Here is a 65,704-nt window from a genome sequence, read left to right on the forward strand (position 1 = left end):
TAAAGGGGCCAGAGCATCCGCTCGGTCGTCCCGCCGTAGACATGGGGCCTTGTCCCCCCCTGCCCCGTGAGGGGCCCGAACCACTGCTGGGGACCCAGGCTGACGGGCCTGGCGCTCAGGGTGGCTTCAATTCAGTGAGGGCTTATTAAGTGCCTGCTGTATACTGGGCCCTGCGATTAGCTCGGAGCCCTTCCAGCTCTGAGTCTCAGGGCGGCCCCGGCTCTGATGGCCGAGGGCACCGGGAGGGACAAAGGAGGAGAGAGGAAGGAGAGGGAGGAAAGGCGGACCCGGCGGAAATCGGGAAGGAAGAGGACGGTGGGCGGCCCCAGGAGGAAGTCTGGGAACCCAGCCAGGACCCATCACGGCCCCCTCCCCTGTCAGAGCTCCTGTCCGGGGTCCCCCTCCCCCACCCTGCTGCTGGGCCTAGCAGGCTCCGAGACACTCCTGGGCCAGCCAGGTCTGCCTGCACCCCCTCCCTCTGCCTCCCGTTCCTGGCGAGCCACCAGTGAGGGCCCAAGGGCGTGGGGGGGAGGGGCCGCGGGGGCTCCGGGGCCGGGGCCCTGCCAGGGTTGGAGCTTTGGGCAGCAGGGAGTCTCTGCTAGGGGGGCAGGGGCAGCCTGGCCAGGGCGGGCGTGGGCAGAGAACCCTCCCCCTCGGCGCCCGCCCGATTCCCAGCTCGGCTTTGTCCGGGCCCGAGGGCCTGCGGCGGCTTCCCAGGAACCTTTGTGTGTGTGTGCGCGTGTGTGTCCAGCTCTGCGGGCAGGTGGATTCTGGGAAAAAGGACCAGGGAATCCCCCGAGAAAGCCCTCTCTGCCCTAAAGCCCCCCCTTATAGCGGAGCTATACAAAAGCTATAGCAGAGCTTACAAAAATGAATCTGAAATCTCTCTTTTCGTGGGACTGGAAAAGTGAAGAAGGGCTGGGAGCAGCCGGAGCTGCCCCGGGGTCCCCCAGCGCCGGCGCAGGGTCGGCCCCCCCCAGCCCCAGGTCCTCCCTTGGGGCTCAGACTGAGCAGAGAAGGCCGTGGGTTTATCCGTTTATTCATTCAGCCGTGGCCGCTGTGCGATCTCCAGGGCCCAGAAGCCCCCCCCCCCAGCCTGTCCCATCTTCCTCTGCAGGTGCCCCCCTCCCCCGTGCTGGGCCAAGCCAGGGCGGCCTTAGGCGGGCAGACACGAGAACTTCTCGACCGCGGTCTCGTTTTTCCAGGGGACCTGCAGGATCTCAAAGTCGCACCGGAAATTCTGGGGGGAGAGACAGAGCCGCGGAATGGGCAGAATGGAGCGGGCCCCCCCAGGCTCCCCATAATCCTCCCCCCTTGTCTCAGGGAGGCCGGCCGGGGATGGGCAGGGGTCAGAGGCCCGGAAGGGCAGGCCCAGAGCAGGGGCCAGAACAGGAAGCCCTTTGATTATGAGCTCATCCGGGCTGGGCCCAGAGGGTTCTGGGGATGGAGGAGGCCCTGCTTCCTGGGGCAGCGCCCCCCTGAGCCCGGCAGCCACGGCCTGGGAGCCCCCAGAACGGGCGTGAAGGGATGCTGAGCCTGGTAGGGGAGCGGTCAGTGCAGTTGGGACCCTGGGTTTAGGGGTGGAAGGAAGCTTACAGGAGGGGAAACTGAGGCTGGACAGGGGAAGGGGAGAATGGCTCAGTCTCCCGGATAGGAGACGGCAGCATCAGGATCTCCTCCCCGACCCCTCTGCCCCTCCTCCCCTGCCTAGGAACCTAGGGAGGAAGGCCCCAGTCTGACAAAGGCGTCTGGTCCGATTCTTCTTGGGCGGGGAGACGTCCGGGCCAGGGCCTGTTCGCACATGTACTCACACCCACCCACATGTGCTCCCAGACATGCTCCCCACTCTCCCCGGCGGGCAGGACATCGTCCCCAGCTGGACTTAGGTGCCCGGCCTCTCTGAGGTGGATCCTGGGGTCTCAGGAGACCCCAGCTTGCAGAACTGTTGAGCTCCCCCCCCCCAGGCTTTGCTCTAGAGTCAGGGTGGGCTCAGGAGGACCCAGGCCCCTTTACGGCACTTACCTGCTGTTCGGCGGAGAACGGGCACTGGGTCAGGTTGACTCCCTCGCCGGTATCCGTGCCCTTCCGACACTCGGTGCTCCCGATCTCCATGGTCAGGTAGTACTTGACACCAGACACGAGCTAGACATGGGGGTCCCTCGGTCAGCGGGGGGGGGGGGGAGGGGGGGCCGACCAGCCCCTCCCCAGAGCCACCCATGGGGGCCTGAACCCCACCCCCACCCCTCCCGGTACCCTGTGAGCCTCTACTTGCGGCCCCCCGGGGCTGGGGAGCTCACTACCTTCCCGGGCAGCCCTTTGGTCCCTTCTAAGGACTGAAAGTTTGTCCTCCTTGGAGCCTCAAGCTTCCTCCCCCTCTAACACCGCTGCCTCCGCAGAGACGTCCGGCCTAAGGATCAGGCCCTTTCCCAGGATCCCCCTGGCCGGTCGCTCACAGGCTGCCCCCAGACAGACAGACCTCGGGGCCCAAGGGAGGTCCCCAAACCCAGCTGAGAGGCCCGGCCCCGGCACCTGCCTGCCCCACCCCCCGCCCGGCTGGATGAGGGTCAGCCTCCTGCAGCCCCAGACCCGCCTCCCGCTCCCAGCCTGAGCCCCCAGCCCCGCCTGCCCCCCCCCCACCGGCCCCTCACCTGCTTCTCGGCCTTGAGCACTTTGGTGTCCCGGAAGTAGTACATGCTGTTGCTGCCGGTGTTGAAGGTCTCCACGGCCAGCTGCGCGTACTCCCTGACCTCGGGGCTGCTGGTGGACACGGGGATGCGGGCCCCCAGCAGGTTCCCGGGCCGGGGCCCGGAGCCGCCCCCCTGGTCCCCGCGGGCCGCGGGCAGGCTCAGGGAGGCGACACACAGCACCAGCAGCGCCACCAGCATCTCGGCTCTGGGCGGGCCTCGGGAGCTGGGGAGCCGGCCGGGCCCCCCGCCTTTTACCCGCTCCGGGAGCCCCACCCCGGGCGCGGGGAGCCCCTCCCCCTCCTCCTCCAGCCACGGAGCTGCCCAACAGGTCCTGGGCCTCCTCCCTCCCCAGCCTGGGGCTGGATGGAAACTCTGCCTCCTCTTCCTCCTCCCAGAAGGCAGCACTGGGGCCCCTTCCCCTGGCCCCCCTCCCCCAGACCCCCTCCCCCAGAGCTCCTCCCCCGAGCCCCCGGAGCAGAAGGGGAGCCCCCTTTTGGGCCTCTCCCGGGCCATGTTTGAGGCGGAGGAACCCGGGAGCGGCCGTCTCGGGGCCCCCTTGGCCGCCTGAGCATCCTCAGGGCTCCCGAGAGTCGGGCACAGTGATGACTTAATGCTCGCTGCCCGACTGACTTCACAGATCCCCCAGAGGGAGGGGGGCCCCCACGTGGGGGGTGGGGGGCCCCGGCAGCGATGGCCCGCCCTGGCCCTGGTCCTCTCAGAACCGACCTTTGGCCCACATGATGGGGGAGGGGGCAGCCGCCTGTGGGTCAGAACCCCCGGGAGCCACCAAGCAGCCAGCCTCCATCAGACACTTCCTGGGCCCCCGGGGGCCGTTCTCTGGGTCCCAGCTCTGCTCCTGCCCCCCCAGCCAGGGCAGGGGCTGCTCCCAGAATCTGGAGCCCAAAGGGGGCCGAGAGATGGTTTCGGGGGCAGCCCCCTTCAGCGCCAGGTGCCCCAACTTACCCAGTGTCCCCAGTGAGGCGCGTTGATCTGGACCCGCCTGCTGGGTCTCTGTGCTAAATGACGTCCTGGGATGTCCATGTGTCCCACAGGAGACAGGAAGGACCTCACTGCTCTTAAGCCATTGCAGCCCAAAGCCCCCAGAGGGCACCCAATGACCTTGCTCCCAGTGGGAAAGCCCCAGATCTCCAAGAGAAAGCGAGGGGGGGGGAGAGGGATGTGTGGGGCTGCTACCCCCCCCACGCCCCCCGAGCTGGCTTCTTCCCTTCAGTAATCTGGGGAGAGATCCATGTCTCCCACCCTCTCTCTCAAAGCCAGATGGGGCTTGGGAAACCCAAAGGGCAGGAGAGGATTCTGGGAAAGCAGAGGACTCCCCCCTCCCCTCTCTCCCCTTCCCTCTCTCCCCTTGCATAGGGTCAGGGCACCAATCTCTGCCAATAAGGAGGAATCCCTCCCACCCAAGAGCTCCAGACCCAACCAGCAGCAGGATTTCCCAGGCCCCGGCTCGGGGCATCGCACAGGGTCAGGGTCTCCTCATTTACTCTGCTCTCCAAGCCCCTCCCTCCCAAGCCCCTTCTGCTCTTGCTCCTTCTCCCTCCCTCATCCATCAGTAGAGTCCTGGTTCCTGTGAAGGGGGTGACTCTGTCGCGGTCACCTGCACTGAAGCTTCCTTCCCCCGCCACCCCTTCTTGCTCCCCCGACCCCTGCTGACCTATCCCTTCAGCCTCTCCCGCTCCGCGCCCTCTGGAACACCTGTTTTATTAATAAACCACTTTTGAAAGAATCAGACTTGCGGTAGCCGCCCGGCCCCAAGCCCTCTTTCCCAGCTTTGTTTCCGGCTCCCCTCATGCTACGTCCGAGGATGGTCTCGCCCTTTGGGGGGGGTGCCCTTTCTGTATCCCCCTCCCCTGGCAGGGGCAGCTGGGTGGTGCAGTGGTTAGTGTCAGCTTTGGGGTCCCAAAGACTCCTCTCTGTGAATTCGAACACAGCCTCAGAGGCAGCCTGGGTGACCCTGGGCCAGTCCCTTCACCCCGTCTGCCTCAGTTTCCTCATCTGTAAAATGAGCTGGAGAAGCACAAGGCCGAGCACCCCAGTATCCCTGGCGAGAAAGTCCCCAGCGGGCTCAAAAAGGGTCAGACGTGAGTGGAAAAATGGCCCGGCCCAAAAATCACATTGCCCAGGTTGGCTGTTAGTGACAGAACCAGGACTTCCATCCCGGCTGCCTGAGTGTCCACCTGTGGGTGCCCCCCGCCCCCGTCCTGCCCTCTGGGACCTTGGAAAGGCTCGGGTCGTCTCTCTGGGCCTCAGTTTACTCATCTGTCGAGTGGTCAGCTTCTAAGGCCGCTCTCAGTCACCAGCATTACGACCTTAGGGGAAAGCCAGTCGATGGTTCTGTGGGGCAGAGGCCGGGCCGGGCCCAGGACAGACAGGAGGCGGGCGGGCGGAGACGGCTCACGTCCAGTGAGTTAATCAAACGTGCTTTGGCCGGACTTGGGCCTGCCCTGAGCCGCTCCACGAGGCCTCCTCCCTTCGTATTGACTGCAGGCGACAAGCCGAGTTCTGGCCTTGGCCGGTCCTGCTCGTGTGTGACCCTGGCCCGGTGGCTGCCCCGCTCCGTGCCTCGGTTTCCCTGTTGGTAGTGCCAAGGTCTCTAGGGTCCCTCCCAGCCCTGGCAGTCTGCGATTTCCCGGGGTGTGGGGGGCGTTCCGGGCGAGTTCCCTGCTGCCCACCCTCGGGCCTCCCTCCTCCGGCTCAGCACTGCCTGCACTCCCAGGCCCAAGGAAGGCCCTTTGCAGGCTGGGGGAGGTGGGCATGTGGAATAGAGAGAGAAGGAACGTGTGACTCTTTTTCTGTATTTTATTTGCATTGTTTCTGTGTTTCCCTCTGACCTGGATCACATGTGCAGGCCCGGATTTACTTGGGCCTCGGGCAGCTAGAAACACTTTACTGAACCTGAGCTGATGCCATTTATCGGTATTTGACATCTATCGATATCGAGCCTATGAGCTTGGCCACTGTCGGCTCGATCATGTGCAGGCGCAAGTGGGCTTGAGCCTTGGCCCCGATGTCTGAAGCTGAAGGCCCGATTTCCAGTTTCCTAGAAATCAGATTTCCCTGAAACCTTCCATTCCCATCTCTCCTGATAGCAACAGCCAATCAGATGCCTCCCCCTGCGCTTCTCAGTGCTCTTCCTTGTGATGTCATCTCTTGTCCAAGAGCTGGGCATCTTTACTACTTCTCTAGCCCTCGACTGGGAGCTTTCTCTCCCTTATCTCGAGAGGGGACGGCTCATCCTGCGGAGGTTTAATAAACGCTTTCTACTGAGTGGTCTCTGAGTAGTCATTTTGGGTAAGGGTCTTCTACCTCACATGAGGAAGGCCCTTTGCAGGCTTGGGGTACCTGGGGTCCTTTGCAGGCTGGGGATGCCCAGGGCCCTTTGCAGGCCGGGGGTGCCCGGGGTTCTTGCTTTCTTTGTTATTGTTCCATTTTATCCCCCCATTCACTCCCTGGGTCACGAATCCCCCTCCTCCTGACAGGGGTGGGGTGGGACACCAGGAGTCTGGCGGGATTCAGGGCCCAGTGACCCTCTGATTACTGTCTGCAAGGGCGGGGTCTGAGGAGACCCACAGGAAGGACATCTGAGGGGGGCTTACAAAGATGAAGGGGGACGAGACACGGGAGAACGAGCCTAGCACACAAGGCTGAGCTTCCGGACTCCTCGTGGGCCTCAGTTTTCCCATCTGTCCAAGGAGGAGTGTGTCCCTTCTGGCTCAAAGAGCCCAAATCGTGACAGAGGGCAGCCACGGACTCGGCCCCCCCAAGAGCAGGGGTTTTCTCCCACTTGCACCCCGGAAACAGCTGGCAGTCCTGGAGTTTTCTGGGCTGGGACCTCAGTTTGCTCTTCCAATGGGGAAAGAAAGGGGGCTACCTGGCCCAGCCTGGTCCCAGCCGGTCCCAGAAACACTGTGGTTCCCCAAGGCCAGCCAGGAGAGGGGAGGAGGAAGCCTTCCAAGGAACAGTGTAGCCCTGAGCTTCCCTACCCTTCAGTCAAACCCAGAGCCCTTTGCTCATTAATAAGGGACCAAAGGACACGGGTCTCAAGCAGCCGCTCTCTCATCGCTCACAGCTTGGAAAAACGGGGCCAGGGACACTTCCCCTTCTCCCCGGGGGCTGTAGGGCCGCCCGATCTCCGCTGAGCGGCCCCGGACACCTCCTGGCCGGGCAAGCTTGGACAAGGCCCTTCACCCTGCTTGCCTTGGTTTACTTCTCCATAAAATGAGCACAAGAAGGAAATGGCAAGAAAAGTCCAAATGGGTTATGGAAAGTCGGACATGAGTGAAGCTGGGCTTTATTACAGCAAGGTGGTGCTTTTGGAAAAAATTGTTTTTTCAATTAACAAGCATTTATTTTCTCTCCCTCCTACCTCCTCGTGCCCCACTAGACAAACACACACACACACACACACACACACCCATCAGAATCCTCCTGGAAAATGTGGTGCTTGCCTTGAGTCTGTTTTGTGTGTCATCCCCCTCGAGGGGCTTCCCCTGGCCTGGAGCCTGCCAGACCCCTCTTCCTGAGTTCAAATCTGGCCTCAGACACTCATTAGCTGTGGGGTCCTGGGCAAGTCATTTCACCCTGCCCGCCCCCCATTCCATAATCTGTGAAATGGGCCGCAGAGGGAAGTGGTGAACCCCAGTATCTTTGCCAAGAAAAATCCAAGGAGAGTCATGGAGAGCAGGAGCCAAGCGAGCAGCAATGACGGGGAGACAGGGGTGAAGACCCGTGAAACGCAGAGGGAAGGAGGGAGCTCCGAGCCCCTCCTTTGGGATGACGCCCCACAAAGGGCCACGATTTGCCGGGAACAAGGGTCACAGGGGAGGCCAGGGCCCTTCCCGGCCTCTGCCTCCTGACCCGTCTGACTGAGATTTCAGTTGAAGGAAAGGGCCCCTAACCCTCCATCCTCAGCACGGGACCCAGCGATCCTACTCTGGGACTTGGGGGGTCCAAGGCAGAAACAGGGACTCCCCAAATATCCTTTGCCACACTCCTAGAGGTAGAAAAGGCCCGGCTGCCTATTAATCAGTGAGCAGTGAAAAGAGCGGTGCCATCGAGGCAGGGGCCCTGATCCTGTGGGTGCAGGATCCCCAGCTGTTTGCTCAAGCCGCCCTTCCCGCCCTGGAGGCTCTGGCCCAGCCGCTCTGCACCCCATACCCGGGCTCAGTCCTCCCTCGTCCTAACCCTTAGGCCATCCCACCTTGATGCACTATCCCCTGAGCCTCCCTCCATTCTCCCCCCCCTTTTCCTGGTCTCTCTGACTACCAAGGACTGCCCTCCATTCCCCCTCCATTCCAGTCCCACTCGCCCAGTGTCCCACCCCCCACGCCCACATCGGAAACACTCCCTTTCAGCTCCCCTCCGCTGGAATTCTTGGCTTCCCGGGAGCATCCTTCAGGTGGCGGCCGCTGCCCACGGCCCCTCCCCTCCCCCCTCTGGCTTCGGCTCCCGCCTGGACATCGCTTCGGTACTTGATGAGATCTTGTCCCTGCTCTGTACTGACTGTACATCCCGGGAGACTGGAAGCCCTTTGGGAATAGGGCCGGTCAGTTCTTATTTGGGTTTTTCGTTTTACTCGCTCCACCAGCCTCTAACACTCGTGAATCTAATAAATATTTGTTGGATAAAAAGGAGTCGTGTAATGATAAATTAATGGTATAAATAAATAAATTATAAAATGATATAAATAAAGAAAACATTTATGAAATGCTTACTGTGTGCCAGACGCTGCAGCAAGTTACAAATACAAGCAAGCAAGATGGTCTCTGCCCTCGTGTAGCTTTATATATATATATATATATATATATATATATATATATATATATATATATATATTTTCCGCTGAGACAATCGGGGTTAAGTGACTTGCCCAGGGTCACACAAACTAGAAAGTGTTAAATGTCTGAGGTCAAATTTGAACTCAGGTCCTCCTGACTTCAGGGCTAGTGCTCCATCCACTGCACCCCCAGCTGCCCTATGTAGCTTATTTTCTAACAGGGCTGGCTAGAAATTTCATCTTCTATTGCAAATCATTAACACCATATGAAAGACTGCCAAAAAAAAATAATAAATTTTTAAAAAGACTGCCTCAAATCATTAGTAATAAGAGAAATGGAAATTAAACAATTTGAAAGTTTCATCAAACCACCAGAGATGGCAAAAAATGGGAAGTCGGTCTTTGAGGGCATAGAGGCAGGCGGGCACACTAATATTTTGGGACGGAATCACAATGAATAAAGCATATCTTCCAAATATACTTTTTTTTTTTTTGGTGCTTTTGCATCTCCTAAAATTCCCCCACCTGGCCAGTGTTCCCTTTCTCTGTCTCAGAAACCATCTCTAATAATTAATATCTTTCTATAAGAGGAACAGAAGGAAATTCTGCAAAAACAGTCAAGACATGGGAAAAAATTATGACCTTATCTACTGCGTTCCACACCCTTTGACCCTGCTGCCCCTCTGCAAAGGAAGAGGAGCGGAGTCTTCTCCTCGTCTCAGGGCCAACCACCCCTGCCCTTTATTCCACAACATTTCAAGTGTTTGATGGTTTCCCCAGTCTCAGGATTGTTGTGCACAGTCTTCGTGGTGCTGCTGACTTCTCTCTGTGTCAGTTCTATGCTTCTCGGTTTTGATGGTTTTTTATAGCGCGGTAATACGCCTTTGTATCCGTGGTGCCATTTTCCAAATGATGGACATCTCCTTTATTTCCAGTTCTTTGCTATGACTGAAAGAGCTGCTGTATTTAACATATACTTTAACATGTTTAACATGTATGGGACTGGCTGCCATCAGGGGTGGGGGAAGGAGGGGAAAAGTGGGAACAGAAGGTTTTACAAGGGTCAATGCCGAAAAATTACCCAGACACATATCTTGTAAATAAAAAGCTATATAATAATAATAATTTTTAAAAAAGAGCTGCTGTAGTTAACATATACTTTAACATATTTAACATCTATGGGACTACCTGCCATTTAGGGGAGGGGGGGGAGAAGCGGGAAAGTGGGAACAGAAGGTTTTGCAAGGGTCAATGCTGAAAAATTATCCAGGCACATATCTTGTAAATAAAAAGCTATAAAAAAAAAAAAAAAGAGCTGCTGTAAACATTTTGGGATCCATGGAGCCTCTTTTTACCTCTGACCCCCTTGAGATTGTGTTTAAATGAATGTTGAAATCCATTGACAAACAGAAAACATTTAGGAAATGCTTACTGTATGCCAGACACTGCATTCAGTTACTTATACAAGCAAGCAAGATGGTCTCTGCCCAAGTGTAGCATATATATATATATATGTATGTATTTGTACTGAGGCAATCAGAGTTAAGTGACTTACCCAGGATCACACAAACTAGGACATGTTAAGTGTCTGAGACCAGATTTGAACTCAGGTCTTCCTGACTTCAGGGCCAGTGCTCTATCCATGGCACCACCCAGCTGCCCCATGTAGTTTATATTCTAATGAGTTGACTAGAAATTTCATCTTCTATTGCAAATCGTTAACACCATATGAAAGACTGCCCAAAAAATAAATAAATAAATAAAATAATAATTAAAAAAAACTGTCTCAAATCATTAGTAATAAGAGAAATGGAAATTAAAACAATTTGAAAAATTAGACACTGATCCGCTGTTGAGGGACTTGCAAATTGGGTCCAACCATTTTGGAAAGCAATTTGGAGTTGGACAAAATTGGGCAAGAGATACTGCTCCGAGGCGTATTTTCCAAGGAGTTCGTGATAAAAAGAAAGGCTCCAGACGCCAAAATGTTTATTGTACTCTTTTTGTGCAGCAAAAATACTAGAGAAAGGCAGGGCGTAGATGTCCATTAATTGGAGAGTAGCTGAGCAAAGGCGACATGATTTGCCCATGTGTGTGTGTGGCAATTGGGTCTGCTTGGGGGTCTTGCCCAGCATATTAGTATTGGGTGACTTACCCATATTGATAGGTGGCAAAAGCGGTTGAGGCTAGATTTGAACTCAGACCTCCTTGACTCCAGCACCAGTGCTCTACCCCCGGCTGCCCCTTTGATACATGAGTATAATAGCATATTCCTATGTCGTAAGAACATTGAAAATGGAAGCATGGGAAAATTTATATGAACAAGTGCAAAGCAAAGCAAGCAGAATCGGGAAGGTAATAGAGCCAACAATGAAGTCATTGTATAAGAGAAAACAATAGCGATTAAAGAGCCAAAAATTGTTGCTGAGGAACAGCTGCTAGAGTTGCCTCCATCTGAGGATGGGGCTGCCTCCCTTCTCTGCAGAGGTGAAGGACTATGGGTGTGGAGCCCTGAATGTGTCACTCTCGGGTCACGCCTCGCCTTGTTTTACTGAACTGCAGTTTGCTCCTTTCTCTATTCCAAGGGACGGCTTGTGGAGTGGGACATAGATTTATTCTGAATCCTGAACTTGGCGAAAGTTGTTAATTGTTTGTAGGAACTTTGTAGTTGATTCTCTATTTACTAGCACATCATCTGCAGTGATAATTGTATTTCCTCATTGCCCACATTAATTCCTTTTTCTTCTCATTGCTAAAGCTGACATTTCTAGGACGATATCCAATAGGATTGGCGACAGTGGGCAACCTTGTTCCGCTAGTCAGAAATATAGGCCTTACTGTAAGAGTGGGAACCCCCAGGTCAGTTTTCGGGCTTTTGCCCTCATTCGGGGACGTGTTCAGATCTGGGCGGCTCAAAGTCTGCTTGGCCTTCTTGGGAAGGAGAAAGCCCCGCTGACCCCCTTTTTCTGAAGGCTGCTCATCATTCCTTAGATAACAGGCTCTAGGAAGCCAGGAAGGCTGTGCACAGTTCTCTCTGAAAACTGGCTCATGTGTCCTCTTCTGCATCCCCGTCCTGTTCTCCTTACTTCATCTCCTTCAGTCCTGCCATTTCTCCTTCTTTTCCAACCCCACAAATTAGACAATGACCCGGCAGTCACCTGACCTGGTACCCAGAATTCCTGTAGGGCAACTAGTACAGGCCTCCTGGTCCTGGCTCTGTTCCCACCGCTCTCTCCTCAGTACAGGAAGTGCGTTTGGGTGCTGATGCTGCGCCTCTGGTCATCCAGCTGTTTCCAAACCCAGGCTCCAGACTTTTCCTGACCTTTGCCCTCAGCCAGTTGGCATATGCACCGAGACTTGACCTCGGTCAGCGTGTATCTCCTTGGGTTCTGGAGACGTTTGAATGCCAGTGACCCTCACGGTGGGAATCCTGGGTTCTGAATCAGCAGGGTTGACCCCCATCTGCCACTGGCTTAGCCCCCATTCAGTCTGTGGGATACCAAGGAAGGACTCTATACGTCTATAAGGATATGGGGGGGGGGGAGCTCCTTTGAACCGCCTCAGATCCCAAAGAAGGGCCCTTACCCCAGCTCTAGCTAGAGTTCCAGATGGTTCCAAGCAAGCCTAGGCCAGCAACTGCTAGCAGGATGCGGGTGGAGGGCACTGAAAAGGCCGGGCTGGGCAAGGCTGGAGCAGAGTGGGTGCTCAGTCAATATTTGCCTATAGGAAAGCCCAGCCCCATCCTCTCCTCCTGGAGAGCACGCCCAGCGTAGGATTCCTGTGGGTCTAAGATCAGATAACACCCCCTTGGGCAGGGAGCAGCAAGTTGCTGGCTCACCCTTTCCACAAGTCCACCCAGGCCTGTCCAACCAAACAGGAGCCCTTTGTCCTGTCATTTTCCGGCCACTCTCACGCTTTCCGAAGCCACGATCCCGGTGCCAACATCCCAAGTGGCCACAGGATCTTGGGCTGCTCTTCCCCCAGCAGCAACACAGGGACCAGCTGACATCACTCACCTTAGCTCCTGTCAGCCTGACTGGGGCCAAGAGCCCACAAAATGGGGACCGCCAGCCTCCTGAGCCCCCCACCAAGGCTTGGCTCCCTGAGCTCGCAACCTCAAGGCAGATTCAGTCTCACCCCTTTGCTCAATCCTCCCAAGAGTCCCAGAACAGGACAATACTCCAGTGTCTAACCCTCAGAAAGTCTGGGGAAGGTAACAGAAAGGGGAAAAATCAGTGTGGGCTGGAGTCAGGGAAGGCTTCCTGGAGGCAGTGGGAGTCCAAATTACCCAACTTAGCCACAGGGACATTCCTTCGCCACCACGGAACTAGAACTCCAACCTCCGCTCTCCTCCTGCTATCAGTCCCTCAGGATCAGAGGTCTAGAGCTAGAAGTAAACACTCTAATTTGTAAAGGATGAGGAAGTCGGAGCCCAGAGAGGGAATTGCTCAGTTATACCGGTCACAATGGGGGAATCGTTTAAAGCCAGGCCTTTGCTTCCAAGCCATGCGATCAGACTTGGGGCGAGGGGGGGTATTCAGAAGTCAAGCATGTTCATAAACTTGTCTCGTGACAGAAAATGTGTGACGATGTTTGGGCAGATCAGTGATGGTGAATAATTTTTCCCATCATGCAGTTTTTTCCTCATGGAACCGAAATGTCCTTTGAGGTTCAATTCCTCCTTGGCACCTGGTCCCCTGGCTCCATCCCAAGTACTCAGGTGTTTTCTTACGCCCGGAATGTTGTGGTTAACACAGGAATGGCACCTTCCTCCCCGCAGCCATTCTGAAGGTGAACAGCTGGGCTCCCACCCCCAGCGAATCTACTACAGGAAACTCACATCAGTCATCCCTTGAACTTGGCAGCCGGCCCGTCTCAACAGGTGATCGATGACCCACATCCTGAGCTGCCCACCGCCAGCCGCTGGACCCCGCTGCCTTAACACATACGTGGGCACACCTGAAACCTCCGCCCTAGGAGGAAACTGTACGAACTTCCCACCGCCCTTGACTAAGGACTTGGGACGCCAACGTATCTGCCCAAGTCCCAAGACCCCGACTCCAGTGGCCCGCGGGTGACCGGGTCTCCCGTTTGACTTGGTAGTTGATGAAAGTCCTGTTTTTGAAGACTGGCCGCCTGCAGGTCCAAGCTGCCCCCTCCCCCACTGTTGCACCTCCCTCCCCACTTCCTGTTCCACACACTAAGACCAGATCTCAAGGCTGCTGACTTTTATTAGTTTTAAAAAACGCTTTACAATGGCAGTGAATGTTCTTTTGCCAAAACTATCCAAATGGCATAAAAGAAACAAGAAGTGGGGGTTTAGGGAGTGGGGAAGTCACTCCAGAGACCCACCCAGGAAAGCTAATAACTATCGCCACTGGAATTTACGGGACAGGAGACATGCTGAGGTGCGGGCGGGGAGACTTGTGTCAAAACGAGTGGAGGGGGGAAGGTGTCCCAAGGAGGGGCGGCAGCAAAAATCTTTCCTTTTCTTGGGAGTGGGAAGGGAAGGAGGGACAGGATTTCCCACTTGGGGGTGCTAACTGTGAAGCCCATCTGAGGGGTAAAGGGGGGCCGGCCCCCAGGCACAGGGCTCACAAGAAGGCATCACACCACTCTCGAAGGCAGCCAAAGCAATCCCGAGACTGCTTGGCATTTGCCCCGCAGGTGTCTTTGAGCCACTCCCGGAAGAGGTCCTCGTCTTTTTTCAGCACCAGGAACTGGCCTAGAACCACATAGGCCTGGAAGAGACACAGAATAAAGGAGATGAGACAGAACAAAGGGTCTGGGCCGCGGCACTGAGCACACCTTGTCCTCTCAGCATCCCAACGCGCTGGGACGGGAGGGGATGCAGCGTCCGTGCCGGCCTGGTCTGGCACCTGGGAAGGTGCTGGAGCTCAGTCACAGCCATGAGAACGTCTCCCGCGCCCTGCTCTCCTCCCTTCCAACTCAAATCCAAGTGCCCAACGACCACCCCCCGGAGGCCCGATCCCTCCCCCTCCCTCAAACACTCTCCTAGCCCACAGGACGCTTCCGCTCTCTGGCGTGGCTGACGATGGGGTGGGGAGACGGGTAGCAAACTGAGGCTCACAAGTGTGAACTGACAACAGCCCCCGTGCCCCTGCCTCCCTTTCTGGGGGGGGGGGAGGGGCGGCCCTTGGAACTCATCTGGGGTCTGCGTGCCCACGTGCCCACTGGGTCCCCAAACCCAACGCGGGCCCGCGGCCCTCGACAGCTCCCGCCCCGCCCCCGGCTTCCGTGACCCGGGGCGCGGACCTTGTCGAAACCCTTGTCCTCCAGCTTCTTGCCTAGCACTTCTCCGATGCCCGCCAGGCAGCACACGGGCTTGTCCCCCATGGGCTCCGCCACGAAGTCCCGGTGCTTCTGGGAGGTCGTCATGGCTCCTCAGACCTGTGCGCCGCTACCCCTGGGGGGAAGAAGGCTCCAGAGGCGGAGCCAGAGGGGGAGTCACCGCCCCGGCCCCGCCCCGCCAGCTCCCGACCAGACCCGCATCCTCGCGGCGCCGGCGCCTCCCCCCCTTCTTCCTCCCCCCATCACACGGGATCCTTCCCGCCCAGCCCGCACGTGTCTGACAGCCTGGTCCACACGGCCCCGCCCTTTCTCCCCCCCACGCCCCCCCAAGTTCCGCCTCGGGAAGGGGAAACTATGGCACGCGGCCCGCCCCGCCCACACGTGCTGGCCTACCTCTCCCGCCGGCAGGACTCCCGCGGCCCCGCCCCTTTCCTGACCCCGCCCCCTTCTCCCCATGCCAGCCCCCCACGTTCCCCAGCGGGAGCGAGGGAGGGGGCCACAACACCCGGCCGACCCTCCCCCGTCCCCGCTTTGCTTTCCCGCCCCACCCCTGCCCGAGACCCTGGCGCCCGCAAGCCGCGCGCGCGCCCACCGGCTCCGGCTCCGGCTCCTGTAACGGTCACAATCCCAGCAACTGGCCTCTCCCGCCTCTGCCTCAATACTGCACGGCGTGTGCCGGCTTCCGCTTCCGGGTTGTCCCCAAGTCGTTTCCGGGGCTTGGTCAATTTGAATGAAGGCGGGAAGGGGGCGGGGCCAGACTAGGGCTAGGACGTCAGGAAGCGAGAGCGCGAATTTACTACTGGGCGTGTTCCGTTCCAGTAAGTGACCATAGAGACGGTGCCCGCCCTCCTGCGGCGGAAGCGTGCTTCCGGACGGTTACCACGGAGATGGCGTGCGCTCTGCCCTTCCTTCTCTATGGCCAGACCTCCGGCCGCGCTCTTCCCGGTGGAGTCGAGGGCGCTCTGCACACTCGTGGCGCCTCCGGAGGCTCTTCACTCAGTCCACCTCGGGGCCGGCGGTGGTGGCGGAACTGAAGCGCCGGGGTCTGCGCTGCCTCCCGGGGGAAGAGTTAGGCGGGGACTCCGAGGCCCCGGAGGGGAGCCCTTGGGCCTGCGCACCGGAAGTGTGGTCTCCGGAAGTCCCGAGCTCGGGCTGGCGAGGTCTGTGGGAAGCAGCGGCAGGAGGAAGGTAAGCGGGAAGAGGGTCGGTGGCGTCTGTCCGGGAGGGCTCAGGCTCCGAGGCCCCGCCCCACGACCCAGTCCTTCCCTCGCCTCTTCCAGGGGCGGCCGCCCAACCCCGGCTCGCACCCGGACAGCGAGATTCTCCGGAACCTGGGGCGGCCCCCGCCCGTCCATCGCATGCCTCAGTTTCCTCGTTTGCAAAAGGAGGGGTTGGGTTCGGGCCCCAGGGCTGTGTGTGTGTGTGTGGCTGAGAGAAGCCCCCAGCAGGCCACTGACCCCTCTGGGGGTGGGGGCGGGGGCGGTTCCGTCCTGGTCTCTGCAGCCTCGGACCCAGCATGTCTCAGGCTACCAAGAGGAAGCATGTGGTGCAGGAGGTGCTTGGGGAGCACATGGTGCCCTCGGACCAGCAACAGATTGTGAGGGTGAGCCCCCCCCCCCCCAGTGTCACTCCCCCTTCCCTGCTGCTGGGTCATTGGGGAGGGGGATGCACCAGGGCCACCGTTCCTTCACCCCCCCCCCTCCCACCTGGGCCAGTGCACCCCCATCCCAGGCTCTCTTCCATCACGGGGCAGGTTTTAGGGACTCCTGGCAACAACCTACACGAAGTGGAGACTGCCCAGGGGCAGCGCTTTCTGGTCAGCATGCCCTCCAAGTACCGCAAGAACATCTGGATCAAGAGAGGTGAGGGGTGGGTCCGGAGCCGGGAAACCCCAGCCCTCTGGGCAGTCCCAAAGCCTCAGTGGGCGCCTCTCCCACAGGTGACTTTCTCATCGTGGACCCCATCGAGGAAGGGGAGAAGGTGAAGGCCGAGATCTCCTTCGTGCTCTGCAAGGACCACGTGCGCTCCCTGCAGAAGGAGGGACTCTGGTAGGGGCTGCCTGGTCCTGGGGGAAGGGCTTGCATGGCCCAGCTCATCCCCACCCCAACTCCTCATCCTCTTTATTTAGGCCGGAAGCCTTCTCTGAGGTAGCCGAGAAGCAGAGCAACAGCAGGAACAGGTGAGGAAGCCCCAGCCCCTCCCAGCCCCTCCCAGCTCAGAGATGGGCTGTGTCCAGCCCGGCCCTCGGGTTCTGCAGGGCAGCAGGAGGCCTCTGTCCAGTCCGACTCCTTTCCGCCTCCCTCACCACGAGGTCTGAAAGGCCCAGGTTCCCAGCGGGTTTCCAGGGAAAGAGCCCCTCTCACTCCCGTCTGCCTTCTCCCTGCAGACCGCCTCAGCCAGAACTTCCAGGAGAAACCCAGTCTTCTGAAGATGACAGTTCCGAAGATGACTCCGACCTCTTCGTCAACACCAATCGTGTCCAGTACCAGGAGAGCGAGGAGGAGAGCGAGGAGGAGGCCTGAGCTCCAGCCTCCCTGCCAGCTGGAAGCCGAGTCTGCCCCCCGACCCCACCTCCATGGACATAAATGGGCTTGCTCTGTGTGCCCACCCCCTGGATGGGGATGAGGCCGGGCTCCCACCTGAACTCCTGCTCTTCTCTGTAAGAGATTAAACCCCTGGTGGGTTGAGAGAGAGAGCCATGCATTGACGTGTACCAGTGTGCCTAGTAAAGCGATTCCGACTTTGATGTCTCACTCCAGTGAAAAGGAGAGACCAAAAGAATGGCTGGGTGGGGCTGGCTGATGTTCGCCGGCCACCAGGGGCGGTTCAGAATGGGCCGGAGCAGAGGCAACACTTATTTTTGTGCCCACCCCCCACCTTGGGCCCAAAGCAGGGAAAAATGGAATCATAACTTAAACGAAGGAGGAAAAAATAAGTAGGGGTTTTTATTTAATATTAAAGGACTGGGGAAACGGGACGTCTTCACTTTGTGATGGTGTTCCTGTGGAAAGAAGAGGTGAGAGATGAGGAAGAGAAGCAAATGTAGGCACCTCCCCCACCCACAACCAAGAAAGACCCCATCCCCTGCTCACGCGTTCATGCTCTTGCCACTGCCACTGAGCACAATGTACGGGGTTTTCTGGGCTTTCTGTTTCTCTTGGAGCAAGGCCACTGTGCCCAGGGGGGTGTCACTGGAGCTCATCTTCTTTAAGAGCTGTAACAAGGGGGCAGCTCACACTCAGTCCCCTTTCCCTGGCTAAGCCAGTAAGATGTCCCACCCCACCCTGGGCCCAATTGGCCACTCACAGCTTCCTCATCGAGCTTCTTCATCCGACGTTCGGTCTTCATTTTGCCCGAGCCCTTTCCGTGGAACCGGTGGGACAGCTGCCGGAAAGCCTGGCCAGAAAGATCAGTCAGTGAGTGCTTGGGGCAACATGGTCCTGTACTAGAGAGTCCCGGAGTACAGCTAGTTCTGCTTTGGGGAAATAAAACCAGAGACACAGAAGCAGACTAGAAAAGCACCAAATTTTATATCAAAAGCCCCCTACTCTGAGGGAAGAAATGTGGGAAAGCCACGGAGCATCTTTGAGCCTCAGTAGTTTGAAGGGCAAGAAGGGGGTCTTCATGCCATGAGCTCAGCTGGTAGTTTTGGGAATAGTGAACAATAGAGATGGATGGGGAAGAGGATGCCAGAAGCCAGATGGTGACATTACTTGTGAAACCCTAGCCATAGGTGAGGAGGCCTTAGAAATTTGGCTAAGATGGGGCTCAAAAGAAGTCACCGGCGAAGCCCACGACCAACCACGAGGGGCTACAGGACGGGAATCCTTGCCAGCTTCGGCATTACTGTGACCGACTCAAAGGCTTGGAAGGCACAAGGCACACTTGTGGGAGTTGGCTCAAAACGGGGTTCCTGGCCAGGCAAGCCTGGAGCTTCGGCCCAGACCAGGGGCTCAGAGTGGCCAACGTCCCACAGCAGACCATGGCCTCAGGCACGTTACACACAAATGTACACAGTCTGCTCAGGCCTACCACCAGGAGGTCGGTTCAACTGCACAGAAAGGACTGTGCCTCTGACGGGAGTTCAGAACGGCCTGAAAGAAGCCATTCTGGAACAGGAAAGAGAGATCTGGGCCAAGGTCAGAAGAGGACCAGCCAGGGAGAGACGGTCCTGACACATTTGAGGCCTGTTTTAATACTAATGTCTTCAGGCAGAGGAAATGACTGGACGCAAGACATCTGAGATGCTAAGTTTGGGAAAGGCAGGCGGGTTCCCAAGAACCACACAACAGCCAGGGGAGTAAGAACCAAAAGAGGTGCACAGACTTGAACTGGAGGAGGCTTTGAAGGCTAGATCAGGAGCAAGATAAAGAAGGGAGAAGAACATGGCTCAGAGAAGATTGGCTGAGACTCAAAATCTGGACAAAGAAAAACAACTTGGCACTTCATCTGCTTTTTTTCTCTTGGGAGAATTATTTGGACTAGGAGGAACAGAACAGTTTGTCCCCTAGCTCAAGAGAACTGCGTCCCTCACTGTCCTAAAATAGCTGAGGGGACGGCTGACCCTCATCTCTGATCTTCACAGAGAAGGGGACAAGCAGCGGGACTAAGAAGAAGCCGATGTCCCCATTTTCAACAGGAGTAGCAAATGCCAGGACAGGCTGGTGAGTGTGACTGAGACTTGGCAAGACTGGCAGATGGGATTCAAGGAACGGTTGGTTTGTGTTTGGGATCTGAAGCAAACATGATGGTCACCAACAACCAAAATGGGACCGGCCTTATTGGATCAGGCATCAGACACGGGCACTCTGCAAAACCTCCCAAGATTCCCTTGTGGGATACAAAATACAGGAAGCTGGTGACTTCAAAACTGGTTCAACACTGGCATGGAGGGCTTGTTCGCCCAAAGGTAGTTGAGACAGATAAAGTGGACAGCAAAAGTGGCCCAAACCCTTGTTTCTTTGACAGTTCACTTTCCAAGCTCTGTTGGGACCCTAACTGGGGGAGGCCGAGCTGGCCAAGTCCAAACATCTGAGCTCAGAGACCTAGGACCAGACACAGATTAAATCATATGGATGGTCACAGGAAGAGGCAGAGTGGGTAGATAACCCAGACTTTGTCCTGCCTTCTCTTGCCCGCCCCACGTCATGTGGGACCCAACTGGCACGTGAGCTAGCAGCAAGAACAGTGAAGGCCTTTCTGGGCCGCACCAAGAAGCCCGGGTTTCAAGGAAGGACAAACACAAATAACAACACATTATTAGGAAAGGCCCAGGAGGTAAACCCCAATGGCGCAGAAACTAGAAACCAGAACCGTACAAGGACTGGTTTAAAAAGGAAGCAAGACCCCCAGAATGTCTTAGGAATTCCCACTTCTTGAAGGTGTTGTTCCACCTGTTGCCCTGGGCTTGAAGTGGAACCAAAAGTGAGGCTTCCTGAAAGCAGCAGCAGGACTGACCAGGGTGTTGTGCTTCCCTACCTCCTTGAAGTTCACGTTGCTGGGCTTGAAGTGGAACCGATGCTGCAGTGGGTGTGGTCTAGGGCGTCAGCTTCCTCCCAGTCTCATCCACATACTCAATCTTGACGTCCGGCTTGTAGCCGTCTTTCTCCTTGAAATCCTGTGTGAAGCCACGATACTCTTCCCGTCGGCTGTACTTGTCATCGATGGCCCTGTAGTGGACAACACAAAAGGCCCTTCAGAAGTCAGACCCCTCCCAGCCCGCCGACTCCGAAGTCAGGGGCTCCCCCACCGCACTCACATCTTGTCCTCGATGCAGTACACAGCAGAGGGCAGAGATTTGTTGGGGGCCTTGACCCGCGCCACCTTCTGTACCGTCGTCTCCAGCAGTCCTGAGGAAGAGAATCCTTAGAACCTACCTCCAGGCCCTCCCCAGACTGTGCACGTGGAGCTCCCCCGAGTCTCCCCATTACCTTTGTTCTGACACAAGAGCAGAGCGGCAGCCAGGCCCCTGTTCACGATGGGCTCCTCATCCAGAATGGTGGTGGATGCAGCAGAGAACTGGGGGAAGAGAGGAAGGAGCCTGGGTCAATGTGGGTGTGCAGGCCCGCCCCACCCCACCCACTCTGTGGCCCCCTCCTCACGTCCTGCTGCTGCTTCTCCTCGTCCAGGTTGACGGTGCTCCAGCCGATGTTCTCCTCTCCATCAGACTCGGAGCCTCCGTTGGCAGACCTTTCTTCATCTCGCTCAAAGTCCTGGGTGAGGGGAACCAACAGAATGATGCTAACAGATGCCACTCAGGCTCCTCTGGGCCAGTCAAAGGCCAAGGAGCAGTCCCTGCACCCCAGCCCCCACACCCTGGGCCTGCTCATTCATCACCAGCCTGGCCTGTCCTAAGAGGACTCACCATGAGCTCCTCTTGGTCCTCTCGGTTGCCGGCCAGCCCATAGGTGGGGATCTCCCCCAGGGTCCGGCAGAACTCTGAGGTGGCGTTGAACACGATGGCCCCTTTCCGCTCCGGGTCCTCATCCTCCTCCCGGTTTCGCCGCGTTTCAAGTTTCTTCACAATCTCAATCACCTATGGGGAGATGAGGATGTTTAGCCTAGAGAAGAGAAGATTTAGGGGAGACGTGATAGTTGTCTTGGAAAAGTGGAAGGCGGCTAAGCAGTCTTCCCTGCTTGGGCTCAGAGGCTACAGTGGAGGTGGGAGGCACACCATCCCAGAGAAGGGGCTGGATGGAGGCCGCACAGTACCAGGCTTTGAGTAGTCCTATCGATGAGGTGCCCGTGGGCCCTTCTCACCCCTCCCTGTGGCCAGAGGCCCCCGCAACTCTCACCTTCTCCCCACTGTCTCTGAGCTGCTGCAGCTGCCTCAGCCTCCGCCCCTTCTCCAGCTGTTTCTGTAGCTCGGCCTCCACTTCATCCTCCTCCAGGATCTCGGGGGAACCTGTCACCTGGGCCCCCTCCTCTGGGAGACAGACATGGGACCAATGGCAGCCTTGCCTTTCGGGTTCTCCCCCTCCCCCCAGCCGGCCCCTCCCCTCACCATCATCACTGATGTCCATGTTTTCCACTCTGGTGTCATCAGACTGGGGGAGCTGGGAAGGGGCTTCCCTCTCAGGATCTCCAGAGACTTCGTCCTCGGCCTCAGGGACTCGGCGACGGCCCCTTCCCCGCAACCTGTGGGAGGGGGAGACCACTGAGCCCGGGTGGTGGCTCTCATCCCCTGCCCTCCCCCTCCCCGATCCGGGCAGCCCGAGTTACCTGGAGCCGAAGTCTCCTTCACTGGTCTCATTACCAAGAGGGAGCAGATCATCGGCCCGAACCACAACCTCCTTCTCCTTCTTGCGGATTTTCCTCACTCTCCGTTTCGTCTTTTTGAAGGTCACCTGTGGGGGGCCAGAAAGGCAGAGGTGACCCTGAGACCTCATCAGCGCCCCAGTGACCACCCCCAGTCTCCCTTTTTCAGCTCTGGAAGGGCCTTGGACAGGTTCTTGAACCCCTCCCCTGCTGGAGTAGGCCCCCTCCAGACCCCAGCAGCATTCTGGAGGGCTGATGCCCAAGCCCACCCATGGTCCTTTGCCACCACCTGCAGCTGAGTGTCAATCAGTCCTCCCCAAGCTTAACCTCCCTCCCTCATTGTCCTTCCTGCTTTCTTCTGCACACTCCCACGCTCAACCATGTGGTGCCCAGAGCTGCCCGCTGTGCCCAGACCCTCTCCTGCTGTGGCTTCCTCCAACTCTGCTTGGAGCTTCACTCCGCTTGGCCCCCTGGACCCATGAGCCAAACCCTGTCCGGGGAGGCCTCCTCCATCAGACATTTCTTTAATCCTTCCTCAAGTCTGACCTGTCAAAATCCGTCAAGACCCATTTGGCTTCTGGCCCTGGCACTCGGCTGGCACCCCACTGGAGGTGATTTCAAACCGTTTGTGAGCCCTTGCCTGGGTCCCTCTCACTTTTCCATAAGACTAGGCAAGGAAGGGCCAGGTAAACTCCCTACGGCATTCCTCATCTGCCACTTTAGAAACACTCACAAAAAAGGGGGAGATTAGCCTGCCCATATGCCCCCTGTTGCCCAACCCAAGAAGACCACTTTTAAGGAACTGCAAGTCTGACCACGTCTGACACATATGCTCGGGCCCTTGCCTCCAGGATGAAATAAAAAATCCTCTCATTTTCACAGCATTCCAACTCCTTCCTTTCAAATCTCATTAGCCCGTCCACCCTCATCCCCAAGCTCCGGGACCCAGCCAACACCCCAATTCACTAAATTTGGAGCTACTGCCCCACCCCCTGGCCTCCAGGCTGGGCAGCAGGCCCTCCCTCTGGGGTCTCCAGTCCACCTGCCGCCATGTTGACTTGGCCCTTTGTTCTTCACCTTTCTGTCGTTCCATCCTAATCCTTTCTTCCTCCTCCTCCCATCTGCCCTCCCAGTGCTGGCAGCCTACAACCAATGCAAACACCTGCCCGTGCACTTCTCCAGGACTGGCCCCCTTTGGGGTCCCTTTGCCAACATGATCACAGACCCACTGGGCTTGACTTTCTGGTCGGCAGATGCAGTGTCCCCCCTTGGAGCAGGCCTTCCTCGTGATCGCTCCAGCCCGGCTCAGAACTTCCAGGCCCACCCCACCATTCTCCTGGGGTGCTCCGCCCAGGGTCCCACCCATTGGCTCCTCACACAAAGAGCATGGAGTGCCAAGATCAGGGTGAGGTCATATCTAGCACCGACAGCAGCCCCCTCCCACCCGAGGTTCCTCTGGGCACCTTCCTCCATTTACCCCTGCTAGAGACTCACCATTTCCTGGGGGGTGAGGTACTCGGAGGCGAGCCGGGGTCCAGTCATCGTCAGGGATTGTGCCTGCTGCCGCAGGTTGGCCCTGATTTCCTCCAGCTCCCGCTCCCGGGCTCCGTCGGCCGCCCCACTGCGATCGAGTCGGAACGAGTGGGGTCGCTCCCCTTCCAGCTCCTCATCGTACTTGGCCAGGATGGACCGGGGCTTAAACTGTGGAGGTTGTTTGGTTCAGTCCCACTTCCCTGCCTCCGAGTCCGCTCCCCCTTTCCCACGCTAGCCACAGCCCCACTGGACCAGTTTTCTGCCCCCCGCCCTCAATCGCTCCCTACAAACCACGGCCATGTCATCCACGCTCTCATCTTCAGCGTAGGGTCGGTAATCCGGTTTCTTTTTCCGAAGTTCCACATTCTTTTCGGCCCGCTCTTTGTCAAGGAGGTTCACGTTGACTAGCACGTCCTCCTCCTCCTGCAGCACGCCTAGAGGAGCAGGGGCCGGGGTCAGCCACGCCCCCAACTCATAGCCTGGTGCTCTACCCCCTTTCTCCCCCCAAGTCCTCCACTTCAGCCCGGAGGCTCCGACCAGACGCCCCACTTCCTGGCCATACCTTTGTCCTTGAGGGTAAGAATCATGGTTTCCCCCTCCCGGAAGGAGTCAACAGCGTGCTCCACAGTCAGCCCCTGCAGGTCTCGGGCACTGTACTGATCCTAGAGCAGACACAAAAGCAGCCTCAGCGGCCCCGTCTAACTCAGGGACTGCGGGGGCCACCAAGGACCCATCTCCATACCCACCCCCTCCCCCCCAAAGCATTCCTCACGACCACGCCTCACCTTCCGTCTCTGTCCAAACTCCTCTTCCACCAGGGTGCTCACTCCAAACTCTTGGTCCATTTCCTCCAACAACTTGGCCTGTGGGGTGGGATGGGTGGGAGGTGTATGGGATCCCAGCAATTTAAGTGATAAGGTAGCATTTAGAAGGGAAAAAGGCAATCACTGATGGACATGGATACCACACATATACACACATACACACACACACACACACACACACACACACACACACACACGTCTGGGTAAACACGTAGACATCTCAGAGGCCACCCCCAGCTCCCCACGAAGCCCATCTCCAGAGCCCCTCCCCCTAACCCGCCCAGATCAGGTTCTTACCCTCTTCTCAGCCAAATCTTTCTCTTTCTGCAGTCGACGGCTCTTCTCTATCCACGCGGCTGTGTCATCCAGCCATGGATCATCATCCCCCAGGGACTTGATCTTTCTAAAGGAAGAACATGGGAGAAAAGGCTTCAGCCCATTGGATGGATCCCCTCTTGCTGCCAAACATCTATTTTCAGCCTCAGCTCTGCTCCTATCTGCATATGCTGCATATGCATATGCATATCCATGTGCCCGCCCGCCTCCAGAGGCTTTCTCCACTCACCCCAGCTTCTGGTTGAGGAGACGCTTCTCCTTGGCCGCCGCCAGCTTCTCACGCAGCTCCTCGCGCTGCCGCAAAGCCAAGGGGTTGATCACGTCGGCCAGCACCGGCTCCTCTTTGGTGCCCGCCGCTTCTGGAAGGAAAGGGCCCAAGGACGGTGACCCCTTGCCCCTCCCCTCCCCCCTGTTCCATTTGGTGAATCACCCCCATCCCCAAGGCTGACTCACCCACAGCTCTGATCTCTCCAGAAACCCCCGAGTGTGCCCTAGGCTGAGTCTGCACCTATTAGTTCGCAGCCTTGACCCCGTGTCCTGCAGGACTATGCACTCAGTCACCGAAGCCAGTTCACAGATTCTGGCCTTTGCTCTGTGCTCCTTCCAGACCCCCACGCCCTCCCTCTTCCTGTCCCATACTTCTTAGTCAGCCTGTCTCCCATCGCTCACCCTTCTTAACAGCATTGACCTCCAAAGGTTTGAGTCCCAACTTGGCTCGGAGTTTACTGAAAACAAGAGATAGCCACGGTTACGAGGCAGCCAAATTCTGCAGATACTAAAGAACAAGAGAGATTGGGGAGAAGCCGCTCTGCACTAATTTGGAAGCACCAAGAATTGGGCCTCCTTGGGTCCATTAGCACAAGGTTGTGCCGGGAAAGGTTAGAGGAAGGGAGGGCTGATCTGGATCAACACCCTGGGCACTCACTTGGTTTCCTCAATGCTGAGAGATGAGGCATCTCCAGAGCTGGCCTTGGAGCTGGAGGCTGGAACAAGAAAGAGGACAAAGGTCAAAGGCTGAGGAGCGCTCTCCAACCTGTGCTGCTTCGAGGGCATCCTGACCAGGGTTCAGAGTCAGAGCCTCCTCCAAGATCTGGAAGCCCTGAAGTCAGGACAACCCTTAACACAGGCAAGAAGGCTACATTCACTTCTCTGCTCTTTTCATCTTGCTTTCTAGCCCATTCTAGGAAAAAACTTTAGTTCCCAAACCCAGCTTTTCTCTTCCTGGCATCAAGGCACCTTCCGGTCCTGGCAGAGAAGGAATTAAGAGCTGGAGGCTAGAAATGTTTCACTACCACAGTATAAAACAGAGTTCGCATGTGGGACAGACTGCTCTCACTTGGAAGGGATCTCCAGTCCAGTCTCTAACTAAGCAAGAATCCCCTGAGGACAAGCAGTCTTGTAGATGGCTGCCACCCTCAGTCCCCTAACTCCCCTGTGACCTCTGGCAAGCCAATCTAATCTGAGCTCTACCTTCTTCATATGTAAAACGGTGCTAATAGATACTCCCTCTCTGTTGCTAAGGAAAACATTTTGTAAATCTGTGGCATTTTAGATAAAAGCAAGTTATTGTTCGAGTCAAAACCCTCCAATGATTCCTTACAGAACGTGAAGGCAAGTGTAAAGTAGGAGATCCTCAGACAGCACCGTAATGGCCCGTTTTTCCACCTTTCCTCATGCTGTTCTCCAGCAAACAACTACTCACCATCCCCGTCTACCTGCAGGCCAGCAGCTTTCAGGCCTCTCCCTTCCTGAAGTCCTACTCAGCCTTTAAAGTCAAACTTAAGTGTCCTATTTCTCTCAGAACACTTTTCTGCTCACTGACAACCGTTCTCCTCTGACCCCACGTCCTGTTTACGTTTACCGCATTCACCAAATTCATCTAAGCTTTAGGTTTCATCCCCTAATGGAGCCTGAGCTCAGGGAAGGCAAGAGCCATGTCTCAGCCAGGGCCCACCCAAGTTTTGCGGTTCACAGTCACAGCTGAACAAACTTTGTGAACTGGGCCAAGTAGCAGAAACAGACCCAGATTTGGAGTCCTACGGGGAGGCCCCAGCTTCAGAGCTGGAAGGGGTCTTTAACATCTAACTGAATCCTCGTATTTCCACAAACCCCTCACCGCCAGGGTCGAACCCAAAGTCCAAGGCCTGTCCGTTTCACCTCCCCAACAGGTCCCCTTTCTCCCCCCAGCGCATGCATGCGACGGCTGACATAGCTGCTGGGCCCAGATCTGGCCACGCCGCCCGCTACTCCCCAAGCCCCAGTGGCTCCCTCCTGCCAGCGGCCTGGGATCCAGAGTCTTCCCTACCTCCCCTCCCCCGCCTTTGCCTCCCGGCGACCGCTCCTAATCGTGGAGACCCCACAGGCTCTTTCCTCCACGCCACCTGCTGAGCCGCCCAGCTTCCTTCAAGTCCGACTAAATCCCACCCTCTACAGGAAGCCTTCCCTCCCCTGCTTCCGATTTATTCCGTCCCGAGCCTCTGTCTATAGACCGAGGGCAGGGGCTGCTTTTTCTGCACAGCGCCAGGCACACCGCCGGCCTTCGTCAGGCAGAGCCTCCCTTCCCCTGGGAGTCACTTCCCCTCTCGGACCTCAGTTTCCCCATGTGTCAAACACAGGAGAATGGAACTGACATTTGTGGATGTGAACCGAATCTGGTCTGGAAATGTCTGGGACAGAGCAAACCTCCCCCTCCCCCCCCCAGCTTCGCGGAGCTTTCTTATTGGCCCGTTCGGGGATGACAGGCTCGACCCCCGGCTGTTCATTGGCCCCGCCTCCCCATTGGCCCTTCCCAGGCCCCGCCCCGCCCCTTGGGCCCCTGGGGCCCCTGGGGCCCCTGGGGCCTCGCGCTCACCAGCTTCGTAGCCGTCATCGCGCTTCTCTCGCTTCACTCTTCGCTCCGCAGGCTCAGCCTGGCTGCGCTCGCGCCCGTGCGCGCTCCCGTTGCGGGCCTCGGCCTCGCCCCCTCGCCGGCTGCTCCCCCTCTCGGCCCCGCGCTCCCGGCTGCGCTTGCGCCGCTCGCCGGCCCCGCCCCCGCCGCTCCCGCTGCCGCCGCCCCCGCTGCGGTGTTTGTGCTTCTTATGCTCGCGGTGCCGCGGTGCCTGCTCCGCCGTGCCCGTGCCCGAGCTCCCCGCTGCCCCCGCCCCGGTCCCCGCCGCCGCCTCCTTCTCCCCGCGGTGCTTCTTCGAGGAGCCCATGGCGGCTCCGCTCCCACCGAACCCCGGCCGCCGTCACCGCCGGGCCCAGACGCAGAATGGGAGCGCTTCCGGGTTATGGGCCGCCCCTCGGCGGCTGTTGCCGGAAGCCAATGGGCGCCGTTTCCGTTGTGCTCTGGTCCTCTGGTCCAACGCCCGACAGGAAGTTAGGCCCCAAGCTTCCGGCGTAAACTCGTCCCTCCGCTTTCGCCGTAGTTCCCGGACTGTGCCTAGTTCCTCCCCCCTCCCCCACTCCCCTCCACAACGTATGCGTACCGAAATACGCATGCGTCACCAGAGACCTAGGGCTGCGTAAGGTCTCTGGCGGCCTCAGCCGAGACCCTTTGTGTGCTCGAAAGATGGCGCCTGGAGCGGGGTGGGTGCGCATGTGCGGCCGGGAAAGGGTCTGCGGCCTCTCCGGACGCCCCTCGGCAGCCGCCGTGCTCCCTCGGCAGCCACTTTACTCCCTCCGCAGCCTCCGTGCTCCCTCCGCAGCCACCGTGCTCCCTCCGCAGCCTCCGTGCTCCCTCCTCAGCCTCCGTGCTCCCTCGGCAGCCACCGTGCTCCCTCCGCGGGCGCTTGTGCGTGGCCCCAACCCTTCCGATTGCATTTCTGTAAACGCCGCACTAGGGGCTCCGTCACGGGGCTGCCGCGGCCTTTCTATGGCGTTTGCCCCAGAAATGTTCGGCAGATTTGTGCCGAGGCGAGTCCCCTCCCTGTCCTTTCCCTTGTCATTTTTGAAGGGAAGGACTCACTCACGAATCCTTTATGGAGCAAGGAAAGTACCCAAGGTCTGGAACAAAAGATGTGAACGAGGATCCTCTCCCAGTCCTCAAACTCTGCCCCGGGGCCAAATGTACTCTTGGGCAGGGAGAACTTAAGGCTCTTAACGGGGAATAAGCGGCCGTTCTTATAAATTATGGTCAGCAATAGAGTGTTTGCCATCTTGCGACTGACTGAAAGTTGTGAAAATAAAAGATTTCTTGTCGATTTTAAAGCATTCCACTGAAAAAAATCCCCACCCTTACACCTGCTCCTTAATTAGGCGCGTCCCATGGGAATACCAAGGGATCATGGGAAGGATCAAATGACGCGATCCGGTGCCTTCCAGAACAGCCAGTGAGGCAAAACGTGGGCAGGTGTGAATCCCAAGACGCTGCCGTCTCCCGGAAGAGGTTTCTAACTATCCAGAGGCGCTTGGCCTGTTCGCTCACCGGGGAAATCAAATGAAGGCTGGCCACGTTCAGATTTCAGCCTGCATCTGAACCGGTAACTGCACTCGGCCAACAATATCTATTTCTGAGGTAGACAATACACCCACCGAAAGCTGGATCCGGATTTGAAGAGGAGAAATTGTTTTGGGGAGACCGCTCTTTTATCAGCCTCGTTACCGTGACAGCAGAGGACCAATCTTTCCGACACTGACCAGAGCTTCGTGTGACAGCGTTGCCTCTGAAGACCTAAAGGTCGTCTTCTCAGGGAGACCAGGAGGGCGTGTGACAGGTGTGATCAGGCTGTGGCATCTAAGCAAAAGAGCCCAACCAGCTCTAAAGGACGTCATTGGAGAATTGTGTGACAGAGATGGCAGATGGGAGGCTTTCCACATGCTGGCTGGACCTCTTGTGAGCCAAAGGCGACTTTCTGCATTATTGAAGAGAATGCCCAATCAATGGACATTTGGGCACCCCCAGCACGAACTTAACTTTTGCCCTAAAGCCTCATAAGAGTCTCCTCGGAGGGAGGGTAAAAATTATGACTGTTAAGCTCTTCTATTGTCAGCGAGCCCTAGATTTGCTCTTCTGGGGTCCAGGAAGGTAGATTCAGAGTCCTGTGGCCAAAGATCTCACTTCCTCTCAGAACCTTCTGGGACTGCCCTTTGCACCAGCAATAAAGTCTGCTATCACATTGTATTGAATCAGTGCATTGTTTCAAGTATCAGTGAAGTCTGATACTTCCCAGCCCAGCAGAACTGGCCAGTGGATACAATGCTAAGATCAGCTTCACGAAGCCTGCCCTCAGTTCAGGGAGGATTGGAACCATTCCCCATCCGTAATCTTGTTTTAACCAATCATTTAATAACATTTTGTAGTTCCCGTTAGCTGGCTGCCAAGTTCGGTGGGTATAAATTTAGCTCCAAGGTCAAAATCTCAGCGCCCTACCACAATTGGAGCTTTGCCCTGGTTACCTCCTCCCCAGATTTAGACATTGGAGGAAGATGTGAGGATAGATACTGTCTACTAGCAACATCATTAATATGTTGGGAGTAGCTACTGTGGATGTTTTGCATGACTTCCTATGTATAAAAGATATATATTTTTTTCTTAGTGGTTGTCTGTCCCAAACTCCCACTGTGCCCAGGGCCATGTCCAGTTGTCTTGATGTTACTTCTCGGGGTCTTTTGGCAAATCACTTGATCTCTGTGGGCCTCATTTTCCCCTCAGAATTTTAGATGAGGCGGCCTCCGAAGAGATTTTTGTGGCTTGTTCTTTGTTCTTGAAGGAAACTATGACACCGGGAGGTGGTACCATGACATATTAGTGGACTGAACTGAAGCGCGGCAGGGCTGGGCAAAGCCGCCAGTCTCACTTTCTCCTCTGGAGTGTTCCAGGAGTGAGCTAGGATTCTATGATTTGTATAAATAATCCTTTGGGCCTGCAAGATCTCACCTCCATACAGTGCTTTCCACTGTTTATGTCTTCATGTTCCTTTGCTGAACACCAGCCCGCCCACCTTTCACCTGTAAAGGATCAGGGAGAATCCTGACCTTTTAAGCCCAAGTTAAATCCCCACATCCCTCAAAAAGTCTTCCCTGATCCCGCTGGCTGGTAAAAGACCTTCACTTCAGATCATTCATTTGGAACCAGAAGGGGACCAATCCTCTGCTTTAACAGATTTACCCAAACTCACAGAACTAGTCTGAAGTGAGAATGGACCCCAGGCCTTCCTGACTCCCATTTTTATATGCCTGTATGCCCTGATCGGGTTCTGTGTGGTTCCTTTTTAACCCTTCGTTAGTAAAGCAACGACTTTATTTGCTGTCTTCTTGGTACCCCCCCCCCCACACACACACACTTCAAGTTAATACACGAATTCGTATGGTTCGATGAAGTTCACTATCCCCCTACATTGCCTTTTTTTCTTAAATGCCTTTTTATGGAACCGTCTTATTTTCCTATAATGCAGTACCAGATCCCTTTGCCTCCATGTACCTCAGTTTCTTCTTTTATAAACCATAGAGGAGCCTCTCCTTCCCTATAGGATTTGAAGCCTGAGATCTCTGTGACTAAGTTGGGGTGAGGGACTTCTGGATTCCACGGGAACGGGGGCCAGAGGGCTAAGGGCCATTGAGATTATCCTTGCCACATGGCTCCCTCGCCATCAGTCACCTGTCATTTCTGCTCACTTCCCCCTGTAGACCCCCAAGCCCCCAAGGACTCTGGTTGGGCAGGAAAGCAGACGCTGGGCTTAAATACAATAATTTCATTTTTCCCTCTGTCCCTCTTTCCCATTTAACCCCGGGCCCTGGGCAACTCCCCTCCTGTACTCGGCTTGAAGACTTTGGGCAGCTTGCAGCTGTTCATTCCATGTCCCAATAAGGCTGCTCCACTCGGATCCTGCCCAACTTCCTGGCCTTTGAGGACCTGGCAAGAGACAGAGGGGTCTTCTTTGGCATCTAGGCTCCCTGCTCTTCTCAGGGCCTAACTGGCCTTGGAGCCGCCTCCTTGGAGCACCTCTTCAGCTCGGGCTGGCAGCAGGGACCCCTCTACTCCCAGGAGGCTTTCTCAGTCTATAATGTGAAGGCAATAGGTTGGATGGGGTATGGCTATGCTCTGGTGGGCTCCCAACATGGGGCAAAACTGTGACGCTTCCTCTTTCCTCCGTGTGCATCTCAAATACCGGAAAGAGCCAGTTAAGCTTCTCCAGCCGGGGTCAGTCACATGCTACCCCCAGGCCCTTGGCTGGCAAGGATGGCTCTCCTGCTGGCATTCAGCCAGCTGACATCCGTGAAGAACCTACTATGTGCTGGACACTGTGCTAAGGACCGCAGATACGGGTCCAGTTCCCACTCCCAAGGGGCTCACGGGTAAGAGAGGGGACTCCAAACACCCAACTCTTTACCAGGGTAGATCGGGTACAGCCCACAGAGAAGGCACTGGAAAAGGCTTGTGAGAAGGCAGGTTTTACCTGCGCCTGGAAGGAGGCCAGAGCTGTTGGGAGTGAGAGCATTGGGGCAGGACCACCAGCCCAGGGGAAAGGGGCGGGACTGTGAGCTCTAAGGCTTGGCTCTCCAGGCGGCCCAGGGCTGCTTTTCCCACCAGCCTCTTGACATTGGGAGAGCCCGGGGCTCCTCCGTGGGTCTCACTTTGCTCCCCTCCAAAATTAGGGGCTTTCTCTAAACCTCCGAGTCAAGCCCAGCCCCCTACCTGTATTTCAAGGGGATTTCCTCAATCTCATCCTTCACTGCTTCAGCCAATACCTGCTCCTCATCCAAACCCAGGGCTGACAGCACCTGGGAGAAGCGCCTGTTCACCGAGAGCCGGGCATTGGCCTGTTGGAGAGACAAGAGCCCCTGAAACAGTGGCAGGAGGGAGAGACGCACCCCCTCTGGACACAACTGTCAGAAGTTGTAAGGAGGGCGGGCTCCTCCCCCCTAGTCTGGGAAACTCCAGGAGCAGCTCAAAGGCAACAGCCCCTCCCCAGCCCCCCTCCCCTCCTCTCAGATCCCAGGGCCACGCCTGACTGCTGCCTCATTTCCACCCCCTTTGCATTCACCTCCTAAAGGCGACTTCCTCCATTCCTCTCTCCAGTCTCTGAACCTTCCCTTCCTCTTCTGTACAACAAGGGGATTGGAGTGAGATTGCCTCTGTGTCCCCCCCAGCTCTAAACCAACCAACCTCTGACCTTTGGGACCCCTGCCAACACCGACTTCTGCTCGCAAGTCTTCAGAGGCTCCCCATTGTCCCCCAACGAGAACCTTCCCGCAAGCCTTCGCCCACGGGCCACCATTGCCCTTCCTGACTCCATTCGCCTTATTTTTCTCGCAGCCCTCTGCCCTCCGGCCTAGCGAAGGCTATTCCGTGCTGACAACCTGCCCTGCACCCTTATTTTCCAGTTTAGTTCGCGCCCTTCTTCCTCTCCTTCATGTTTCATTCCCAACGCCCCCTCTTCTGGAAGCTCCTTCCCTTTCCTACCAAGTTGGAAACAACCTCCAACTCCCTTGTTTTACAAGATGGGGAAACTGAGGTTGGGCAAGAATGGGCAGGGATTGAATGGCACTGATGGGAAGCTTCTTGATGGGGCCTCCGCTCCCCTGCAGCTTTGGGGTATTTTGTAACTTGTTCCCCAGCTAGGAGCCCTCACTCACGCAGGCCTCTGCATACAGCAGGCGCCTAATCAATAAGCACTTTGTTGGTCTTAAGAACAGTGAGAATCTGGGGGAGAAAGGGTGGCAGAATTGGGAAGGTCTCTTTCCCCCTGGTTCAGTGCTGGGGATGGGGGTGGGCCAAGCTGGCGGTGTCCGGTCAGTGGGGAGCCCTTACTTGCATGGTCTGCTGGAAGAGGAAGGGGCGGTTCTGCACCCGCTGATAGATGCCCTGAAGCTCATTCTGGTACTCGGCCAGGCGCTCCTTCTCCTGCTGCCTGGCTTGGGGAGACAGGGCAGGGTCAAGGGAGTTCGGGCTCAGCCCCAAAACCCCCTGAAGTGACTACTCTGAGGAACCAAGGGCTTGGCCAGACTCGGGGCACCCCCAGTGACCCGAGGGGCTACATCCTGGGCCAGGGGGACAACTGGGAGCCATCCCTCCTCGATTCTGCCTCTCATCCTCTTGGCAGCTGGGTGGCCCAGTGGGGAGAGCCCGGGCCTGGAAAGGCCTGGAGTCAGCATCGGCCCAATGCCCCAGCTGGTGTGATCTTTGGCCCTGATGGCCCAGAATCAGGTTCCAGGGCAGCGGAGCCCAGCGTGGACCTAGGGCTTATGCCCACAGCCCTGCCGGCTCAGTGAAGGGCCCCCCACTGCTGGGGGCAGCCTCCCTGACCTGGACAGCCCTGACCCCTCTCTGTGGTGGAACAGAGGAGCAGGCCCCCTGGGCCCCCGGGATCCTGCCCCTGCAGGGGAATCTCAGGTGGGGCCGCAGGGCAAAGACAGGACTAGGGAGGGGGCCCTGCAAGGCCAGCTGGAGCGGCCCTAGTGCGCCCCAGCCCTGCTTCCCTCCCCTCCTCCTTTGGCTTTTCTCCAATTCCTCCCAGTTTCACCTCCAGAAGGTCCCCTCCCCCAACCCCCCTGCACCCAGAGTCCACTCTGGCCCACCCAAATTTGGAGCATCCCTTCAGATCCAGCTCAAGGCTGTCCTGCCCCAGCAGCCTTTCCCGCTTCTCTCCGGAGCCCCTGCTCCCACGCCCTCGGCAGCTGGTTGTGGGGCTTCCTGCGCATCCGCCCCCACTTGCCAGGGCCCGGCTCCCTTTCAGCAGGGGCCCCCTCCCTGCCCCTCCCCCAGGGGCTGGGCACCTGAGCTCCTCCAGCTTGCGGTGGGACACCCCCCCCTTGGATCTGGAAGGCCCGTAGGCTGCCAGGCACCGAGCCACCTGCTTCTGGACCCGCTGCTCCTGAGCTCGGCGCTGCTCTGCCCTGGCTTGCTCCTCCTGCTTGTGCCGTTCCCAGTCCAGCATCAGGGCCCTGGGGAGGAAGAGGGGCCAGTGAGTCCTTTACCAGGGTGGGAGCCACCCCCCGGAGCCTACCGTCCGCAAGCCCCCTCTCCACACCATTGTCCAACCACAAATGGAGGGGAAGGCTGGGGAGAGCCGGGCCAGGCCCGATGCTGCTGGTCTCCACTGCCCCACTCTTCCTTCCTTAAGCCTGAGAGCAGAAGGACAGGGTGGCTCTGTTGGTCACTGCGGCAGGCCCTGAGCCCAGAACGTGAATCACTGAGGGCCGAGGACAGAGGGGTGGGCAAGGATGGGCCAAGAGGAGCGGCTGCCCGCAAAGATGGGCCAGAGGAGCAAGGTGTCCGGGGGGGCGTCTCCCAGCTTTCTGGGGGTCACCCTGTCTGCCTCTTGAACCCTGATCATCTGCCTTCCCTCAGCTGAGCCATGTCAGAGGCTTCCTTCAGAGCCCACTACAAGGGGCTCTGCCTTCAGGAGGCTCCCCCCGAGCGCTCCCCTTCCCCATTCCCGCAAATCTGACGACTCTCCTGGAGAATGGGCCGGCCTCTTCCCTGCTGCCCCTGAGGATGCCCGGATGGGGCAGATCTGTGTGACTCAGACACGCATGCAGGCTCACAGCACACACCACACACACACACACACACACACGTGCACACATGTCACACACTCACACTCACACATACTTATAACTTGTGCTCTGGGCCCCCGCGCTCCAGCCTCCTCTTGACCATTTCTAACCAGACGTCCCAGGGCGCCCTCAAGGTCCCCCCCCACGGCCTCTTGCCTTTGCCTCCAAGTGACCTTCTTGTTCGGGAGACACGGTCCTCCCGGGTGGCCCAGGACTCCTCCCCAACCCTCCCCTGGCCTGTTGCCAGGCTGAGATTCCTCCTCCATTTCTCCCCTCATCCCCCCTCGGTGCTCCCACAGCCTCGGCCCTAGACCAGGCCCTCGGGGCCTCCCCGTCCCAGGTTGCTGACCTCCCTCAGCCCCACAAGGACCCTCCAAAGCTTACTCCCCTGCTCCAGAGGTTCCAACAGCTCCCGTCACCTCAGGTCCAGTGCAAACTCTGCCCTTCCCCACCTGGCCGTGGTCTTGCCCCCAAGGCTTCCCCTCAGCCAGACCTGGCCGGGGAGACCCCCTGAAACCTGAGCTCCTTCCCCACGGGGCCCCCCCGGCTGTGAGCCCGACATTACCTTCCACTTCTCCGTATCCAGGCGCGTTTGTACATCCCTCCTGCAGAGTGTAAGCTCCTTGGGGGCAGGGATGGTTGGGGTTTGTCTCCTTAGAGTCCCACAGCCGGGCACATAATGGGCCCTTAGTCAGTGCTGGCCCAATTATATTGGATTTAATTGTATCCTTCAGAGAGTAGGCAGGAAGCATCTAGTAAGCTCCTACTGTGTGCCAGGCAGGCACTGGGCCAATCCATACTGGGCACACAAAGAAAAGGCCAAAATAAAGCAAAGCTCCCCAGGCCCTCCCTTCAAGGAGCAACGGGAGGCGACTAAGTCAGGTTTTCCAGCTGAAAGAAACCTCAGAAGAGCCTCCCTTTTGCATTTGAGGGGAGGAGGCAAGTCTGGCACGGCCCAGGGGGCAGCCACCCCCCCTTTCTGGGAGACTTGGGGGGCGCTGCCCGGTGCTTCGGCCAGAGCAGGGTCCGGGCTGGGCCTCCCAGCAGCCCTGGAGGCCGATCTTAGTGTGTCCGCACAGAGGGGGAACCAAGGCTTCTGCCCTCGGCAAGCAGTCAGTCCCACGGATTAATGAAGCCCAGGGGGCCGGCGGGCCCCTGGCACGAGGACCAGACCTACCGTAAGCCCCAGGGCTCCGAGATGGGGCCTGACCTGAGCCTTTGTCCCCTTCTGCAGGGAGCCCCCTGCCACCGTGGGGCCCTGTGGAGCCAGGAGGGCCCCCCCCCGCTCACGGGCCAGGCCAGGGCTCCGTTGGCCCTTCGCCTTTGGAAGGGAGGAGAGGGCAGGCTCCCTTTGGATCCCCCCGCTTGGTGCTCTGGGGCAGGAAGCCTCGGGGACTCCGCGTCAGGGCAGCAGGGGCGCCCAGAAAAGTTTGGCGCTTTTAGGGACAAGGCGGGGGCAGCATGGGGAGAGTTCCCCAGCCCTGTGGGTCCCTGCTTCCTAACCAGAAAGTGAGCGAGGGGAGGGCTCTTCCCTCTCCCCTGCTGCGTTGTCTTTAGCTTCCATGAGTGAGTGTGAGTGTGCACATGTACGTACACTATCATTCGGGGTGGCAGGCGGGGGGGGCCTGGGCCAGTGCAGACAAACCAGACTTCCCAGAAGCGGGACCTGTGGCCGGCCCGGCCCTGAAGCCGGAGCGGGGGGGTGGGCATCCCGGCCCCCGCCCCCCGGCCCTGGCGGGGCACATACCTGGTGACCTCTCGGCGCTTTTGGGAGGTTCTGGTGTTGTTGCTGGTCAGCTTCTCCTCTTCGCCAGCCTGGAACTTCTCGGCCCGCGTGTGAGCAGTGTCCTGGGGGGGCCACTGGGCGGCTGAAGACAGAAGCACAGGAATCGGGGACCACTCCCCGGCCCCCGCCCCCATCCCCACCAGGGCCCTATGCCCACAGCAGCCCCGGCAGAGGCTCTAAGGGAGCCGAGGCTGGTCCTGTGGCACCACCTATGACCCGCAGGGAGGCTGCCCCTCCCTCTCTGTCCCTTTAGACGGCCGGGGTGGGGCCTTTGGGGCCAGGGACCCCGGGTTTCAGAGCCGCGAGCGGCAGTCACAGAGCCGGGGGCCAGCAGTGCCAACGGGACCCCCCAAAGTTGGAGACAGACCCCACTGAGTGAGGAGCGGGAACCTCGCATTCAGGACACTGGACAGAGGCTCGGGGACAACCGGAGGTCACTCGGGGAGGGAGGGCCAGAGTGAGGGGGAGACTCCCGTAGGAAGGAAGGGGGGCTGCCGCATACTTCTGCTTTAGTGAGGGGAGAGGAGGAGACTCCTGCAGTCGCTCTCAACTGCTTCTGTCAGACAGGTCGCCTCCCCCGGCTGGGACTCGGCGGGCGGGTCATTGAACCTGATTCCTCCTGGGCCCAGGGGTGGGCGCCCGCGGGACGGCTCAGCCTGCCGGGGACCCTGGGGCTCCGGGACTCACGGTAGAGGCCCAGCTCCTCGGCCTCCTCCTGCAGATGTTGCTGCAGAGCCTCCAGGTTGTACACCTTCTGCAGGTCCTTGGACTTTGCCAGTCTCCTCTGGAATCCTCTGAGGAGGGCGAAGCCAGCCAGATGCAGGGCCTTCCACTTCCGGAGCTGGCTCCTCTCCTCCGCTCTGCTCCTGATCACCGGGGACAGACCCGTGGCTCTGAGGTCCTGCCCCTCCGGCCTCTACCCAAGCCCCGCCCAGCCAGGTGGGCGAGGGACCCCCTCCCCAGCAGCCACGGCGCCGCCAGACTGGTTACAGAGACCCCTCCCCAGCAGCCATGGCCTTCCCAGACTGGTTAGAGAGACTCCCCATCCCAGGCCATCGCAGCCCCCTCAACAGCCATGCCCCCCCTCCCACCACAGCCCCCTGGCTCTCAGCTTCTTCCCCCCGCCCCAGCCTTGGCCCTCGGGCCCAGGTCCTTGGAACCCCAACCTTGTCTTGGGAGATGAGAAAGCGGACCAGAGGCTGAAATCCCTCCTGCCCTCGAGCCCCTCCTCCTCCCTCTCGTCCTGGTCTTCCTGCCCTTCCTGCCCTTCCTGTTCCAGGCTGTCCTGGCTCTCCTGGCTGTCCATTTCAGGCTGAATCCAGGGCTTCAGCTGCCTTTTTCTGTCCTGACACCGGGCCTCCATTTTCCAGTAGAGCGGGAAGGTGGCTGGCTGGGGAGAGGGGGGCACAGCCTTCCAGCGTGACTTCCGGGGGGCCCTGGCAGGTGGCAGGGCTGAGGCCTGGCCCTTCTTGGGCTGCCCGGACTGGTGGGAAGCGGCGGGAGGGGGCAGGGGCAGGCTCCGGCCATCCACCAGGAAGCTCTCCCAGGCCCACTGGAATGGGAAGGAGGGCTTCCGAGGCGGAGGCAGGACGAGGCTGGGAACGGGGAGAGAAGCAGCCGGTCAGGACGGCGGTCTCCCCGAGGCCCAGGTCCCCTCCCTGCACCCCTGGCTACTCACTCTTCGGCCTCAGAAGGCACATTTCCCTTCTTGCCTTTGTAGGATGCATCTTTCTTCCTGAGGTTCCCTTCACTGCGAGCCCTAGGTCGGCCCTGGATCAGCACACTGTCTCCATTCCTAAAAGCACCCTAGAGGGCAAGGGGGGCCACGTTAACAAGCACCGTCCCCCCCACGTCCCACGACTGCGGAGGGTCAGCAGTGGGCCCATGCTCAGAATCCTCTAGGGCAAGGGGGGCTGCATTAACAAGCATCATCCCCCCACGTCCCACGGCTGCGGAGGGCCAGCAAGGGGCCCGTGCCCAGAACGGGGACACGAAGTCCCACAAGACATGAGGTTGGGCGGCAGTGAGAGCCTTCAGTCCAGGCCTTCTGCCTCTTCCCAGCCATGGGGATGATCTTGTTTCACACGAGGAAGGCCACGGGACCGACAGCCGAGGTCCCCAGAGTCTCAGGATATGAGACCATCAAGGATCCTTTCTGCTTTAAAGCTCTCCCCCCCCGCCCCCAGGGGCCCTTCTCCAGCTTCTCCCCTGCGCCTACACGGATCCCGGCATCCTGCGGCCCAGCTCTAGGCCTTGGCATTCAAAGCCACTTACTTGGTGGGCCAGAGGCACTCCGGAGAGGAGCCCCAGCAGTCCAGCAGCCGTCGCCCGTTCAGATGGCGCCGAAGGGACCCGGATGCGGGCATCGTAGTTAGCTTTCACCACAGAGGCAGCCAGAATTGACTGTTGATGGGTTCTTAGCAAAGAGTTCTTCTGCCCCATCCCCCCTTTCAGAACCTCTATCAGCCCGATCCTGATCCGTCTCCATGGAGACCAGCAGGCCTCTGGGAAGGCATGGCAACCTGGCCTCTGAAAGCTCCCCAGCCTCCCAGAGCACCCCCACTTCTGAGAGAACCCTCATCTCTCAGAATGCCCAGACTCTGAGAATGCCCCAGCCTCTGAGAGCACCTCAGCCTCTGAGAACACCCCAGCCTCTGAGAATGCCCCAGACTCTGAGAACACCCCAGACTCTGAGAGCGTCTCAGCCTCTGAGAACATCCCAGCCTCTGAGAACATCCCAGGATCTGAGAATGCCCCAGACTCTGAGAATGTCCCAGCCTCTAAGAACACCCCAGCCTCTGAGAGCACCCCAGACTCTGAGAACATCCCAGCCTCTGAGAATGCCCCAGACTCTGCGAGCGTCCCAGCCTCTGAGAACATCCCAGCCTCTGAGAGCACCCCAGACTCTGAGAGCGTCTCAGCCTCTGAGAACATCCCAGCCTCAAAGTACCCCAGCCTCTGAGAGCACCCCTGCCTCTGAGAGCACCCAGCCTCTGAGAACGGCCCAGCCTCTGAGAACACCCCAGCCTCAAAGTACCCCAGCCTCTGAGAGCACCCCTGCCTCTGAGAGCACCCAGCCTCTGAGAACGGCCCAGCCTCTGAGAACACCCCAGCCTCAAAGTACCCCAGCCTCTGAGAGCACCCCTGCCTCTGAGAGCACCCAGCCTCTGAGAGCACCCCAGCCTCTGAGAGCTGGGTGGAATTGGGCCCAAAGGGGCTCAAGCAGAGGAGGGGCGCTTCCCAGTGGATTCATGCATTGGGTAAGATCAGCTGATCTGCCCTCCAATGCACCCTGGGACTCTCAGATCCTGCCTGGGCAATGGGAGGCTCCCGCTCATGTGAGGGGAAATGGCCTCGAGAGGTGCCAGCTGCAATCGCTCCAGGGCTTCATTTGAAGATCCCCGTTTGCCAACGCCCCCCCCCCACCCAGAGCTGGGCCAACAGCGTGAGAATCATCGCCATTCTCCTCTTGCCTGCCCGAACCTGGCATCTCCAGGCCGCCTTCTACCTTTACCCACATTAATCGTCTCAGAGCTGGAAGCTTCTCAGAGGCACCAAGTCGGGCCCTTCCCTCCCTCTCCCTCCCTCCCTCCCTGAGCTAGCAGACATCCCCCCTTAAACAAGGCTCACAGCCAGCCATATTGTGCTTGCAGACTTCCGGTGCTGGAGAGCCCCCTCCTGACCTGCTAAGTCCCTGCTAAGTGACTGACTGACAGAGAGGTAGGGGTGGAATGGGAGCATGAAATACAGTTACCTAACATCTGAGTAATCAGGACCAAAGAGAGACTCAAAGTGCTTTGGGAAATCTGAGCAGGAAACAGATCCCTTTTAGTTGGGGGCTTCCTGAAAGAGGGGGCATCGAAGGGGAGCCTGGAAGGGAAGGATTCACAATGTCAAGTCTACCAGCATTTATTAAGCCCCTGTTATGTACCAGATTATGCTCAGCACCTCCTGATCCAAAAAAAGGTTAAAAAACCTAAACAAAGGGGCAGCTAGGGGGCGCAGTGGACAGAGCACCAGCCCTGAGGTCAGGAGGATCAGAGTTCAAATCTGCCCTCAGACACAACACTTCCTGGCTGTGGGACCCTGAAAGTCACTGAACCCCAATCACCTCAGCAAAAATAAATAAATAAAAATAAATTTAAAAACTTAGACAAAAAATCCCAGCCCTCGGCCTCAGGGAGTTTCTGCTCTAACAGTGAGAAACCACATGCAAACAACTATGTACAAACTAAATACAAGTTATATGGAGAGCATCTGGGGCAAAGGCTTCTGGGAGAAGGAAGCTAGGAGGTGGAGATGAGGAGGGAGACTTGGGGGACCGCCAGGACCAATGTCTGACAGGAGGAAATGGACAGGCTGGTCTGAGCAACAGCAGATGAGGGGAGACACTGGGAATGGGGGGTGGCTGATGCCTATGACGAGGGACAAGTTCGGCAGGGGAACCTTAAGTCCAGTCTGGTGGAAGCCTAAAGCCTGAGAAAGGAACGTAAATGCTTAGAAGATAAGAGCTGGAAGAGATCTTGGAGGCCAACCCAGCCCGGCCCTCAGGAGCCATTCACTCTGCCTCCTGATTCCCTAATCCCTGCTTTTCAGAAATAGCATGGGCTGCCTTCACAGAAAGGGGGGGGGGTCCCCTTGTGAATCCTTTTCTTCTATGCTCCACTTCAATGCCCCCTCTTTCAGGAAGCCCCCAACTAAAAGGGATCTGTTTCCTGCTCAGATTTCCCAAAGCACTTTGACTCTCTCTTTGGTCCTGATTACTCAGATGTTAGGTAACTGTATTTCATGCTCCCATTCTACCTCCACCTCTCAATCAGTCAGTCACCTAGCAGAAAGAGAAGTCGGAAAAGAGGGGGCCTTTGGGGGTCTCTTGCCCTTGCCAGAAAGAACCATGACAAGGTGGCTTCTGGGATCAACGCAGGAAAGGACAGCGGGAGTTCAGGATGTGCTTAGCCAAACCTTTAGGCTTAAAACACGTGGTCGCCATTAATGTCAACCAGGTTAACAGAGGGAACGTTGAAAATGCTGCAGAACATCATGGCAGGCTCTCAAGCATCCTGAAATCCCACTCAGAGTACCAGTCGACCATCCTTTAGAGGAGCTTCCCGAAGGCTGGAGTTTGAATGAAATTATAGGAATTATAACATTTGCATAAAGCACTTTATAAATACAACCTCATTTTAGCTTCTAAACAAACCTAGGAGGGTGGGGCTATCATGATCCCCATTTTACAGATGAGGAAACTGGGGTAGACTGAAATTGAAAGGATGAAATCTAAAGCTAGATTGAGCTCATCTTCCCAACTCCAGGTCTAGGGTTCTGTGCACTGTGTCGCCTCCCAGTGGCCTCTTAGCAGAAAGACAATGAGATGCAGGGATCAGCAAGCTAGAGTTGAAGCCACATCTGTTACTCTATTGGAATTAATTGTTCTTTAAACGTTTGGTAGAATCCATTTGTAAATCAATCTATCCTTTTCTTAGGGAATTCACTTCAATTTATTTCAATTTATTGTTCAATTTGTTCAATTTATTTTTCTAAAATGGAACTACATAAGTATTTGATTACTCTGGGGAATCTATATTTTTGATAAATATTCATCCATTTTAGATTGTCAGATTTACTACCACACAATTGGGCAAAATAGCTCCTAATTATTGCTTTAATTTTCTCTTCATTGGTGATAAGTTTGTCCTTTTCATTTTTGATACTGATAATTTGGTTTTCTTCCTTTTTCTAATCAAATTAACCAAAGGCTTATCTATTTTGTTAGTCTTTTTTTTTTTTAATAAAACCAACTGTTTTATTTTATAAGTCCAAGAGCTTCTTTTACTTTTATTAATCTCTTCTTTGATTTTCAGAATTTCTAATTTGTCATTTAATTGATTTTTTGAAAAGTTATTTTTCTAGCATTTTTAGTTGCATGCCCAATTTATTAGTCTCCTCTTTATTTTATTCATATAAGCATCTAGAGATAGAAAATTTCCCCTACGGGGCAGCTAGATGGTACAGAGAATAAAGCACCAGCCCTGGAGTCAGGCGAACTAAAGTTTGAATCTGGCCTCAGACACAACACTTCCTATCTGTGTGACCCTGGGCAAGTCACTTAACCCCAATTGCCTCACAAAACAAAAATTTTAAAATTCAATATAAAATTTCCCCTAAGAATTGCTTTGCAAAATAATGTTTTGGTCATGTATACTTATTTGTGTATCTAATTTATATTTTAATGTATTTAACATCTACTGGTCATCCTGCCATCTAGGGGAGGGGGTGGGGGGTAAGAGGTGAAAAATTGGAACAAGAGGTTTGGCAATTGTTAATGCTGTAAAGTTACCCATGTATATATCATGTAAATAAAAGGCTATTAAATTTAAAAAAAAAAAAAAAGAATTGCTTTGGCTGCATCCCATAAGTTTTAGTATGTTGTTTCATTATGGTCATTCTCTTGAATGAAATTGACGGATTAGATTATTTAGTTTCTGATCATTTTTGGTCTATTTTTCCATGACTCTTTATTATACATAATTTTTATTGCATCATGATCTGAAAAGGATGTATTTAACATTTCTGCCTTTCTGTATTTGATTGTGAGGTTTTTATACCCTTATATATGGTCAGTTTTGGGGTAGGTGCCATGTACCTCTGAGAAAGAGGTATATATATATATATATATATATATATATATATATATATATATATCCCCATTCAATTTTTTCCAGAAGCATATGATAACCTAACTTTTCTAACATTCTAGTCACCTCCTTAACTTCTCATTTATTTTGTGGTTAGATTTATCTAGTTCTGAAAGAGGGAGGTTGAATTCCCACACTAGTGTAGTTTGCTAATTCTTCCTGCAACTCACTTCATTTCTCCTCTAAGAATTTGGATGCTATACCGTGTATATATTTAGTATGGATAGTAATTCATTATCTATGGTACCCTTTAGCAAGATGTAGTTCCCTTATTTCTTTTAATTAGACCTATTTTTGCTTTTGCTTGGTCTGAGATTAGGATCGCTACCTGCCAGGTTTTTTTTTTTTTTTTTTCCCTTTAGCTGAAGCATAACATATTCATTCTGTCCCAGTGTTTTAGGTTTACTCTGTACGTATCTCTCTGCTTCACATATATTTTTGATAAACAACATATTGCAGGATTCTGGCATTTAATCCAGTCTGTTATTCAATTCCGTTTTATGGAGAAATCATCCCATTCACATTCATAGTTAGTAATATTACTAACTGTATTTTTCTGCATTTGTATGTTTCTCTCTCCTTTCATCCTTTTCCTTCACAAGTGTTTTACTTCTGACCCCTACCTCCTTCAATCTGCCCTCCCTTTTATCAGCCTCTCCCCTTCCTTTTTCACCCCTTTCCCCTTCTACTTCTGCCCTCTCTTCAATCAGCCTCCTCCCTTTCTTGTTCCTTTCTCCTCTTACTTCCCAAAATGTACAGTATACAGTGAGATTAAATTTTAGACTAAGCCAAAAACGTATTTTATTTCTTTCCTCTTTGGACCAAATCTGATGAATTATGGTTCAAAGTCCCTTTTCCTTCTTTTTCTCTACTATAATAGGTACTTTGTACCTCTTCATATGATGTAATTCACCCACAATCTTTCCACCCCTTAATTTGTATATGATCACATTAAAATCAACTTATAGTCACACCCTCTGTCTATGTATAGTCCTTCTAAGTACCCTAACAAAGATACAATCCTTAAGTTACAAGTATCATTTTCTCATGTAGAGGTGTAAACAAGTTAACCTTTTTTAAAAAAGCAGTTTTTTTTTTCTTTCCTATTTATCTTTTTATATTTCTCTTGAGTTTTGTCTTTGAAGATGTTTTTAAAGTTTTCTTCAGTCAATTTCTGTGCTTCCTTTTCCAAGCTGTTGGCCTTCCTCCCAAAATTTTCATAGCTCTCATTTAATTTTCACCATTTTTCTTCTACTTCTTATAATTTTGTAAATTCTTTTTGAGCTCTTCCAATAGAGCCTTTTGAGCTTGAGAGCAGTTCAGATTCCCCTTGGAGGGTTCCCAGGTTAGCATTTTGCCATTGCTGTCTTCTTCTGGCTTTGTGCTCTGACCTTCCCTTTGCCATAGTAGCTTTCCATAGTTGTGGCGTTCTCTTCTTTTTAAAAATATATGGTGGTTCTCTCTGGGAGCAGGTTTCTTGGGGAGGTTTTCTGGAGGTAGCCTTAGTTTCCGTTCCAAGTAATAATCACTCCAAATGCAGCCCAGTGTTAAAAGTTCAAATCTTTTATTGTCTCCTTCAATATAGCCCGGTTAGTTGTCTTAGAGGCCTCTCTCACTCCTTGGTTCCAAGAGCTCTTGCAGCTTGTCTTTTAGCTCTTCCAGCTTCTGCCTCTAGCTCAGCTCTGACTCTGGCTTCTCAATCTCCAGCTGACGCTCCCCTCTCAATCTTTACAACTGAACTCTCCTGACTGAGCTCAGCTGTAAACTCAAAGGTTGACTCTTCCTCCGAGAGTGGGATTATGGGAGGTGTGAATTTGGACATTTCATACTGAACCCTGAAATCTCCCAAAAGTATGAACCAATGTGTGAACTCTCAAAGGTGCAAACGCAAGCATTGTTTCTATCGATACTAGTGACTTAACACTTTGTAAGGATTTGCTCTAATGTGTGAACCAATAAGCATTGTATCAATTCCATTGAGTTAACACTAGGATTCTAACACACGGTCAGGGCCCTTTCGGCTTTTTTGCTCATTTTAAAATGTTGAGCTTTGCTCCTAGGGAGCAAGGGAGAGTGTTTAAAGTTTTTTTTTTTTTTTTTTGGCAGGTGGTCAGGGGCCTCTCACTCCCTTTCTGCCAGGAGACTGGCAGTGCTTTGGGGCTCTCCCACGGTGCTGGATTGACCTTGACCTAGTCCTACCTATTATTAAGGGTTAACTGTTTTTCCATGTTGGGGGAGGCCCTCGCTGGCCTGGGGCCAGGCCCTGGAACCAGGGCAGGGTGGCCCGCTGGCCCTTTGGCCGGGTCCCTTCCCCCATGCCTGTTTCCCTTCTGCCCAAGTGAGATAGGCCTTTCCCAAAGTCCTTCCAAGATACCTTAAGCTTGAAAATCATTTCCCTCTGATGGGTTTGGGCTCTAGTCCATCCTGGGCTTTTTGATTCTTTCCTCCCCCGCCTGTTACTTAAATGGTTTTTTCCTTGCTCTGTCTCGTTTAATGCAGAATGAGGTCTTAAGGCCCCTTCGCTCTATGTGACCCTATCACATAAAGAACTTTTCTACAGAACTGGGACATGACTTCTTTGCCCCCTTCCTGGGGCCACGTGCACACAACGAACCCACCCTCTCATTTTCCAGAGCAGAGAGCCCCAGTACCCGGATTGCCGCCCCACCCTGCCTTGCCACCTCCAGGCAGCGCAAAGGTCACCTCCCCCTTGGAGTCTTCCCAGATTCCTCCTTAAGGTCACATCAGAGTTTCTGAGTAGCCAGATCCCTTGGCTGATTTTCTTTTTCCTTTTTGTCTTAAAAAACATCATTATACATGTTTAATATTGGATTGTTTGCCATCTAGGGGAGGGGGTGGGGAGGAGCAAATTCCCCAAGGCCTGGAGGGTCAGTGCTTGGATTGTCTGCAGGGAAAAAAAAAGCTTTTTAAAAAATCCCCGAGAATGGTTCTCTAGGTAGGAGCGGGAGAAAGGGCGCCGGGAGACACTTCGGTCATCTCAGTCCCGTCCGATTCTTCCTGCCACCATCTGGGTTTTCCTCAGCAAAGTTCCCGGGTTTGCCCCCTTCCAACCCCAAATGGGAAAAGGAAAACAGGTTAATGACTCACTCAGGGTCACACTGCCAGTATGTGTCCAAACTCGGTGCTCTATGCACTGTGCCCACTGGGAAAAATTATTCGGATTCCCAAAATGGGCAGGAAAATTTAACAAAAATAGTCTTTGGTGTCTGGCACACTGTCCATCCTGGGCCCGGAGGCCTGGGAGGAGCTGGAGGCTTGCCCTGCCTCCTTGCAAAAGGGGAGGAGGCCGGCCCTCCCGGCCCACCCTGCAATTGGGAGGTGCTAGGGCCTGACTCAACACCCCCTGCCAACTCCCCAAAGCTGGAGCCTCTACTCAGCCTCCTGGAGATGAATCGGCCAGAAGTTCCAGCACTGGCCTGCTCCCGTAAACATGGCTGATCTTTGTGGGCATAGCCCATTTCCCTACACTGACTCAACCCCCTTCTCCCTTTCCTTCTCTGAGATCTGGTTCAAGTCTCACCTTGTCGAGGCAGAAGAACCTCCGGATAATCTGAGCCCCGGTAAAGCTTTGGGTATCTGTTGAAAACGATCTGGGGTTCTTAGCACTGGCCCCAAATGGAAAGAAATTATAGGGTCTCTGGTGGGTTCGGGCGGGGGTCGGCCGAGGGGGGCCCTGCGGGGGCCCGGGATGGACCGTCTCAGCAGCATCCTAAATTTGATGCCCAGGACTCAGCCCAAAGGGGATCCCAGGTCTCTGCTAGAAGGCCCTCCGGTGGTCCAGCTGGGGAGGGCGGTGGATGATCTCGAGATAGGGACATTTGGATGGTCCGAGGACATCTGAAGGCCAGGCCTTTCTAAATTCTACAACTCTGAGGACAAGGGGCTCCATGCAGAAGTGGGGGGGAGGGGAAGGTGTGGAGGGAGTTAAACAGAATGCAGGTGAATGATTGGGACTGAACAGGGCAGGAGACCACCCCCTCCCCCCACCGTGGGCCAGCCTCGGGGTTCCTGCTTCCCCCCAACTCATCACTATTAGATGAACTCCACCAGAGGCTCAAGTCTCCATGACTCACTATGGGGACTCTTAAGGGGCTAGTCCAGGGAAGAGGCTGGGGGAAAGATGGGGAGCTGGGGAGCTCTGGGGTACAGCTGCTTTCTGCATAGGGAGCAAGACAAATGGACAGAAAACGGGGCGACCTAAACTGACTGCAACGCTGGCCAATCACATCGCCCATTTGAGGGTAGGCGGCCCTTCCCTGGGGACGAGAACTGCTGCCTTATGGTATGATACATAAAGTGCCCTGCAGAGAGCAGCTGCCGCCTGTGGAGCCGCCTGGGACCTCTGGACCCGTTTCTCCATCTGTAACATCTGCCCAAAGTCCCGGGTCCCTTCCATCTCGATGGCCTTGCGCTCACCTTTGCTCTCTCCCTAGGCACCATCACCTACCTCTGGCTTCCCAGGCTCCCTCCCTGGAGGTCCAGAGGGTTTGCTGGGACTCCTCAGGACCCTCAGTCACCGGGCAGGTAGAGAAAGGTGGAGGAGGTTGGGCTGCCCTAAGTGACTCTGGCTCCCAGTGCCTAATGGATGACTGGGGGGGGCGGGGAGAAGGGGACAGCAAGAGGACTTGGGGCTGCCTCAAAGGTTTACAAAAAGCTCCCCCCAGCAACAGGGGGGCAGCCACCTCAGCGTGCAGGCGAGGGAACGGGTGAGTGGGGGAAGAAGGATCTGAGCCCAGTCCAGAGCAGGGGGTCTGGCAGCCTGCCCATTCCCTGGGGTCACTGGGCCCAATGACTCCCTCACAAATCAGCAAAGTGAGGAACGGGAGGAGGGACTCCCAGCAACCCCAGGCTTCGTTTCTCCTGGGAGGGGGATGGGAGTGGGACGGGATGAGGCCTGGGGGAGCCCCCAGAGATGCAGGGCTGGGGGGGGGGGATGCAAATACTCAAAAGCCTCTTTCTTTTTAAAATTTTTTAATAAATTTAAGAAGGCCCTCCCCTCCCCCCCACCTCCCCCTCAGCCCCTAAAATGGACTAAATGAGGGTGGAGGGTGGGAGGAGGAGGTGAGACGGCCGGGGGTGGCCCTATGAATCATAATCTTCCTCTTCTTCAACAGCTGTGGGGCCAGGGGGGGCCGGAGGGAGAGGCAGGGTGGAGGAAAAGGGGAGGAAAGGGGCCGGGGGGCTGTGGAAGGAGAGAGGCGATTGCGTTAGTTGAAGAGGCGTGCCCAAGGCCGGAACCGCTCCCCCTCGACAATCCTGGAGAACTAGGGGGCCCGTCTCCCACCTAGGCCGTGCCTCCCCCACGGACAGACCCCTCTGTATTCCCTCGGGCCTGCGCCACGCCCCCACCTCCCACGATGCTCCCCATCCTGGCCGCCAACCTCACCTCTGGAATGGGGCCGGGGGCCGGCTGGGTTGGGCTGGGGGCTGGGGCATCTCCTCCTCCCCGTCTGTCTCTGTGTCCTCAGAATCATCCTGTGGGCGGCATCAGCCAGGTCAGTCCCTTGGCCGCCTGAGCTCAGGGGGAAGGGGCCAGGCCCAGGGCTCAGGGACGTCAGGAGGCCGGGGGAGGCTGACGGGGGCCAGAGGAGGCCAGGAGAGGCTGGCAACCTCCTTTCAGAGGTGGCAGAGGCCCGGGGCCAGGCCATGAGCTCGGCAGCAATCAAGCAGAAGCCCTCTGAGACACCGACGGGAAGCAGGCCCTGCCCTCGGCCAGCTGACGGTCTAAGGGGCCGGCTTACCTCCTGCTCCGAGTCTGTGCCGGACTGCTTTTTGTCTTTCCCTTTTCCTCCGGCACCACCATTTTTCCGGCTGCTCCCAGGCTTCCGGCCCCTAGAGTCAGACATAAGACTTGAGAACTTTCCAGATGGAGAAACTAAGGCGACAGCGAAGAATGTTTATGAACGCTCGAGGGCACGGGGCACCGAATGCAGGGCCTGACGAGCCGACACCCCCATTCGGCCTTGGAGGGGCCTGGGTCAGAGAGGCCCTTTGGAGATGTGGGTCAAATAGTCCGGGAAGATAACGGTCCATAGGGCATCAGAAGGGGAAAGGGAGGGTCTCAAAGAAACCCCCAGAGATTTGTACGAACCGATGCATGAGAAGCAAAGAGACCCAGGAGCACCGTGCGTGCACGGGCTTTAACACCAGCGGCGAGCCGAGAACACTGGCTGGAGAAGCCCTCCCCGTCCCCCAGCTCTGACCCCTTGGCTGAGGGGGGGGGTCCCCGGGGGCGGAGTGCTGCACTCCCGTACAGACTTTTTCTAAGGGCTGATGAGTTCTGATTTTTTCCCTTTAAAAACTTTATCGGTGGGATAGCTGGGAGGCGCAGTGGTTGGTGCAGCAGCCCTGAGTCAGGAGGACCCGAGTTCAAACCTAATCTCAGACACTTAACACTTCCTCCTGTGTGACCCTGGGCCAGTCACTCAACCCTGACTGCCTCAGCAACAAACAAACAAACAACCTCATTGGGTACACAGAACTCTCTTCGATTCTGAGAAATTCAGGCGACATAAAGACAGAAGAAAGCAATAAAAACTCGGAAAAAGAAAGCAAGAGGTTGAGCTTTGACACGTGTGTGTGCATACGTGTGTGAAGAGAGAGACAGAGACAGAAAATGGGGTTTCCCAGCGCCTGGCGCACAGCAGGAGCCGAATAAATGTTTCCTAACTTCTCCTCTGAACGAGAAGCGCCCCCCCCCCCCCTTTTTCTGAAAAGTTTTTTTTTTAACCCAAACGCCTCCCGGGGAGGGAGAGGAGCGCGTGCCCCCTGCTCCCCTTACCTGCGCGCCCCTTTCTCGCCATCCAGGTGATTGTCTTCTCCGTCTCCCTGCATGTCCGGCACGGTGGCCACCAGGTCCTTCAGGAAATCAAACTGTTGCTCCAACTCAATGCACTGTTTCCTAGGAGGGGAGGGGAGGGGCTGAGCGCCTCCTTTGGGCTCCAGGGGTTCTTGACGGAGGATGGGGGTGGGGCTCTTGCCAGGGGACCTTGGAAGTTTTCATTTACCCCCCTCATTTTAGAGCACACCCAAAAACGGCCCAGAAGCAGGAAAAGATTTAGCTGCGGGAGGGGCAGTGTGGGGTCTTCTGATCCAGAATCTGGTGACCCTTCCAAAGGTGAGAGAGGCAAAGGGAAAGGAGGGGGAGGGGGAAAGAGCTGGGGAGCGGGAACCCCCCCCCTTTTTTAATTGGGAAAGGGGTTTTTTTTTTGGTTTTTAAAAGGGGGTTGGGAAATTTTTTAAAAAAGGGGGAAACTTTTTTTTCCCCCCCCCAAAAGGCCCAACCCCTGCCTCAGAACCAAAAACAAAAAAACCCCCCCCTTGGGGCCCCCCCTTTTCCCAAAAAAAAAAAAAACCCAAAAGGGAAAAAACCTCAAAAAAAAAAGGGAAAAAAAGGGAAAAAAAAGGGGAAAAAACAAAAAAATTTTTGGGGGGGGGCAAAGGGAAAAAAGGAAAAAAGGGGGTTTTCCCCCCTTTTAAAAGGGAAAAAAAGTTTCCCCCCCCCCAAAAGGCCCCCTTTTTTGGGTTTTTTTCCCCCCCCGGGGGGGTTTTTCCCCCCCCCCCCCCCCCCGGGGGGCCCCAGGGAAATTTTTTGGCCCCCAACCTTTTAAAAAAGGGGGGGGCCCCCCCTTTTCCCGGGGGGGGGGGGGGGGTTTTGGGGAAAATTTAAGGGGTTTTTAAAAGGGGGGCCAAAAAAAAAAAAAATTTTAAGGAAAAGGGGGGGGGGAAAAAAGGGGGGGGCCCCGGGGGGGGAAAGGGGGGGGGGGGAAAAAAGGGGGGGAAAAAGGGGGGGGCCGGGGGGGGGGGGTTTTTTTTGGGCCCCGGGGGAAGGAAAAAAATTTTTTGGGGGTTTTCCCAAGGGGCCCGGGGGGAAAAAACCCAAGGGGAAAGGGGGGGGGGGGCCCCCCAAAAACCCCAAAGGCCCAAACCCCCGGCCCCCCGGGGCCCTTTAACCCCTTTCCCCCCGGGAAAAAAAAAACCAAAACCCCCCCCCCCCCCTTTCCCCCCCCCCCCCCCTTCCCCCTTTTCCCCCCCCCCCCCTGGCCCCCAGCCCCCAAACCCTGACCCCAGCCCCAAGGCCCCAGCCTCCTGACCCCCCCCCCCCCTTTTTGACCCCCCCCCCCCCCCCCCCCCCCCTTTTTTGGTTTTTTTAACCCCCCCCCCCCCCCCGGGGCCCCCCCCCCTTTTTTCCCCCCCCTTTTTTCCCTGAAGCCCCGCCCCCCCCCCCCCAAAAAAACCCCCCCCCCCCCACCCCCCCCCCTTCCCCCTTTTTTGACCCCCTTGCCTTTTTCCCCCGGCTTGGGGCCCCGGCCCTTGGGGGGAAGGGGGGGGTTTCGGGGGGGGGGGAAGGGGGTTCCCCGGGGGGGGGGAGGTGGGGGAAGGGCCCGGGGGGGGGGCCGGGGGGGGGGGGGGGGAAGGGGGGGGGAGGGGGGGGGGGGAAGGGGGGGGAGGGGGGGAAAGGGGGGGGGGGGGCCCGGCCCGGGGAGGCCCGGGGGGCCCCGGGGGGCCCGGGCCCGGGTTCCCCCGGGGGGGCGGTTTTCCTTCTTCTTTTTCCCCCCCCGGGGTTCCCCCCCCGGCCCCCACCCCCCCCCCCCCCCCCCCCGGCCTCCCCCCGGGGGCCCCCCCGGCCCCCCGGCCCCGGCCGGGGGGTTTTCTCCCCCCCCTTGGGGGCCCCCCCGCCCCCGGGGGTTTTCCCCCCCGGCCCCCCCCCCCCCCCCCCCCCTTCCCCTTTTCCCCTTTTCCCGGGAAAACCCCCTTCCCCCCTTTCCCCCGGGGGGCCCCCCCCGGCCCCCCCGGGGGCCCCCCGGGCCTTGGGGCCCCCTTTCCCCCGGGGCCCTCCGGGGTGGCCCCCCCCCCCCCCCCTTTTTTCCCCGCCGGCCGGGACCAAAAGGGGGGGGCCCCGGGGGGCCCCGGGGGGCGGGGTGGGGGGGGGGGGGGGGAAAAGGGGGGCCAGGGGGCCGGGCCGGGAGGAAAAAGGGGGGCGGGTGGGGGGGGGGGGGGGCCGGGGGGGGGGGCCCCGGGGCCAAGCAGGGGGGGGAAGGGGGGGGGGGGGGGAAGGGGAAGGAAGGGGGGCCCCCCGGGGGGGGGGGGGAACCCGGGGAAAGGGGGGAATTTTTTCCCGTGGGTGGGGGGGGGGGCCCCCCGGGGGGGGGGGGCCCCTTTGGGGGCCCGGGGTTTTTTTTAAAAGGGTTTTTCCCTTTGGAAAAGGGGGTGAGGGGTTTTACGTCCCCACCTGTAATTAGCAACGAAAACGGTCCTTCACCAAGCGGCCAACATGACGGGGCCCTGGATTTCGCTGTGAATTCCTTCGGTCCTCCCCCCCCAGGGGGCTGTGCTCTCGTTGTACCCGTTTTACAGACGGGGAAGCTGAGGCAGCCAGTCAGTGGCTGCCCGGGGTCACAGCGCCCCGGGCGTTGACTCCCGGCCCTCTTTAGGGGCCCAAAGGGTGGGGTCAAGGCCTCACCTTCCCCCCTTCCCCAGGATCGAGCTGCCCGAGGAGGAGATCCCCCACGGGAGCCAGGAGGATGGCTTCACGGCGGAGCACCTGGCCGCGGAGGCCATGGCGGCCGACATGGACCCCTGGCTGGTCTTCGACGCCCGCAGCACCCCTCCCTGTGAGCTGGACTCCTGGCTGGCCGCCTACCCCCCTTCCCGAGTCTCCCGCTACGGGGGCCCCAGCGCCCCGAACCCCAAGCCCGTGGGCTGGATCGGCTGGGCCCACCCGACCCTCCCCTGGAGCCGGGGACGTCCAGGGGACCGGGAGGGGGCCCGGCCCGCAGGCGGCCCAAGCCCGCATCCCAAGGGAGCTGGCGCTGACCCACCAGGTCCTGACCGGGAAGTGGCTGATGCACCTGAGCCCGGGCTTCAAGCTGGACCACGCGTGGGCCGGCATCGCCAGGGCCGTGGTGGAGGGCAAGCTGCAGGTGGCCAAGGTGAGCCCCCGAGCCCGGAGGGAGGAAGGGGCCATTCGGCCCCAGGGAAGATTTCACGGACCAGGAGGGAGTGCTGAAGGCCGACGCCATCCCCGGGCCCTAAATGCCCGGGCTGACCCAAGCCAGATGTCTAACCTGGGAAATCCCGGGCCAACCCGGCACCTTGTCCCACCCTCCCGAAAGAAAGCCACCACCCCGGAAACCCCCATTGCTCCCGAGTCCTGGACCGGCTCAACAACACAGCCCTGACTTAGCTGGGGTGGGAGCCCAGACACCCGGGGGTGGGGAGGGCGCAGACAATCATTCTGGCCGGCCTTCCAGGGGATGGACTTCGGGACTGGGACCTGGCCCTCTGCTCAGCCCCCACCCCAGGGCTGCCCGCCTTCCGGCCTTTGGGGACCAGCCTCCTCGGGCCTCAGGAAAGGGCGAGGGCACAGTTGCCACCCTGCAAGGGAGAGGAGGTGGGGCCGTGGCGCCATTCCCATCTCCCTTCCCCCCTTGTGACCTAGTTAATGGAGGGAGAAAGGGACCCTCTTCCTGGAGCTCAGGTTGCTGGCCCAGAGCCTCGGCTGGGTTCCCTCCCCTGCTTAGAGCTGCTCCTCCCCCATCCCTGGCTGGCACCCAAGAGTCGGTGGAGTGTTGCATCCTGGGAATTGTAGCCCTGACTGTGGACTGGGCCACCGGCAAGCCCCCGGAGAGGGTGCCGGCTGCTCCCTGCTCTGACTGCAATTCCCTGGGCCCCTGTCCCGCTCCCACTCCTCCCATTGCTTCAACAAAGCACCCCCTCCCCTCCTGGTCCTCTGGTTTACAGATTTAGGTGTCAGTTGCTCAGGTCAGATGTGACGAGCAATGGTGTCAGGTCTTCTGGGACTGAGGAAGTGAAGGGCTAGCCTCGGCCCGAGACTGGGGAGCCTCAGGCTTTACCACACGCTTCTGCTTCATTTGACTCCCTGGCTCCCATCACCTCCAGGAGCAGATTTGGCCTCCCCCGGCATGACAGCCCTCCCCAGCCTGCTCCCTTCCTCCCTTCCCGGGCTTCTGACACTATCCCCCCTGGACCCCGTGACCCGGGTAGCACGGCCTGGCTGTAGTTGCCCGGGCGGTACCATCTCTGGACTCCAGGCCGGGCCCCGGGCCCGGAGCGCTCGTTCTCTTCCGCTCGGCCTCCTGCCTTCCCTGGCACCTCCACTGCCTTCCTTCTCCTCACACTGTACATATTTTGTGTCTCTGTAGTTATTAACATGTTGTCTCTTCCATTAGAATGTGCGCCCCCGAGGCAAGGGACCTGATTTTTTGCTTTCCTTTGTATCCACAGCACTTAGCCCAGTGCCTGGTGCCTAGTGAGCCCTGAATAAATGTTTTGTTGACCCATTTCCGGTTCCTGTGGCCCGGGCGCCCCGGTGCCCGTGGGCACCTAGTGGTTTGTGGAGAGCTTGCCATCTGTTCTCATTTCATCCCCACCACAGCCCTGCCAAGTAGGGAGCACAACCAGCATCCCCATTGTACAGATGAGGAAACCGAAACACGGAGCTCAAGTAGCTCAGCTGCCGGGGTCCCTGACTTCAAATCTGGGGCTCTTTCTGTGCTGTGGCATCCGCCTCTTAGGGGGAAGCTCAGTTTACTTCAAGGGGCAGTTAATACGTTCCCAGTGATCCCCACAAGGCTCTGTGCCGGGTGCCGGGGATGCAGAGAGCAGTGACTAGAGCCTGCCCTCCAGGAGCTTACCTTCTTTTTGCACATACAGCGTTCCCTCAGCCCATTTTGTACCCAGTGGTTGGGGAATCGAGTTTCCCCGACTTAAGTCTCTGGAAGGTGCATAGGGGAGGCGATTCCCGCTTGAGGGTTCTGAGCAGAGGGAGATAAAGTCGCCTCCGGGCTTACCTGGGACAGGAGAACGCTGGTGAGCGTCCCGGAAAGGTGCAGCTGCAGAGTCCCGACTGTTGGGCGCCCTGGTGATGAATGCTGGAGAAAGGGTTGCTCCGGGGAAGGTGTCTGTCGCCTCCCCAATCCCCACAGTGGGGGACTCCCTTCCCCTTAAACGATAGCATCTTCTAAAGTCCTTGCCACCCCTGCTGTCTGCCGGAGGCTCTAAGGCCGGGCCAAGTTTCCCTCAAGGCCATTCCCGGTAACTAGCTAGCTACCCAGAAAGAACCAAGCGGATGAAAGCCACTCATTTGTCTGGCCTACGTGGGCTTGCACAGGCAGCCCAGATCTTGGCAGCTGCTGCAAAGGCCTGAACCAGGCCCAGAACTGAATGGGCGAGTATGGCTGACCTTCATCAGGGAGATGGTGCAGTAATTTTAATGATGGATCCTCAGGACTCTCACCAAAACACACATTTCACCTTGAAATGCCAGTATGGCCAAGAATCAGGAGATCTCTCCAAACGCTGAAACCTCAGGTCACCTCAAATGCCATCAGGGGCGCTCAATATACACATCCACAGAGCCCTGGGACTGGAGTCTGGAAACCCGAGTTCAAATTTAATCTCAGACATGAATAGCTGTGTGACCCTGAGCAAGTCATTTGCCTCAGTCTCTGCAACTGCAGACAATGATAATACATCACAAGTCCTTACAGGACTGGAAAAAGTACATATTTTCTGGTCCTTTGGGGGGAATCACAGAAACATTTTTTTATTTTAAAAATTTATTGAATTATTAATTATTTTTAATTCCTTGATTACTGTTAAAAGAGTTTTTGAAAAGCGATTGGGCTTAAGTGACTTGCCCAGAGTCACACAGCTAATGTCTGTTAAGTGTCTGAGGCTTGATTTGAATCAAGGTCCTTTTGACCCCAGGGCTGGTGCTCTAACTGCCCCTATAAAATTTACTTTTTACATTTTGTTGACAACATTTTATATGGATCCGACCGATACTTTCTAATGAAGACCCCACTGTACTCTTTAACCTAATACAGTCCCCCACCCAAAACAGTCTGTGTCCCCCAACAGGTGGTGGCATAAAAAGTAACAATTATCCTGGCCTTGAATTCTACGCTCTTCCACGGTGACACTGTTGTGACTGTTTTCTTGCCTTGCCTGACGTCACTTCCTTTTTTTCCCCACACCATCCTCTGGATTTTTCAAATTCATCATTCAAGAGAGTAGCTATATTTCTTTTTTTACTTATTGTTTTATTTTTTTCTGCTTATACACACACACTTATACACATATTAACTTTTTAAATATACTTTTCTTTATGAATCCTATTGGGAGAGAAAAATCAAAACAAAAGGGAAAAGCCACGAAAGAAAAAAAAAAAACCAGAAAAATAGGGGACCTATCATGTGTGTTGGTTTACATTCAATCTCCGTAACTCATTTTGCGGGAGCAGCTGGCGTTTTCTATCCAGTTCATTGAGATTGCCCTGAAAGAATGCAATAATATTTCTTCACCTCAGAGACTGCAATTCCTGCAGACATCCTTAATTTTTTTTTTTTTTGCTGAGGCAATTGGGGTAAGTGACTTGCCCAGGGTCACACAGCCAGGAAGTGTTAAGTGCCTGAGGTCACATTTGGACTCAGGTCCTCCCGACTGGAGGGAGGGGGTGCTAATTGTTGGACACTGTCTTCTCTATCACAAATAATGCTATCATCAACACTTTGGCCTTCCAGGAGACGTTCTTGCTGTCAAGAACCTCTCAGAAATATCCAGTCCCGGGATTTCAGGATCAAAGGAACTGAACAATTTGTGACTTTTCTTGCATGATTCCAATTTCCCCCCAGAACTGTTGGATCCATTCACAGCTTCACTAGCGATAAATGAATTTGCCTCTTTCCCCCCCAAGTGCTCCAACAGCCAGTGTCTCCATCCTCTGACATCCCTGCTACCCCGGGGCACAATTCGTTGTCCAAAATGGTGTCCCGAGGTTTATTAGGTCATTTATGATTTTGATTTTTCCCAGACCCACCGTTTGTTTCTTTTTGGGGGGAAAAACTTCTTTTCGAGGTTCTTTAACCCACCTTTAGGTCAGTCCCTCCGGGCTACATTTGTTGGGCTTCTGTCCAACAGCTAATGAATGGCGGGACTTCCCCCTCCGGGCCTTGGCTCCGACTCTGGCTGCATCGGTTCTAGTTGTGCGAAAGCATTTGCGTTTAGGCCCCGGAGATGCCCGAGCCGCTTCGCTGTCGGCCGCCGCCTTTTTGTGCCGCTCCTGGCCCTGCCGAGCTCCCCCTTCTCTGGCCCCTCGGATGCCCCCGGGAAGGTCCCTGGCCCTGGGCCGGACCCGGGAGCTGCTCCTGGGGAACGGGCGTAAGGGGCGGGGTCCCCAGGGAAGGGCCGGGACTTGCGCCCAGCGCTGGCCCCGTGACTCGCCCCCCCCCCGGGCCCCCCAGGCTCCGGGCTCGCCCCTTTGCGGGGGGCGGGGGGTCTTTGGCGGCCGCCTCCCGGGGCTGAGTCAGCCCCGGAGCCTCACGGGATCGGAATGCCTGGGCCGGCAGCGGAGATGCCTCAGGCCTGACGGCGGCGGCGGGAGGTGGGAGCGCGCTGAGTCACGGGCGGTCGGGTGCACTTCTCCCCGGGGCCGCCGGGGCGGACGCGCGCTCCCGGCTCCCCCCGGGCTCCCCCTCTGCCCCCTCTGCCCCCGCCCGCCGCCGCCTCAGGCTCCCCGGAGCCCCGGCCTCCCCCGCGGGGGCACGGACCCCGAGTGCGGGGGCACGGGCCCAGAGTGCGGGGGCACGGGCCCCGAGTGCGGGGGCACGGGCCCCGAGTGCGGGGGCACGGGCCCCGAGTGCGGGGGCACGGGCCCCGAGTGCGGGGGCACGGGCCCCGAGTGCGGGGGCACGGGCCCAGAGTGCGGGGGCACGGGCCCCGAGTGCGGGGGCACGGACCCCTGAAGGAGGGGGCACGGACCCCGAGTGCGGGGGCACGGGCCCTGAGTGCGGGGGCACGGGCCCCGAGGGGGCACGGGCCCCGAGTGCGGGGGCACGGGCCCAGAGTGCGGGGGCACGGACCCAGAGTGCGGGGGCACGGGCCCCGAGTGCGGGTCCCCACCATCCTGCGCCCACTTTTCCTGATCGCCACTGAGGCTCAGGGAGGGAAGGGACGAGCCCGGTCAGAGAGCGCGCGAGGGGCAGGAGCCCCCGGCTCAGGGGGGGCGTCTGCGCCCGGGAGCGGTGGCAGACCTGCGTGTGGGATTCTGGGAAACGCCCGGGCAGCCCAGAGAGGAGGATACCTGCGCTCTCTCCCAGGGCGGTGGCGGGAGGGGAATGAGGTCACCCTCTGTGGGCCCGGAGCCCCCCCGGACACCCCGACGCGGGCTCCTGCACAGGGGGCCTGGGGAGTTTGGATGAAAGTGAGCAAAGCCCTGATCCTGGCCCGGTGTGTGACCCTGTACGAGCCACTGAACTTCTCTCAGCCTCAGTTTCCCCATCTATAAAACAAGGATCACAACTGCCCCCCCCCCCAGGGTGGTCCTGAGGACCCGGTAAATCATGCCCAGAAAGTGCTTCGCACACAGTGGGCACCTTAAGTGCTGACTCACTTCCTCCCCTTTTCCTTCCCTGGTGATTTCCCCAGTTCCTTCTAGCTCCCACTTTACTCATCCCTTTCCAGACCCAGCTCGGCCCGAGCTCTCGGGGATTAAGAGTCTAAGGTGCCGGGACCAGAGAACCCCGGCTCCCCTGGCCAAGGGGACAACGCCCAAATGCTGCCTGCACCTTTGCGGTCATTGTCTCTCGTGGGCAGCCAAGAAGGGCTTCCTGGAGGAAGAGGCGTGGAGCTGGTGTTTAAAGAATGGGGGATGGACAGCGAGGGGGTACAATGGGTAACCCCCGAGTCAGGAGGACCTGAGTTCAAATCCAGCCTCAGACACCCTTGCTGTATCGCTGAACAAGTCACTTAACCCAGTTCTTTTTGTTGCTGTTGGTGCTTTTTTTTTCCTTTTTCTTTTTCTGGCTTTTTATTTACAAGTTTTATGCCTGGGTAATTTTTCGGCATTGGCAGCTGCCAAACCTTTTGTTCTGACTTTTCCCCTCCTTTCCCCACCCCCTCCCCCAGATGGCAGGTTGACCAATACATGTTAAATATGACCTAACCCAGTTCTGTAGCAAATAACGAAGAATGGGAAGGATCGGGCAGGCGGAGGGTGCAGAGAGAGGGAAGGTCCCCGGCAGACAGAGCAGCGACGGCAAACCTGCAGGGAAGGCATCGGGGCAGGGGGAGGGATCCCAGAACTGTCCTGCGTAGCCCGCTGGAGTAGGAACAGACGGGGCGACTCACAGATAGGCCCGGAAACTGAGGCAGGACCACCTTGGGCAAGGCCTCGAATGCCGGGCAAAGGAATTCCTGAAAAGGAAGGAGGGCGCCTCTGTTTCCTCCTGGGGACGGCTCCTTCCTTCCAGAGGGAGATCTGGTTCCGCTGTCCCCTGCCCCCTGCATCCTGCGCCCCCCACCCGTTAAGGGCCGGACTGCAGTCCCGGTACTGGGCTCCACGGTCCCGGCATTGGGCTCCACGGTCCCTGCGGGAGGGACACCAGGGATGCGCTATAGGAAACAGGAAATGGCTGACTCGAGGGAAAGCGATGCGTTTGGACAGGGTTCAGAGCCCCCAAATGGGGAATTTCCCTGGCTCAGGCCTGTGACTCGGGCTCCGCGAGGGGAGGGAGTGGCGGCAGGCGCCTCAGCCCCTGGCAACCTGACACATGGGGGTGATTCATCCTGGGGGAAACTCCCCATTTCACGGAGTCCCATCCTAGGGATAGTGGGGGGATAACTCAGAGTCACGGAAGCTTCCCGGGGGGGCTCCCAGACCCCCCCCAGGCGTTCCCCATCCGGAGCCTTCCTCCCCTCAGGATTTCTGGCCCTGACCATGTCCTGCCTTAGGGGGTCAGGTCACTGTCCCAAAAGGCAGAGGGTCTGGCCCCCATGGAGGGGGGGGAAGGGGGGGGGAAGGGAGGAGGAAGGGGGGTGGGACAAGGTCAGGGAATCAGGGAATGGCCACCTAGAGGCCGTGATGAGGGGAAAAACCTTGCCACAGCAGAAGCGGCAGCCCTACCCCTAGTAGTGGTCAGCGCCGGCCGGGCAGCAGGGGCAGGAGGCAGCTTTTCGGCCAAAGAATGCCTCTTTCAGAGCCCTGACTCCCTTCCAAACCCCAAATCCTTTTCTTTGGAGTCAGAAGCTTCCTGTCTGCGCGGGCCCTGGGGGGAGGGCAACGGCTGAATGGCCAGCTGTCTGCTTTCTCCATCTGTGGCAGGGACCGGCTTGCCAGCTGGTACCTCGCTGCTCCCTCCTCCCTCCCCCTCAGAGCAGAGAGAGGTATCCGGGGCTGGAACCCACTCCTCACCGGGGTCTGCTGCAGGCTTTGTGCTTCCAGGCCCAGAGGGCCGGGGCTTGGGGGGAGCGGGAGGGAAGAGGAGGTACCCTTGGGAAGGTGTGTCTGTGCCTTCTCAAGCCTCTGTGACTCATTCCCCAATCTGGGCTGCTCCCCCTCTGTGACTCAGTTTCTCCCGGGCATTTGGAGTTTCTCCCGACGTGAGGTGTGGCAGATTTATTGGCCAACCAGATCATCCATTAGGACCTTTCATCCCCAGGAGTTCAAAACCTTTTGCTTTCCCAGAGGGACGTGCGGTGACTGGCTGGGAGGCAGGAGGCCTGTGTTTGTATTTGTGTGTCAACAGGACCCCCGTCCACTCCCATCCTCCCTCCTCCAGCATCCCCTCCCCTCACTCTCCTTTCCCACTTTTAATAAGTGGCTCTCAAGCTTTCCAAACTGCCCCGGGCCATTTAGTCCCTTTGCCTTTCACTTCCTAACAGACAGTGGCAAGATCGTGGGGATGGACTTCCCACTCCTCCAAACCTGGGGCTAGGGCTTTGTTAGTAATCGTTCAACAACAAGATCCTCTTTAAAAAAAAAAAAAAAAAATTATGCTCGTTATACTTTTACCTCAACAAGCTACAAAACGATTAACCAAGTCTTTGATTATAGTAGGAGATTATAGAGATTCTTACGGTGAAAATTGGACAATTTCGCTAGAGCCCGGGACCCTCCCACGATGGTGAAGGAGGAGGGAGGGCTTGAAGTTTGTTTGCCTTTAGCAAAGAATGAATGGAGAAGACAGCCACCTGCGGCCAGCTCCAGGATTGTGGGCACTGAGTGTGGATCGCAACATAGCACTTTCCCTCCTTTTGTAGTTATTTGTTTGCTTTTTTGTTTTCGTTTTTTTTTTTTTTTCCTTTTTGATCTTATTTTTCTTGTGCAACATAAGAAATATGTATAAAAGAATCGCACATATTTAACAGATACTGGATTACTTGTTCCCAAGGAAGGGGATGGGGGAAAGGAGAGAAAAAATTTGGAACCCAAAGCTTTGCAAAGTGAATGTTGAATATTATCCATGTATATGTTTTGAAAATAAAAAAATTTAATTAAAAAAATGAATTGAGGCATTATCAGCTGAAAAACCAGGAGGGAAAGTGCCTGTGCCCGTCCCTTCTGCTCCCAGGAATCTTGGGGTTCCCTTTGGGGCCCAGAAGGAGAAGGCAAGAGACAGCCTAGCCGAGGCTCACGGATCGGTAGAAGGCAGCGCCTCCCAAGTGCGCTCAAGCCTTGAAGCTCCCCAGTGCTCCCTGTGCTCTTTCCTTGACCAGATCCAATGGCCCCTCTTGGGGTCCAAAGCCCTCCTGGTGCCATTAAAATTGCCGATTTGATTCTCCTGGGAAGTTCTTTCTGACTTTGGCTTTCACTGTATTCTTGATTCCTCTCCAAACCTGAGGCGATAATCCCAGACGGGTGGGCAGGGGCCCAGGCTGTGGAACCGCCCGGCCATGTCCTCTGGCAGGGCCCTGTCCTGCGCTGGATCTTAGCTTTTCCACTTGTAAACAGAAGAGATGGGACTCAATCATCGCTAAGTTCCATGATCTCTGTTTTTAAAGTCTATGTTCCCTCCGGAGAAAGAACTAATAAATAAATATGGCTAATGGGATTTTACATATTTACATGAAATATATATTTTATACATATATTTACATATATACATAGATCTGTGTCAAAATGACGGCCTTTTCTAGAGTGAGATGGGGAGGGAAGGAGGGAAACAGTTCAGAACTTAAAAGGTAGCAAAAAAAAATTTAAATAAAAAAATAATTAAATAAAAAATTAAAATTAAAAAACTTTTCAATTTAAAAAGCACTCAATAGATGCTTATTGATTGACTAAGATCCTTCCCAGTTCTCTTCCCAGACATTCTCTGTTCTATGTTCAATCTCTCTCAAGGAGCTGATTCTCCCAGTTCTGACTTTCTTGGTTCATTCCAGCTCTGGCATTCCACGTTCTAAGTCTCCTCCCGACTCTACATTCTAGGTTCTAATGTATTTCCCAGCCCAGTTTTTCTATGCTCTGTATCCTAATGAAGGACATCTGGGAGGGTTCTTAAGCCACAGAACAGAGAATATCAAAGCTAAAAAGCTCCTTTGAAATAAAATGTCAAAACGAGGAGAAACCTTAGAACAGAAAGTCAGAGCTAGGAACACTCTTAGAACATAAAAGATAGAACGTTGGATTTTCACGGCACCTTAGAACCCAGAACTAAGAACAGCAGAACTGGGAGGAGTCTCAGACCAGAAAATGTCAGTGCTGGGAGGATCCTGTTGCATCCTTAGAACCCAGATATCACAGCTGAGAGACTTAGAATCTCAGAGCTTGGAAAGATCTTAGCACACAGAATGTTAGAGATGGGAGACACCTTAGAACAGAGAATGTCAGTGCTAGGAAGGGACTTAGAACCTAGAACAGAATGTCAGAACTGGTTGGGAATTTAGAATACAGAATGGCAGTACTAGGAGGAACCTTAGAACACAGAATATCAGAGCTGCCAGGGACCTTCGAACATAGAACATCAGCGTTGGGAACGCCTTTACGGCATCATATCTTAGAGCTAGAAGGGATCGGAGAACACAGAGACCGGAGCGATCTTAGAGCAGAGAATGTCAGTGCTAGCTAGAGGGTCCTTCTTAGAACATTAACTAGGGCATGTCAGAACCGGGAGAATCCAGCGGGGCATCTAGTCCAGCTGCCCTACTTTACACACAAGAAAAGTCCTCATCTTTGAGTTCTCAAGATTACATAATAAGTCGATGGCAGAACTAGGGCTAGAACCCAGGGTTCCTGACTGATGGCCGCTTTGTGCTTCCCCCACAACTTCCTGCCTTTGTGGGGATGGGGTGGGCTGGGGTGCATTTCTAGGGCCATGGTGTGTGGTCAGGGGCCTGATTCAGGGAGAACGAGGTGCCACGGATGCGTCAGCCTGTGTGTGTCCGCGGGTGGCAGCTGCCCGGTCCTTCTGTCTGGGACGTGGCCTCTGCCCAGGGTTCAAGGGCAGGAAGACCCCTAGGTCATTCAGGAGCTTCTCCCACTGAGACAAGTCTCCCGTGAGTAGCTGTGTGGGAGACTCAATTCAGTGAGTCCAGAGTGAATTTTAACACAGAGACCCGAAGGTAATCGGGGAAGGAATCGTTGTTGGGCCATTTCAGCCTTATTTGGGGCTGGGGGTAGGAGAGGAGAGGCCCAGGATGCTCAGATTATGTAGGCAGTATGGCAAAATGAACAGAGTATTGCCTTTAGGACTGGGGTTCAAGGCCCAGCTCCCGGATTTATTTATTATCTGTATGACCTTGGCCAAGCCACTGCCCGATAGATGGATGAGCTCTCTGAGGGGAGGGAATTTTTTGCCTTTCTTTGTCTCCTCGGCACCTAATAGGGGCTTCATAAATATTTATTGATTTGACTGACTTACTGATTGACCAAGATCCTTCCCAGCTCTGACATTCTCTGTTCTATATTCTAACCTCTCTCAAGGAGCTGATGTTCTTTTATAAGGATTCTCCCAGCTCTGACTGTTCACAGGTCCATTGGCATTGCATGTTCTAAGTCTCCTCCCAACTTTACAATTTATCTTCTAACGTGTTTCCCAGTCCAGATTTTCTATGCTCCATATTCTTTTTTTTCTTTATTAAAGCTTTTTATTTTTTAAAACATGTGTGACAATTCTTCACCATTAGCCCTTGCAGAACCTTGTGTTCCAATTTCCCCCCCTTCTCCTGCCCCCTCCCCTAGATGGCAAGTAGTCCGATATATGTTAAACATGGTAGAGATATAGGTTAAATCCAATGTATGCATCCATATTTATACCGTTATCTTGCCCCACAAGAAAAATGAAATCAAAAAGAAACAAAAAATGAGAAACAAAATAAAATGCAGGCAAAGAACAACAAAAAGAGTGAGAATGCTGTGTTGTGATATGCTTCTGGGAGGGGTTTAAGACTTGGGTCTCAGTTTCCTCATCTTTAAACCTATAAACCAATTCAGAGAAGTAGTGATGGTCCCCTAATGAGGAAAAGGGGATCCTAATGTCTTTAGAAGCGTTCAGATTTTTTTTTTAACGTTTTTTATTTTCAGACCATACGTACAGATAATTTTCAGCATTCACCCTTTCTCCCTCCCTTCCTCCACCCCCTCCTATAGCCAGTAAGCAATCCGATATATGTTAAACATGTGCAATTCTCTTATGCTTATTTCCACAATTATCGTGCAGCAGAAGAAAAAATGAGAAGGAAAACAAAATACCGGCAAACAACAACAAAAAAGTCTTGTGATCCCCGCGCCTCTCTCTGGCTGCGCTCTCCGTCACTAGGCCATGGAACCGGCCTGAACCGCCAGAATTCCACCAGAATTGATCACTGTATACTCAGTCAGGTCTGTTTCCCATTCTATGTAGGCAGAAAGGTGGATCAGAGGATCTCACTGCTGCCTTCTCCTTTACCTTTGAAAATGGGAAATTCATGAAGGTTGTTTATTTATTTTGGCAGAGGCAGTTGGGGTTACGTGACTTGCCCAGGGTCACCCAGCTAGGGCGTGCTAAGTGTCCCAGCCCTGATTTGAACTCAAGTCCTGCTGACGTCAGGGCTGGTGCTCCATCCACTGCGCGGTCCGGCTCTCCAGCTGCCCCAGTTTTCTAATTTTTTCCCCGAGCGTGGACGGCAGCTCCCTAGCTCCCCTTGGTTCAGGGCCAGCCAGCTTCCATTTCTATGGTGCGCCGAAGGATTTTAAAGCT

The 65,704-nt window shown here is 56.2% G+C and overlaps 7 protein-coding genes across 8 annotated transcripts; 2 read left to right on the top strand and 5 right to left on the bottom strand.

Annotated features, from left to right (window-relative positions):
* Positions 1-1,023: 1,023 nt before the first annotated feature.
* CST6 (cystatin E/M) lies at positions 1,024-2,952 on the bottom strand. The gene is made up of 3 exons (XM_031941951.1): positions 2,649-2,952; positions 2,023-2,142; positions 1,024-1,240 (listed from the first exon to the last, which is right to left on the bottom strand). The coding sequence occupies exons 1-3, from the start codon at positions 2,883-2,885 to the stop codon at positions 1,157-1,159; spliced, it is 441 nt and encodes a 146-aa protein (XP_031797811.1). The 5' UTR covers positions 2,886-2,952; the 3' UTR covers positions 1,024-1,156.
* A 10,742-nt stretch (positions 2,953-13,694) lies between these two features.
* Positions 13,695-15,487, bottom strand: BANF1 (BAF nuclear assembly factor 1). The gene is made up of 3 exons (XM_031943856.1): positions 15,386-15,487; positions 14,758-14,908; positions 13,695-14,222 (listed from the first exon to the last, which is right to left on the bottom strand). The coding sequence occupies exons 2-3, from the start codon at positions 14,878-14,880 to the stop codon at positions 14,076-14,078; spliced, it is 270 nt and encodes an 89-aa protein (XP_031799716.1). The 5' UTR covers positions 14,881-14,908; positions 15,386-15,487; the 3' UTR covers positions 13,695-14,075.
* Positions 15,488-15,556: 69 nt separating this feature from the next.
* EIF1AD (eukaryotic translation initiation factor 1A domain containing) lies at positions 15,557-17,539 on the top strand. Of its 2 annotated transcripts, XM_031943855.1 has the most exons (6): positions 15,909-15,981; positions 16,297-16,396; positions 16,547-16,655; positions 16,733-16,841; positions 16,922-16,972; positions 17,180-17,539. In XM_031943855.1, the coding sequence occupies exons 2-6, from the start codon at positions 16,310-16,312 to the stop codon at positions 17,313-17,315; spliced, it is 492 nt and encodes a 163-aa protein (XP_031799715.1). In that variant the 5' UTR covers positions 15,909-15,981; positions 16,297-16,309; the 3' UTR covers positions 17,316-17,539. The 2 variants fall into 2 exon arrangements, with proteins under 2 accessions (XP_031799714.1, XP_031799715.1); XM_031943854.1 differs by lacking the exon at positions 16,547-16,655 and having other exon boundaries at positions 15,557-15,981.
* A 394-nt stretch (positions 17,540-17,933) lies between these two features.
* SART1 (spliceosome associated factor 1, recruiter of U4/U6.U5 tri-snRNP) lies at positions 17,934-28,143 on the bottom strand. Its single transcript, XM_031943852.1, has 19 exons — positions 27,595-28,143; positions 25,669-25,726; positions 25,413-25,468; positions 24,973-25,102; positions 24,705-24,810; positions 24,369-24,446; positions 24,146-24,245; positions 23,875-24,017; positions 23,545-23,751; positions 22,015-22,139; positions 21,797-21,930; positions 21,588-21,718; positions 21,158-21,328; positions 20,895-21,005; positions 20,724-20,811; positions 20,552-20,642; positions 20,330-20,462; positions 18,100-18,192; positions 17,934-18,007 (listed from the first exon to the last, which is right to left on the bottom strand). The coding sequence occupies exons 1-17, from the start codon at positions 27,935-27,937 to the stop codon at positions 20,330-20,332; spliced, it is 2,205 nt and encodes a 734-aa protein (XP_031799712.1). The 5' UTR covers positions 27,938-28,143; the 3' UTR covers positions 17,934-18,007; positions 18,100-18,192.
* Positions 28,144-29,712: 1,569 nt separating this feature from the next.
* TSGA10IP (testis specific 10 interacting protein) lies at positions 29,713-39,551 on the bottom strand. The gene is made up of 9 exons (XM_031943853.1): positions 39,283-39,551; positions 38,687-38,814; positions 38,175-38,603; positions 37,696-37,874; positions 36,970-37,090; positions 34,440-34,607; positions 33,475-33,574; positions 32,359-32,483; positions 29,713-31,575 (listed from the first exon to the last, which is right to left on the bottom strand). Exons 1-9 carry the CDS (start codon positions 39,448-39,450, stop codon positions 31,512-31,514), a joined length of 1,482 nt encoding a protein of 493 aa, XP_031799713.1. The 5' UTR covers positions 39,451-39,551; the 3' UTR covers positions 29,713-31,511.
* Positions 39,552-48,717: 9,166 nt separating this feature from the next.
* DRAP1 (DR1 associated protein 1) lies at positions 48,718-50,714 on the bottom strand (the record flags this gene model as incomplete). The annotated part of the gene is made up of 4 exons (XM_031943628.1): positions 48,718-48,906; positions 49,111-49,199; positions 49,466-49,556; positions 50,506-50,714. Coding segments are annotated over 4 exons (489 nt in total), but the record flags the coding sequence as incomplete, so codon positions are not given.
* Positions 50,715-52,998: 2,284 nt separating this feature from the next.
* On the top strand, positions 52,999-54,637 carry C6H11orf68 (chromosome 6 C11orf68 homolog). Its single transcript, XM_031943629.1, is given in 5 exon segments — positions 52,999-53,021; positions 53,169-53,450; positions 53,452-53,691; positions 53,693-53,743; positions 53,745-54,637. Coding segments are annotated over 5 exon segments (762 nt in total). The 3' UTR covers positions 53,911-54,637.
* The last annotated feature ends 11,067 nt before the right edge of the window (positions 54,638-65,704 follow it).

Source organism: Sarcophilus harrisii, chromosome 6, assembly GCF_902635505.1.
Source record: "Sarcophilus harrisii chromosome 6, mSarHar1.11, whole genome shotgun sequence".
Lineage (NCBI taxonomy): Eukaryota > Metazoa > Chordata > Mammalia > Dasyuromorphia > Dasyuridae > Sarcophilus > Sarcophilus harrisii.

What these genes read in the sequence shown, in the direction of transcription:
- CST6 (XM_031941951.1), bottom strand. Translation starts at nt 2,885, where the DNA reads ATGCTGGTGGCGCTGCTGGTGCTGTGTGTCGCCTCCCTGAGCCTGCCC. An exon ending in TGCTCAAGGCCGAGAAGCAG is followed by an intron (nt 2,143 to 2,648) that starts GTGAGGGGCCGG and finishes CCCCATGTCTAG; the next exon opens with CTCGTGTCTGGTGTCAAGTA. An exon ending in CGTTCTCCGCCGAACAGCAG is followed by an intron (nt 1,241 to 2,022) that starts GTAAGTGCCGTA and finishes CTCTCCCCCCAG; the next exon opens with AATTTCCGGTGCGACTTTGA.
- BANF1 (XM_031943856.1), bottom strand. Translation starts at nt 14,880, where the DNA reads ATGACGACCTCCCAGAAGCACCGGGACTTCGTGGCGGAGCCCATGGGG. An exon ending in AGGACAAGGGTTTCGACAAG is followed by an intron (nt 14,223 to 14,757) that starts GTCCGCGCCCCG and finishes TGTCTCTTCCAG; the next exon opens with GCCTATGTGGTTCTAGGCCA.
- EIF1AD (XM_031943854.1), top strand. Translation starts at nt 15,709, where the DNA reads ATGGCCAGACCTCCGGCCGCGCTCTTCCCGGTGGAGTCGAGGGCGCTC. An exon ending in ACCAGCAACAGATTGTGAGG is followed by an intron (nt 16,397 to 16,732) that starts GTGAGCCCCCCC and finishes CCTCTCCCACAG; the next exon opens with GTGACTTTCTCATCGTGGAC. An exon ending in CAGAGCAACAGCAGGAACAG is followed by an intron (nt 16,973 to 17,179) that starts GTGAGGAAGCCC and finishes TTCTCCCTGCAG; the next exon opens with ACCGCCTCAGCCAGAACTTC.
- SART1 (XM_031943852.1), bottom strand. Translation starts at nt 27,937, where the DNA reads ATGGGCTCCTCGAAGAAGCACCGCGGGGAGAAGGAGGCGGCGGCGGGG. An exon ending in TCTTACCCTCAAGGACAAAG is followed by an intron (nt 24,018 to 24,145) that starts GTATGGCCAGGA and finishes CTGCTCCTCTAG; the next exon opens with GCGTGCTGCAGGAGGAGGAG. An exon ending in AGGAGAAGCAGCAGCAGGAC is followed by an intron (nt 20,812 to 20,894) that starts GTGAGGAGGGGG and finishes CTCTTCCCCCAG; the next exon opens with TTCTCTGCTGCATCCACCAC.
- TSGA10IP (XM_031943853.1), bottom strand. Translation starts at nt 39,450, where the DNA reads ATGGGGCAGAAGAACTCTTTGCTAAGAACCCATCAACAGTCAATTCTG. An exon ending in CGAGGAGCTGGGCCTCTACC is followed by an intron (nt 37,091 to 37,695) that starts GTGAGTCCCGGA and finishes TTCTGTCTTCAG; the next exon opens with CCGCCCAGTGGCCCCCCCAG. An exon ending in GAAATCCCCTTGAAATACAG is followed by an intron (nt 31,576 to 32,358) that starts GTAGGGGGCTGG and finishes GTCTCTTGCCAG; the next exon opens with GTCCTCAAAGGCCAGGAAGT.